This window comes from Barbus barbus (assembly GCF_936440315.1).
Source record: "Barbus barbus genome assembly, chromosome: 8".
Classification (NCBI taxonomy): Eukaryota; Metazoa; Chordata; class Actinopteri; order Cypriniformes; family Cyprinidae; genus Barbus; species Barbus barbus.
Window position 1 is genome coordinate 7424025 of NC_136736.1, and position 72089 is coordinate 7496113.

The window sequence follows — 72089 nt, forward strand, 5'->3', positions numbered from 1 at the left end:
CGGTTGAAGGAGGAGGGATCCTCCGACGTCCGCAAAACCCGGAAGTCGGTGTTTGTGAATTTGGACAGCCTACCCTTCTTTCAGTTCCCTCCCTTACCCGTTGCTCATATCCTGTCGCCTAGCAACCGTGACAGCGCCAAGCAAGAAGCGGGAAAATGGACAAACAAAGAGTTATTCTCCTCATTTTAATTCTTTTGGAAGAAATAAAGCAATTAAATAAATTAAATACTTTCTTTGCCCGTTGTCGGAGAGTTTTTTATATCAGACTACAAGACCGTCACATCCAGGTAAGCCATTATAGCCTATTTTTATTTGTTTTTAAGTATTCTACTAATTTCTCCTACAAATTCATTGAGCCAAAGCATAAACTTTAGCTTGTTTTGTCAGAGAAACTCCTCTCCCACTCCGCTACCGCTCGCTTCGTCCGCCATTACGCTCTGCCGAAAAGAATTATGGGATAGGTAGGACGGGAAAGGATCCACCACACCCATCCTTCCAATTCGGGGAAAAGGAGGACGTATTTGTGGGCCGCATTTGAAGGATCCTACGAATTTGGACAGCCTTCGTCGCGGCGCTGTGACGTAACATCCTTCAAATGAGTACTCCGAAGGATGCAGACCCTGAATTTGGACACAGCCGTAGTCTGACATTGTTGTTGTCGCTGTTATGTGACGTAGCGGTGTCTGATTAGGGGCGAGACGTGGGCTGATGACGTCATCGTTTCAGAAAATATACGGATTCGCCGTGGATACATTTGAAAACGGCGTTTTCAAATGTATCCACCCTGGGACCCGGTTTCAAACATGATCGGTTTCACTCTTCGAAAACGCCGGTTTCGTGTGGACGAAACGCCTATATGGTAAAAAAAATTATGCTTATACAGAGAAACCCGTCTTCGTGTGGACGGGGCCTAAGTAGGGACGGGGACTTAGCAGTGCTGTCATTCCTTATTGTGGTAGTCATCTGATTGCTGAACGGTCAGAGCGTGCCAGCGTATGGACTGTGCCCATTTTGAACAAGATATTATTGCTGTCCTTCTTTCCTGTGGTTGAGACTGTCATGTGCAGAAATCTTTGAGCCTTGAACCGACGACACGCAGCTTGTATTTCTTCTTGCGGCTCTGGGTGCAACACGGGTTCTACGGACTGCACCAAGCTCCTTCGAAACCCCCACCCCCTCGGGAGGGGTAAAGTCGCCGTGGGGAGAGTTAAGTGGTTTTATGGTTTTATTTTAAAATGATGCATTTATTAAAATTCTGTTTCTTGTAAAAATAGAGGGTGGGAAAGACGGAAACTGGGAAGGTTTAGGGGAGCAGGTATTAATTTGCACATGCATGAGGTTTTATATGAGTTTGAAGTGTCACTGTTTGTAGTTGATCTTGTGGAATGTCACTCACCAATGAAGTGAGTGACCTTATGTAGCACACTGCCCTAAGGCTTCTTAGGTTGTTTAGCCTGTCCTGCAGTCCCCTCTCTTAATAAAATCATTTGTTGTGATTGAAGTTGTGGTAGTGTGCTGTCTTCTGGTGCCAGACCACACTGGCTTAAAGAATTAAAGGTGGTGGCAGCAGCCTATTAAGTAAAGCAAATATTACACACTGTTAATATTTACTTTTTTTTTTTAAATACATAATTGAGTTTTAGAGATTGCAGTTGTAACAAAATATGGATGTTCACGCCATACCTTAGAGAGGTATCATGAAATGTAATTGCAACAATGTAACATTTTCAACACAAATAAAATGGTTATATTGTGAATATAGATTTTAACGTAAAATTGTATTGTTTTAAAAAATACATTGTTATATTTAAAGAAATGTTGTGTCCCCCAAATTCATGTCTGTGATGTTACAACAATGGATGTCACCCCTTTAAAAAAATGGGGAATGCTATTTGGACTACTTTCTGTGTGTAAATGTCATTTAGCTACATTTCTGACAATTTCATGTTGCACTTTATTAGTGTCTGTGGTGTTATGTTGATAACTTGCAGATCTGACATATTGTAATCAAAATTGATAAATAGATACTTATTGAAATATAATATTTCCTAAATGTCCCCTGATCTTGAAGTCTTCATGATGGCAGCCTCCATTTTAGAAAAGTCTGGATTTAGGCTGATTTGTCTGGTGATACTGTCTTTCCAGGTAACACCACAGAGCCTATACTTGAAATATAAAGTCTGTGGTGTTACTTCAAAATGACATAGACATAAGTGGCTGTCACCAGTGTTTGATTGAAATCATTTAAAAATCAAAATGTTCTTAAGCTTTTATTTTAAGGGACATAGCAAATTAAACTAATTTTAAATGCATAGCAATACATTTTATTAGAAAAAAAAAAAAAACATTTTTAAAAGTTCTGCCTCTCATTTGCCACCCTAATTTAAGAATATAGTGTCGGGAAACAATACGGCTCAGTTTTTCAACTTATCTTGCTCTGTTGAGCGACAGAAATTATTTTATGTAGACCTTTCTGGGTCAATGAGGGGGAAAGGATCGTTTTCCCCCACGCTGACTTCGCCCACACAGCTATGATGCGACACCGACCAAGTCTATATAAATCAGTATTATAAATAATATTTAATGTCCACATAATTTTGTCAGTAGAAGTGTAATAAACTGAATCCAGTCATAAATGTACAGCTAGTTTTTAATAAAAAATAAACCCAGGCAGGGCTATATGATATCTATTTGTATAGGCCAGTGGTTCCCAACCTGAGGAGCGTCTCGCTGCAGCTCATAAGATCCAGGGGGCGTGGTTGGATCCAGATCCAACTCCTCCCACCTTACATATACCTAAACCTACCCATCTCCACGCCCTGATCCCTAAACCCACCCCGTCTCCATCCCTAAACCTACCAATCTCCACCCCTTAGATGTGGATCCAACCATGCCCCATGGATCTTGTGGACTGCAGCAAGCCCTACTTGGGAGATTGAGCCGCGACAGGTCATAGCGCAAAGTCTTTAATACTGCGCTGTTTCGTCCCATTTTTTTTTCATTGGTGTGTTTGGCTTCCCGTAACGTTATGATGAGTATTGAGCACTGAAATCATTCTCTAATGGTTTTGCTTTGGGACCCAGTAGTTTACATAGAGAGTTCATATTCGTTGGTTTTACACAATAGTTCCATATTACTCACACTAAAGCAAATATTAATGAACAGTTTAGCTATGCAGCATAACTGATTCTAAATATACACCGTGGAACAATGCACTACTTTAATACTAGTTACTTTTTAAACCTAAGTAACATAATCCTGCAGCCAACGTGGAGGTCGTCTTACACACGTTGAACCTCTTCCAGGAGCAGTTGAAGGATCTGTAGAAAAAGGAGCTTGAATAGGGGAGTTCGATTGTTCATTTTTAAGCAACACTCCAGAGGTAGATGAGGGACCCGTATGAAGGGGCAGGGCCACAAGTTCATTTTTAGTGGAACATTCTATAGGTGTCAAGGTAGAAGATAGATGAGACACCATGCCACTTTTTCCCATCTGACAACTGGTAAGTACACGAACCAATCTGACGAGTGATTTGCAAAGGTTTTCAGAATTTTGGATGTCCTTTTGGAACATGAACTGGACTGTGTATACACACCCAATCTCCCTGTTTGAAGTTAGGGGTACGAGCTCTTCGTATAGAGTCTGTATATGCTTTAATTTTCTTTTGTGACAGGAATACTTTCTGACTCACAGCACTTTTGCTGGTTACAGGAGGAGGAAGAATGTTCAGACATGTACGCATTTTCCTACCTCCAATAACTCAAATGGAGATAGTCCAGTAGCAGCATGTGGAGTAGCACGGTAAACTTGAAGAAACGGTGTTACTATTGGATTCCATGGCTTTCCAGACACAATAGCAGTTTGAATACAGCTCTTGAGCACAAGATAAAATCTTTCAATTGCACCATTTGCAGCTGGATGATAGACTGATGTACATATATGCTGAATATCTCTCTTTTTCAGAAACTCTGCAAACTCCACTGACCGGAATTGACATCCATTGTCAGACACAATGTACTGAGGATTTCCAAATCGACTAAAAACAGATGTCAAGAACTTAATCACATTTTGAGTTGTGATCGAGGAAGTAAATGCCACTTCAGGCCACTTACTATGGTAGTCAGAGTTATCATATAACGACAATCCCAAGTAGCAGTTTCAAACGGGCCCACAATGTCAACAGCTACTTTTTCCCATGGGCCAGAAGGATAAGGTACAGGTTGCAGAGGTGCAGCAGAAACAATAGCTGTTTTATCAGAAGAGACACAAACTTGACAGTTCTTGACCTTTTCCTTGACCAAAGAATCAGTACCTGTCCACCAGTAGAGCTCCCGAAGGCGCGGATTTATACGTACAATTCCTTGAAGGCCATCATGGGCCAGATTCACCAAGATGTGCCGTAGTGAAACAGGAACAAGATGATGTGATCCTCTGAATACAAAGTTCTTTTGAACACTCAGTTCATCCCTTACTTGGAAATAGGGACGTAGATCTTTATTAACAGCCATTGATGAAGGCCATCCATGATCAATTTGTACACGTAACAAATTCAATTCTGGACATGATGCAGAGGCAGAAGCAAACTCAGTTGGAGTTACAGCAGACATCTCAGAAGACAAAAATGCAGCGAATTCAGGTTCTGCATCAGAAAGATCCTCTTCAGTGGCTGGCAAAGGCAATCGAGACAGATAATCAGCAGTATGATTTTGTGAACCAGAACTGTAAACGACTTCATAGTTAAAACATAAGAGTCATGCTGCCCAGCGTGCAATTCTCATTCCTGCACAATCTGTTCCTTTGGGAGATAGAAGCACTGTTAAAGCTTGATGATCAGTACGCAATAAAAATTTCGACCCCATAGATAGATTCTCCATTTTTCAACAGCCCAGACACATGCTATGGCTTCTTTTTCAACTGTTGAATACTTGCGTTCAGCAGTTGACGAAGTTCTGGAAGCAAATGCAACAATGCATTCAGTTTTATCTTCATGAACTTGAGCAGTACAGCACCTAGTCCATAATTTGATGCATCAGTTGAAACCACCATGGGCAAATTAAGATCAAATAAAGCCAAAGCAAAAATTTTAAGCAGCAACTCTTTCTTTTGAAACTTTTCTGAGCTTCTTCTGACCAACTGAAGTCAACTCCTTTCCTGATACAAGCACGCAATGGTTCTACCACAGTGGCAAAATTTGGAATAAACTTGCTGTACCATGATATTAACCCAAGAAAGGAATGAAGCTGATGTGCATCTTGTCTTACTCAACTGGCATTTTGGAGCATTCAGTTGAAGTCCTGCACTCTGTAAGAGTTGAACAACTTTGTTGAGCATGCAATCATGTTCACTCCAGCCCCAGACAATGATATCATCAAGATAATGGGCCACATTTGTCAATCCTTGCAGTATGGTTGATAACATTTTCTGAAATGCAGAAGGTGCCGAAGCTAGGCCAAATGGTACACGGCAAAACCTAAATAGGCCTTCATGTGTTATAAATGTAGTCAAATCACGGCTTTCTTCGTGTAATGGAAGTAAGCGCTCTCAAAGTCAATTATAGAGAAAACAGTTGCTCCACATAACTTAGACAACAATTCATCAATATGTGGCGGAGGATAACTGTCCGTAATCACAGCTTTATTTGATTCTCATAGATCTACGCACATGCGAATGCCTCTTGATTTTTTCTGCACTACTACAATTGGTGAAACCTAAGGTGATGCATCAATTTTCTCAATAACACCTAGGTCGAGACGACGTTGAAGTTCTTCAGAAACATCATTCCCAACAGACAATGGTAAACATCTGAGTTTTTGATGTACAGGTGCAACATTAGAAGAGGTCTTTACCTTATGCAGGAAACCCTTTGCACATCCCAGTTTAACCACATGCACTGAAGCAGAAAGCCCCATCACATGTGCAGGAGATTGAGCAGATTTCGTCGGAATAGAAGATCCTCCAAAGTAAGATGCAGGCCATTAATTAAATCCATTCCTAGAAGAGCAGTGCCAGACTCAACTATAAAAGTTGAAGTCTCACAGTTAACATCATTCTTGGTGTTAAACAGAGGACCCAGAATCCACTATCAACTCCGTAGGTACAGAATCAGAAACAGTTGTGATTGTAGCAGTACACTTATGAGACATCTTATCAGTTAGCACATTTTGCATGTATAAAATATGAAGTTCAGGCAATTCAATTTCATGTACTGAGCATGTTTGTTGTGAACAACATTCTTGTAAAATGTCCAATCTTTTGACAATTATGGCATTTTTCTGAAGCAGCAGGGGATCTAGACTCATTTGCAAGATGTTTTGTTGATCCACAACGATAACATGCACGAACTGATGAAATTATCTTCGAAGAGTTAGAAGTCTTAAAATTCTTAGAGGAACCAGAAGGCTTTGTAGATGCAGAGTATTTAGATTTATACTGACCAACAGCTCCCATAGACTTTCCATGTATTGCTTGCACAGGCACCCACTTCTGGTCTGATATGGTTTTAACTTGTTCACCAGCAGCTTCAATTTGAGTAGCAATTGTGATGGCTTTACTGAGAGTCAAGTCAGTCTCCAGCAACAGTTTTTCTCTAACATGATGACTGGCCACATGTTCTACTAATTGATCACGTAACATTTCATCAAGATTTGATCCAAACGCACACGTGGCTGCTAAATCTCGGAGTGAGGTTACATACTGTAAGACTATTTCACCAGGTACTTGAGTTCGCTTTCTAAAAGCATGCCGTTCTGCAATTACATTCCGTTGAGAAACAAAGTATGCTTTCAAAACCTCAATAGCTTCCTCCACCGTCTCTCCTTGATTCGGCAAAGTATAAAATAATCTCTGACCTTCTGTGCCCAAACAATGAAGAAATAGAGCTCTCTTTCGTACAGCAGGCCATTCTTCTCCAGATGCATTAATGACCAGTAAATAATTCTTGAACATCTTCAGCCAAACATCAAAAGGTAATGCAGGCTCACCGGGACATGGCAGGAAAGGCGTAGGAAATTAAGCAACTGCAGCCATCTTTCATTCATAAAGGATCCCATCCTCGTCGCCAATTTTGTGGCGTTTCAAGTCCAGGAAGGCATGAAGAGTCAGAATCCAGAAGTTACAATTCAAAGATTTATTGGAATCAGCGGTCAACAGCCAGCATGCCACATGGTTGCACATATTCAACTGTTCTTCTACACCTTTTATAAGTACCAATTTAGTAACCCATAGTGCCCTCTTCTGGTGAATCAATAATACAAGAACACAACATATAGATTGTTTTATCATTTATTTTCGAGGTAGGCTATGTAAATATATTAACATTACTGACACGATCGAAATGAAATGAATGGATGAATCATGTAAATCACGAGAGGTGCTTTATATCACGGAGCTTATAAGCAACTTGTGTTCTGTTACTTGTCAGATATGATGCACGAAAATTTTCAATCATGTTAGTTTTTTTTAATAAGTTTTAATAGACTTAAACTATGTGCTTGCACTTAACATACTTTCTATGTAGTAGTAATCACACCCATATGATTTACATTTGACTAATCAAATGTTGATATTCAAATTAAGTACTGTTATTTAAAACAATTCAAGACCACCCAGTCTTAGCATTTTTTTTTTTAAGGAGCACAATGTCAAAAGCTTATTTGTCCCACTTTAGCTGATGTCCCTCTTTTGCTGATTTCGCTCATTTTTATTTATCTTTTTTTTTCTTTTGCTACAATTGCTAATATAACTGTAACAGTTTGCTTTCCCAGGCAGACAGGCGGACACGGGATACAAAACGAAATCCAATTTTATTAAAGAAACAGGAGAAACTCTGAGATGCAGCATAAACGTAACTTTAAGACAAGACAGGGACACAGACTAAACTGTATGCTTATAAAGGAAACGGAAACAATAGAGCAAACTAGATAATTAGTTAAACACCGGTGACAGGACTAAATGATGATTATGAATTAACTAAATCAGAACAGGAACTACCAAATAAGGTCAAAACAGAACTGAACAGAAACAGACATGTAACAATAATTTGTAATATTTAATTTCACCAACAACACTGTTTGGTAAACTAAATTGTTCCATTTGCTCAATATATTGTTTCTGATTGAACCTATGTTAGCAGACTGCTGCCCCTAAAGTTCAATTCACAGAAATTCATTTAGACCAACTAGACAATTTTGAAAACTGAAATTTTGAAGCGAGTGCCCAAGATAATTATTAAATCAGGGCCTTGGCACTCAATGTGAACAGCCTCCATGTATGTCCAGTTCGCACAGTGATCATCTAGTGACTTAAGCTCTCACATCCAATCTCAAACAGATTGCAACTTTACATGATAATGAATATATGTGGAAACATCACAAAACCAAAACAAGCTATATTATGACATTGGTGATGACATATATCCTATATCCTAGTTTAAAAATAATATTCTTGAAGTAGCTGCTGACCTGTGTCCAAGAAGAGTGTGCCATCAGAACAGTGCTTTAAAGGTTTATGCTTTGTATGATCAATTATTATTAATGACCATTAATGACTACAAGATTAAGAACACATTTTCCTCCATAAGTTTGTAGCTACAGAAAAACTGGCTATACAAGAAAGTAAGAATGACACAGAATATTTACACCAGGCTAGCTTATGCACATTTTATTAAACCGTAGATTTACAGAGGTTTATTTCAGGCATTGTTCTCAACACACTGCGATTCTGTTGTCCAAATTACACCAAATGACACTAAACTAATCAGACTATTCAAATAAAATATAAGGCCTCACAAATGAAATAAAAATGCTAAGTAAAAACTTTATTAACCTAGGCTGGCATTGGTTATTCACTCATTGTTTGCACTGCTGTAATCACTGTAATAAAGGCCTGTAATAAATCAGGCAAAACAGTTTATCATTATTTTTGTTTATCATATTACACAAACTATGCACTGATTTGAAACTGCTGCAGTTATGGTTTAACATTGAAACGTGATTAACTTTTCAAACTAATCCATTAAACAAGTTGATTTTGCACTTATCCCTCAGTTCCATTCGTTTGTCTCGCTTGAACCATGTTTCACAGGAAATGAGTATTACATAACACTACACGAGAACGCAAGTCCGTTCTTTGCGTTCTTGGAATTATGAAACAGCTCAAGCATGTTATTATCTGCTCATCAATGTGAAGTTGAAATGTTTCTGTTTTCTTTCAGTGTGAAACAACTCCCAAATTCAGATCTGTTTTTAGCTTATATGTGTTTTGTCTAAAGATATTGCTTATAATTTGCTTTCCTTTAATAAAAATAATGTTTTTGTTGTTTGTTTCTAACAAATTATACTATCATTTGAAAGTAATTTCCTATGGAAGTTTCTGGTAAAAGTAAACATTTGTTTCTGTTGTAATGTTGGTATAGGCCTAATGATGTTTATATACTGTAGGTATATAATATTGCTATCCTGAAATGTCTGTAAATGTACCATACAATAAAATGTTTTTTATTACGAAATAAAAAATTACGTAATAAAAATTTTTATTACAATTTTTTTTTTTAAACGAAACGGGTTTATCACAAAAGTATATATAGAATATTTGGTATTGCCAAGGCTGAGCGGCAAATCGTGGTGGTTTAACTAATTTCCAGTCGAGTGAGGGAGAAGTTCAAACTCTGGAGTGTATACAGTCTTTTCTGTTATTTATATTTCTATGGTAATTAATGATCCATTATTGATACATTAATTGGTCCATTAATTTACCAGACATACAACCTGTGATGATTAAAATGAAGTTAAAACAGTGGAGCCACCTGGGAATTCTTATTAGGCTTCAAGAAAGTTTTTAAATATTTTTACTTATTATGGTAGAACAGTAAACGCTATTAGAGGAAGTGACAGGAGAGGTAAGAAGGGAAGCAGGGACTTGAACTCACATCAACCAAAACACTCTAGGGCCTATATCATACAGTGCTGGACACAAGGCAATAGCTCTGGACTTCCCATCCTTTTTTTATATGGTCTCTTAAAAGTGGACACTGTTTACTCAGTTTCTTATATATATATATATATATATATATATACACACACACACACATATATACATATATATGTATGTATATATATATATATACAGTGGGGCAAATAAGTATTTGATACACTGCCGATTTTTCAAGTTTTCCCACTTACAAAGAATGGAGAGATCTGTAATTTTCATCGTAGGTACACCTCAACTGTGAGAGATAGAATATTAAAAAAATCCAGAAAATCGCATTGTATGATTTTTAAATAATTAACTTCCATTTTATTGCATGAAATAAGTATTTGATCACCTACCCACCAGCAAGAATTCTGGCTCGAATACCCCTTTTCCACCAAAGCAGTTCCAGGTGCTAGTTCAGAGCCAGTGCTATAGCCGGTTCTTAGTTGGTTCGACTGGTGAGCGCTTTAAGAACCGGTTGCTTTTCCACAGATTAGAGAGCCAATACAGAGACAGGTCTTACGTCACTGAATACGTTTCATGTTTCGGTTCACTAGCGTGGCACAACAGGCTTGTTCGAGGTGCATCAGCGCCACGCAGATCGATCGATTGGCACACAACACACTAAAGCACAGCGAGAGCGATCCAAAAGCATAAAGAGCCGTCTGCTTCTGCTTTCCAGTCGCTCCCGCAGCACCCCGATATGTCTCGCACTGACCGGTCCGCGCAGCGCCGATCTATCCCGGACAAGCCTAAACAAACTATCAGCAATGGCAGACTTTGCGTTGCTATTGATGTTCATGGCTTTGCGAACCTACATCGGCATCCAAACAAGGCGAATCAAACGTTTTAGAGTTTAGCTGCTATTTCAAATATGGCGGTCCAAGTTTCTGTTCGTCTTGTTGGTCACGGTAACCCCGCCCCCAGCCCCTGATGCAAGCGGTTCTTCCTTCTAGCCCAGCAATGTTTTGGTGCTACTTACGAACCGCTTTTAGTGGTTCGGAGCTAGTGCTTTGGGTGTCGAAAAACAAAGAACCGGTTTGAAACTAGGCTCTGGCTCCGAACCAGCACTGGAACTGCCTTGGTGGAAAAGGGGTATCACAGACCTGTTAGTTTGTCTTTAAGAAGCCCTCCTATCCTCCACTCATTACCTGTATTAATTGCACCTGTTTGAACTCGTTACCTGTATAAAAGACACCTGTTCACACACTCAATCAGTCAGACTCCAACCTCTCCACTATGGGACCAAAGAGCTGTCTAAGGACACTAGGGACAAAATTGTAGACCTGCACAAGGCTGGGGTGGGCTACAGAACAATAGGCAAACAGCTTGGTGAGAAGGCAACAACTGTTGGCGCAATTATTAGAAAATGGAAGAAGTTCAAGATGACTGTCAATCTCCGTCGGACTGGGGCTCCATACAAGATCTCGCCTCGTGGAGTATCAATGATCCTGAGAAAGGTGAGGGATCAGCCTAGAACTACACGGGAGGACCTGGTCAATGACCTGAAGAGAGCTGGGACCACAGTCTCAACGGTTACCATTAGTAACACACTACACCGCCATGGATTAAAATCCTGCAGCCCGCGCAACGTTCCCCTGCTCAAGCCAGCACATGTCCAGGCCCGTCTGAAGTTTGCCAAAGACCATCTGGATGATCCAGAGGAGGCATGGGAGAAGGTCATGTGGTCAGATGAGACCAAAATAGAACTTTTTGGTATAAACTCCACTCGCCGTGTTTGGAGGAAGAAGGATGAGTGCAATGCCAAGAACACCATCCCAACCGTGAAGCATGGGGTGGAGACATCATGCTTTGGGGGTGCTTTTCTGCAAAGGGGACAGGACGACTGCACCGTATTGAGGGGAGGATGGATGGGGCCATGTATCACGAGATTTTGGGCAACAACCTCCTTCCCTCAGTAAGAGCATTGAAGATGGGTCGTGGCTGGGTCTTCCAGCATGACAATGACCCCAAACACAGCAAGGGCAACTAAGGAGTGGCTCCGTAAGAAGCATTTCAAGGTCCTGGAGTGGCCTAGCCAGTCTCCAGACCTGAACCCAATAGAAAATCTATGGAGGGAGCTGAAACTCCGCATTGCCCAGCGACAGCCCCAAAACCTGAAAGATGTATGGAGGAGTGGGCCAAAATCCCTGCGGCAGTGTGTGCAAAACTGGTCAAGAACTACAGGAAACGTCTGACCTCTGTAATTGTAAACAAAGGTTTCTCTACCGAATATTAAGTTCTATTTTTCTATTGTATCAAATACTTATTTCATGCAATAAAATGGAAATTATATATTCAAAAATCATACAGTGATTTTCTGGATTTTTTTTAATATTCTGTCTCTCACAGTTGAGGTGTACGTCAGTCTCATTGTCAGTTGTAACTAATGTTGATCTATGGCAATTCACTGATTCATAGACTGTTCTCTGCCAGCTCTCCAGTATTCAATACCAAAACCACAAAAGCTTGTCAGACTTGTTTCATTTATTCAGAATTTACAAAGAAGAAAAACAACAGAAAAAAAACCAACAAAAAAAATCACTCAGTCAATCTTCACTCAATAGTTGCTGCATCATCATTTAGTTTTTGAGTCAATCACTTTATTGTACTTTTATGATTTAAATAATATATTGAAACAATTAATAAACAGTTATAAAATTTAGTAAAAAAATCTGATTTACAGCTGTGTGATCTAAAACGTAGGACTGAACCAGCAACTATTTCTTCACTCTAGGCCCAACCCAAGTGAGATATTTCTACCCAGTGCAGTCTACACCCTCTTATGTGGGAGCTAAACAAAGTTTTGGAATTTGATATCATACGTAAATTATCTTATTTTATGTAAATATTATTTTTTCAGTTGTTATTAGACCATAATGGTTAAATGGAATAGTGTGAATATTAAATAGTAAAAACATGTGAACTGCATAATTAGTCTGCATATGCACAAACAGTGAATGAGCAGTGAAAAAAGTGAATGAACACCTTATATAGAAGTAAAAAGTATATGAATTGACACTAAATGATTTACACTTGTAGCTTATGTTTAGGACAAAATGATTGTTGTATTGAGATGCTGCACAAGAATTACTGTTCATTTTCTTGCTGCATTATCCTGTAGTCTACAGTTAACAAATTAAATCTAGGCTACACATTCACTTATGGTTTTCCCCATGTTCTTAAGTAATATTGTATATGGCTAGTTGTTTGTGTTTTATATTATAGCCTATATATCTGAGCCACTTTGAAAATGTGAAGATACAGCACACCAAGCCTATAAAAACCTTTCCTATTCGAAAGCAGTTCATTTTCTGGGCTTATGTCCTGTGACAAAATAAGTGTTATTGTGGACGTCAGTAATGTAATGTCAATTCAAACTCGATTCAAAATTTGCATGAGATGAGGCACCACAGGGATGGGTGTGTCTGCCTTTAGCCTATGCATTGGTGTCACGGCAAACAGCCTACCAATAAAAAAAAACAACAACAACATATATTTATGTAATAATTAGTTATGCGGGATGTATTAAGATTCAAGATTTTTTTATTCGTCACATACACAATCATACAGAGTATAACCAGCAGTGAAATGTAAGTATTACACTAAATGTAAGTATTATTAAACATGAGCATGCATCAAAATACAACTGCGAATCTGCAATTCTATATTTGACACGGGCTTTTACTGACGTTTCAATTCACACTACTGGGTTTATTTTACATTTTATACGTTTTATACAGTAGATGGTTTGTTACAAGATGCTATACGAACAATTAGCTTACTGGGATGGTCAATTTGAATGTGATTAAAATTACAGGTATGTAATTAATTGGAATTCAAGTAGCAATTACAAGTAGGTTGAGATATGCTGTTGTATTGTTGAAAAAGCTGCATAGCCTAAATTAAGATTGTAGTGATTGTTCATTCTGAATCACCTCAAAAGGTTTGTCTACGCAAGTTGCTGTGTATTGTTGTAAGTTTGTGCGTTGCTGAACATTCCAAGACACACCCTATACCAGTATAGCAACAAAACATGAGAGCAATCACATTTTCATGTGAAAGACGTTGTTCTTGCACATGCATCAAAGAGATTTTGTGACACTGAAGCTCACACCCTAAATCTATTATAATAAGAAAGAATACTGAGATTAGTTTGTGGCTATGTATTTTGCGGTGCAGCTGTTTCAGTATCAGCGTATAGAAATGTGCACACAATTATTAAACCAATACATTTAATTTATTACTCATTAGCCTATAAAGGAATTTGACCGGAGAGCATATTATCATAGTCAAAATAATTATTTCATTACACATTTGATGATTATCATATCACCAAATATCACTTCCTCTCTACTTCCAGTTCTGAGATTTCAAGATGATAAGCTTGGGCAGAGAATGTTGGCAGTTGGCAGTTGGCAGAAAGATGGGGTGGGATACCAGGTCCTGTGATAGCATACAACGACAAAGCATTTGCTGTAGAAATAATTTTCACTCAGAAAATGCTAGTAAATGTCACCAACAATTAGAAAGAAACAGCAAGTAATGCTGAATTAAACATGAAATTTGTAAGTAGAAATAGTATTTTCTTGTTAAAGGTTCTCTAATAATCGCTAACAAACTTCACATCTTAAGAGCCAAAAACCAAATTGTTATAATATTGCCATGAATTTACTTATCAAATAAAATATTAATAATAAATATATGTTATTAAATAATTTTAGCTGTAAGTTGTATAATGTTACTGCCAATATAACTTTGTTAAAATAACAATTTATCAACCTTTGAAAGAAACTTTTTTAATGAAATGTTTATGGGCTCATTTAAATTAGATAGGACCTTTGAATATGTAATGTATGTAGAAAATAAAATCAGATTTATTCTATGTCTTATCTATTTCATTAAGCCTTTTATATGGCTAGTTTTAGTTTACCTTCTTTATGCTTTATTTTATTTTACATCAAAATAGGAACATTGTTGTTACCAAAACACGTTTTATTATACTGACAAAAATTCTTGACATTCATGCTAGCAGTAATCAGCATTGTATTTACACCCTTCATTGTGGATAGGGAATAATACCATCATGCTTCTGTATTGCGTACAACAGGGTTTGGTCACAGAACTACACTTTTTACCACACCCTACATGTCAACATAGCTTTGATATAGTATTGCCCCAAATCGCTCCTTTCAGTGTGTTACTTTTGGATTAAGAAGACAAATCGCACAGAGCTTTGCAATACCGTTTGGTGTACATGGTTATGACTTTAAACAGCAGAAGGAGGTAGGTGAACGATTACATATTTAATGATTGAAATCATACAGCATATAATACTGTATAGCACTCAATAATATATAATGTTCAATACAACAACATTAATACTATGTAAAAATGTTATATGTTTAAAATAGCCCCTATGTCTGCTCTTGTGATTTGTTGTCAACTTGTATTAACTTTAAATTAAAGCAATTAATAATTTAATTAGCAATGCCTTTTAAATTACAATTAATTTTCTTAAAGTTGAATTTCAAATGAGGTACCTAGCAAGGAAGTAGGATTAAACCGAATTAAAAATAAAAAAAAATTCTGTCATTTTCATCTAGAAAAGCAAGAATGTTGGCTTGACAAAGCCTTGTTTGTTGAAAAGTAGAATGACAGGCAGACAGACAGAAAGACCGAATTATGTTGAACCCATTTTGAGCTTTAATAGATAATAATTAAATCTGTAATTATTCATAATTACTGGTGACATCACATTCATACATTGGTGACCTAATTTTGTATGGACTATTTGGTTGTACACTGGATAGATGGCAAAAGAACAGTATGCATTGAGGCTACGTATTGAATCACCAGAGCGTGCTCATGTGCAGACTATTGAAATCTAAAAAGATAATTAGAATACCCTATGGCAGTGGTTCCCAATCGTGGTCCTGGAGAATCTCCAACACTGCATATTTAAAATGTCTCCCTAATCAAACACACCCGATTGAACTCATCAGTTCATTAGTAAAAAAAATTCCAAGACCTCAAATGTGTAAGAGAGACATCAAAAAAGTGCAGTGTTGGGGGTTCTCCAGGACAAGGATTGGGAACCACTACGCTATGTTGTGGACTTCACAGGCATTAGCATGTGGCAGTCATAGCAAAACCATTAATACACGTCAGATGTTTCATGAGCATTGATTAGAGCTGATAAAACCGCAAATTCATGCCAAAAGAAAGTTACGAAACAATTCACAGTCGTCTGAATCAAGGTTATTTTCATAAATGAAAACTAAAACTAAGACGAAAACGATTGATGAAAAAACAATTTCGTAAACTAAAATAAAATAAAAATGTCAAAATATTTGAAAAACGAAACGAAACGAAACTAACAACAGTTATTGAAAAACTAACTGAAATAAAATAATAATTAACAAAAATAAATAATAATTTTCGTAATCATTACGTTCTCACTCCTTGCCTGAAAAGTATATGAACCGTGTGGCGGTTTAGGGAAATACCTGTAAATGGCGCATCTCTGACGCAAAGCGGTTTAAAGCAGAGTCCTGCACGGGTCCTGTTTGATAAACTTGCACCAGCAGTACTTAACAGAACACCCTATATATTTATTTCTGTAGCCTACCAGACCAGAACCGTTTGACATAAAGACCGAGAGTCGCGACCCGAACCGGGTCCGCATTAATCTACAACATCAGGAAGGAAAACTTATTTATTTTCTCATCTAACACAAGCAATCAAACCAACATTAGGCAAGTTGGTGCTTTGAAGAAAAACAGACACACAACATAATTAACAGAAAAAAAAGATTAGAACGCACCTTTCTGTAAACAATACAAAACTTGCCCTAGCATCTTGTGATCACTGCCAAACTTTCAAACAAATAAATATGCATAGGCTAAATCACATCATACACACGCTTATAATTCTTCATAAATAAAGAAAATAACATATTCAAATGTGAGCCTTTAAATAGGCCTACGATTGCCGTTATTAGTGAATTTCATTAGTCCCATTATAATTTATGAGCGGATGTTCACGGAAAAGTGCGCAAGACAAGACAGTTACAATATCATGATTATGGTTAAATAAGAAAAAAAAGACATATAACCAAATTAGGCTACGTTTATTTTCATATTAAATATCTCAACACACCATTAGATATGACATTAAGCGCAACTTGTGTAGATTTATGGAGTAAACTTCCTTTGGTGTATATTTGTATACTTTTACCGTCTATCAATCTCAGCATGGGTTCATTTTGTGGCTAAATGTTTTCCTCACTAAGGTTAAATTATGCTAAGTCTTTCTTTGGCCTTCGCTCTGGAAGTGATCTGTTGATTCTGCTAAACTTTCATTAAAACTGAAACTAAAACGGAAACTAAACTATATAAAAACTAAATAAAAATGTGTTCACAAAATAAAAACTAAACTAAAACTAACAAATATATTAATGAAACTAATAAAAACTAAACTGAATTTCTTAGCAAATTTGAAAACGATATTAAAACCCCTTAACTGTCACTCACAGTTTTGAACATAGAGATTATAGAGCACTATTCAAACTTAAATGTTTATAATTCATGAACGAAAACATTTTGTAACATGATTTTTATGTACCATTTCCATTGTAATGCAATGTCTGATTTTAAAATGGGTTTCAAAGGATGAATTTTGAGATTTTAAGTTTTCAACTATATCATTTCTTATGATTTCTAAAGCGTGATAGGGAAAAAGGCAACTAGGAAAAATGTCAGAACTCCTGTTATGATGTAGATTTTTCAGGTGCACTCTTGTCATAAATTAATCCATTAGTTTCCTACATAATTTTTTAACAAAAAAGGTGGAACAATATCTATTTAGGAGTCTTAGACCTTTCCAATGATATATCGTTTGTATAGTTTGATTAGATTAGGATTTAATTGTAAAATAGTGAAGTAAATTTAGGTGTCCCGGTGAGGGGACGGGTGACAGTTAACAGGTTGGTCTGCATCAGCATTAATCAGGAACAGCTTTCAGCTAACCTTAAAGAACACTGTAAAAAATGACCATGAATTTAACGTAAAAGACGTAAATATGCTACAGTAAAAAACCTGCGGTTAAATTGTTAATGGTAAGTTCCCCTACTTTATACGGTGAAAAACTGAATTGTATATTACATCCAATTCATGGTAGTATACTGTTTTTTGAAGTGGGAAAAAGAACATATAATTTACAGTGAATAACTATAAATTGACATTCCCAGAATTAACTGTTACATTTCAAATTTGATTGTTTTTGTTGAAAAATTGGTTTTCTTATCGGTTTTATACATTACAATTGTATGTTACATCTAATGTTGTTAAATTAATGTTTATTGCATTATTTCAGTTTCATGTGTGTTACCATGATGGTGTTTAGTGTTTGTGTGAATGGTTTGATTCCCAGGGAATGCAAGCTGATATAAATGTATATACAGTGGTGTAGTGGAGGGTATACGCAGGTATAAGGCGTATACCCACTTCTTTATCAGTCGGCTTTCCATATACCCACTTCTAAATACCTTCTGATGCGCAACATTCAGTAGTGTCCTGCATTAGCCAAAATCATGACAGTCCACCACATGAATAGCTAATCCAATCGCATGTGAATAAATGCTAATATTTCCTAAAAACACCCAGTAAAGACGGTCAGGACCGTGGCACCGGTTTCCTTTGAAATACGCTTGCGCCCGCGCCCGAGAGAATGCCGACAGAGACAGAAATGCTGCCTGTTCATGCGCGAGAGCATGTCGGGGGATGTACGCAGAGTGGTAAAATAATAATTAATGATTTATTTTATTTCTTAAACTGTGATAAACTGAAACTTCTTAAACTGTGATCTCCTGTAAACGTTTAATTCAAGGATCCAGTAAACGAATGCGTTCAAACAGTAAGTTCAAAACAGCTCTAATACAGAGAAAATCTATTGAAAGTAGCCTAACACAACGCGTCAGGTGAGGCTTGTGCAGTCGGTATGAGAGAATATCGCTGAGAAATCAAAACAAATTAACATAACTGCACAAAGATGAAACATACTGCGGTAAAAGGCAGTTTTTTTAATATGTATAACATATGATGCCTAGTTAATGCCCCCCCCCCCACTGAAAACCAGTACAATTGCAAATTTGGCATTGATTTTATGCAATAGTTCAAACGAGTAGTTAATGTTAAATGCTCTATAATTTAGACACAATAGGCCATTGTCAATGTTGACCATTTCTGCTCGATTCGGTTAGCCTAACAAAAAAATTGTTCCAAACAAAGATCACAGCAGAACAGTCGCACATCTCAGAGCAACACACCTTACTGAATTAGTCATTTGAGTCATTGATTCAATAACCCATTCATAAAGGTGCTTGCTTCATTCTTGAATGAATTAGTCGTCTGATCAAATTGTATGAATAAATAACGCAATGACTCACTCATTAAGACAGGCACTTGCTGCCACCTACTGGCGGTTTACTTTCATATTTAAAAGTAGCTTACTGTATTTTCCCCAACATTTCATATTTGTATATTAAAAAGCTAATTTTAAAACACATAGCATTATTTATGCAGTTGTAATTTTGGAAAAAGCATTCATGTTACATTTCAGTGTCATTAAACTGTCTGTGTAAATGCAAATAAATGCCACTGACTTCTGCTGCTTCCATTTTTTCTGCAGTGGAAAGATACATTTTTGTTGAGGCTGATTTCATTTGATTAATGTCTTATATTAACTGGAAATTATTAATAAAATTTAAAAAATTGTTATGAAACAAAGGTTGATGACACATTTAATAAGGTTAAGAAAAAAACTGCCCTTTATATATGTTGTTGTTGTTTTTTGGCTAGTAGACGTTGTGAATGGCCGGTAACTTAAAAATTGATTAGCCAAATTGTCTGGTGAGTGAAAAGGTTCATTTCAAACCCTGTTGCAGACCCTGGTATAGTAGCATGTACGGGCAGGTCAAGGCAACAGGTTTAGTTGGCATTTCCCTGGGGGATGGGGGAGTATACCCACTTCTCCAGGCACCACTACACCACTGTGTATATACCTTTAAGGCAGAGACAAACTGGTCCCTAACATATAATGTAAACTGGGCTAACTGAGAGTTTTGCATTGACTAACAGTGCTTCTTCATTTAATTATACTGCTTAAATACAATTACGATTTTTCTTTAATAAACACAATGATTTAGAAGTTGATTTCAGTAGCATGAATACATTAATATTTTGTAATTTATTTCATTTTTTTAATCTTCTATTTTAGGTGGTGTTTCATTTCAAAATATGAGGCCAAATGGATCGTATTCCTCACCATATGTATGTATACTTTTAATCTCAATATTATGTGTTGAGAAATTCTTAAATAAAAATTTGACATGTAATCAAATGCTATTAAAATATTAATTAAATTTAATAATAGTCTAATTAGAATTTTAAACCGTCAAAAGTTAAAACAGTAATGAAATATGTTTTATTTTTCTTGACAGTATATGTATGGTGCACACCAACAACAGCAATTTCAACAGCCGATGAAGTTTGTATAATAAAAACTAAAGGATCTATTACCACAGCTATGACTCCAGAACAAAATAAATGCATAGCTGTGACTTTCACAACTACATCTCCTACAACTACTGATTCAACATCAATTGCATCAACAACTGCTACAGGTCAAACAGCAATGTCATCTTCAATGACAACAAAAACTGGAACTTCCACAACCATAGATGTGATCCCCACAACCACACTCACATCCTCACCAAGTACAACAACAACAACAGCACCATCAACAGAAACTGAAGCTTCCACAACCATAGAGGTGACCCCCACAACCACACGCATATCCTCACCAAGTACAACTGCACCTTCAACAGCAACAAATGCTGCTTCAACAACTACAGCTCCATCAACAGAAACTGAAGCTACCACAACCATAGAGGTGACCCCCACAACCACACGCATATCCTCACTAAGTACAACTGCACCTTCAACAGCAGCAAATGCTGCTTCAACAACAACAGCTCCGTCAACAGAAACTGAAGCTTCCACAACCATAGAGGTGACCCCCACAACCACACGCATATCCTCACCAAGTACAACTGCACCTTCAACAGCAACAAATGCTGCTTCAACAACAACAGCTCCATCAACAGAAACTGAAGCTTCCACAACCATAGAGGTGACCCCCACAACCACACGCATATCCTCACTAAGTACAACTGCACCTTCAACAGCAGCAAATCCTGCTTCAACAACAACAGCTCCGTCAACAGAAACTGAAGCTTCCACAACCATAGAGGTGACCCCCACAACCACACGCATATCCTCACCAAGTACAACTGCACCTTCAACAGCAACAAATGCTACTTCAACAACTACAGCTCCATCAACAGAAACTGAAGCTTCCACAACCATAGAGGTGACCCCCACAACCACACGCATATCCTCACCAAGTACAACTGCACTTTCAACAGCAACAAATGCTGCTTCAACAACAACAACAGCAGTGAACCCCACAACTATGTCTGTATTATCAGTACCTATAACAACAGAAAAGGCTGCTCCAACAGAGATGCCATCTTCAACAATAACAACTGAAACTTACACAACCACAGCTGTGACCCCCACAACCACACTCATATCCTCAACAACTACAACTGTACCTTCAACAGCAACAAATGCTGCTTCAACAACAAAAGCACCGTCAACAGAAACTGAAGCTTCCACAACCATAGAGGTGACCCCCACAACCACACGCATATCCTCACCAAGTACAACTGCACCTTCAACAGCAACAAATGCTGCTTCAACAACTACAGCTCCATCAACAGAAACTGAAGCTACCACAACCATAGAGGTGACCCCCACAACCACACGCATATCCTCACTAAGTACAACTGCACCTTCAACAGCAGCAAATCCTGCTTCAACAACAACAGCTCCGTCAACAGAAACTGAAGCTTCCACAACCATAGAGGTGACCCCCACAACCACACGCATATCCTCACCAAGTACAACTGCACCTTCAACAGCAACAAATGCTGCTTCAACAACAACAGCTCCATCAACAGAAACTGAAGCTTCCACAACCATAGAGGTGACCCCCACAACCACACGCATATCCTCACTAAGTACAACTGCACCTTCAACAGCAACAAATGCTGCTTCAACAACAACAGCTCCATCAACAGAAACTGAAGCTTCCACAACCATAGAGGTGACCCCCACAACCACACGCATATCCTCACCAAGTACAACTGCACCTTCAACAGCAACAAATGCTACTTCAACAACTACAGCTCCATCAACAGAAACTGAAGCTTCCACAACCATAGAGGTGACCCCCACAACCACACGCATATCCTCACCAAGTACAACTGCACCTTCAACAGCAACAAATGCTGCTTCAACAACTACAGCTCCATCAACAGAAACTGAAGCTTCCACAACCATAGAGGTGACCCCCACAACCACACGCATATCCTCACCAAGTACAACTGCACTTTCAACAGCAACAAATGCTGCTTCAACAACAACAACAGCAGTGAACCCCACAACTATGTCTGTATTATCAGTACCTATAACAACAGAAAAGGCTGCTCCAACAGAGATGCCATCTTCAACAATAACAACTGAAACTTACACAACCACAGCTGTGACCCCCACAACCACACTCATATCCTCAACAACTACAACTGTACCTTCAACAGCAACAAATGCTGCTTCAACAACAAAAGCACCGTCAACAGAAACTGAAGCTTCCACAACCATAGAGGTGACCCCCACAACCACACGCATATCCTCACCAAGTACAACTGCACCTTCAACAGCAACAAATGCTGCTTCAACAACTACAGCTCCATCAACAGAAACTGAAGCTACAACAACCATAGAGGTGACCCCCACAACCACACGCATATCCTCACTAAGTACAACTGCACCTTCAACAGCAGCAAATGCTGCTTCAACAACAACAGCTCCGTCAACAGAAACTGAAGCTTCCACAACCATAGAGGTGACCCCCACAACCACACGCATATCCTCACCAAGTACAACTGCACCTTCAACAGCAACAAATGCTGCTTCAACAACTACAGCTCCATCAACAGAAACTGAAGCTTCCACAACCATAGAGGTGACCCCCACAACCACACGCATATCCTCACCAAGTACAACTGCACCTTCAACAGCAACAAATGCTGCTTCAACAACTACAGCACCGTCAACAGAAACTGAAGCTTCCACAACCATAAAGGTGACCCCCACAACCACACGCATATCCTCACCAAGTACAACTGCACTTTCAACAGCAACAAATGCTGCTTCAACAACAACAGCAGTGAACCCCACAACTATGTCTGTATTATCAGTACCTATAACAACAGAAAAGGCTGCTCCAACAGAGATGCCATCTTCAACAATAACAACTGAAACTTACACAACCACAGCTGTGACCCCCACAACCACACTCATATCCTCAACAACTACAACTGTACCTTCAACAGCAACAAATGCTGCTTCAACAACAAAAGCACCGTCAACAGAAACTGAAGCTTCTACAACCATAGAGGTGACCCCCACAACCACACGCATATTCTCACCAAGTACAACTGCACCTTCAACAGCAACAAATGCTGCTTCAACAACAACAGCTCCATCAACAGAAACTAAAGCTTCCACAACCATAGAGGTGACCCCCACAACCACACGCATATCCTCACCAAGTACAACTGCACCTTCAACAGCAACAAATGCTGCTTCAACAACAACAGCTCCGTCAACAGAAACGGAAGCTTCCACAACCATAGAGGTGACCCCCACAACCACACGCATATCCTCACCAAGTACAACTGCACCTTCAACAGCAACAAATGCTATTTCAACAACAACAACAACAGCAGTGAACACCACAACTACGTCTGTATTCTCAGTACCTATAGCAACAGAAAAGGCTGCTCCAACAGAGATGCCATCTTCAACAATAACAACTGAAACTTACACAACCACAGCTGTGACCCCCACAATCACACTCATATCCTCAGCAACTACAACTGTACCTTTAACAGCAACAAATGCTGCTCCAACAACAACCACACTGTCTTTTACAACTGAAGCTTCTACTATCACAGCTGTGAGCACGCTTATATCCTCAGTAACTGCACCTACAACAACAACAACAACTGTTGCTCCAATATCATCTTTGACTACTGATAGACATACATCCACAGCTTTGAGCCCCACAGCCACTTTTATATTTTCAGAAGCTACAACAACAGCAAAAGCTGCCCCAACAACACCATTGTCAACAACAAATAAAACTACAACCATCACAGCAGTGAACACCACAACCACACCTGTATTCTCAGTACCTACAGCAACAGAAAATGTTGCTCCAACAGACACACCATCTTCAACAATAGCAGCTGAAGTTTATACAAGCACAGCTGGGAACCCCACAACCATGCCTGTATTCTCTGCACCTCCAGCAACAGAAAATGCTGCTCCAACAGCAACCCCATTGTCTTTGACAACGAAAGCTTCTGCTACCCTAGCTGTGAACCCCACAACCACTCAGATATCATCAGAAACTACAGTAACAGCAGAAACTGCCCCAACAACACCATTGTCAATAACAAATGAAACTTTAACAACCAAAGCGAAAAACCCCACAACCATGCCTGTGTTCCCAGCTCCTACAAATGCACCTCCAGCAACAGAAAATGTGGCTCTAGCAACAACAGCACAGTCTTCAACAAATGAAGCTTCTACAACCACAGCTGTGAATCCTATAACCATGCCTGTATTTCCAGAACCTCCAACAAATGCTGCACCACCAACAACAGCAGTAACTTCAACAACTGATGCTTCTACAATAACAGCTGTGAACCCCACTTCCACACCTTTCTCTTCAGCAAATACAAGTCCACCTAAAACAACTATAAGTGCTGCTCCAACACCATCTTCAAACACTAAAGGTTATACAACCACAGCTGTGAACCCCACATCCGTGCATGTTTTCTCAGGACCTACAATTGCACTTCCAGCAACAGAAAATGCTGTTCTTACCACAACACTTCCTTCAATATCTTCAACTTCTTCTCTTGTATCACCAAGCACAACAACCATATCTTCAAACACAATACCACTTTTCACAAAAACCACAACTGCTGCAGCAACAACAATTGTCACACCCACAACCATGTCAATGTTATCAGAATTTACAAAATCATTTATAACAAACTCATCTTTGATAAATGCAACAACAAATGCAGTGACTCCAACTAGTCTTTCAGAAACACAAAATCCCGCTCCAACTGCATTTGTATCTCAAAGCACAAAAACTGTATCTTTAGCAACAACTGAAACCACTGCACCAACCTTTATAATTGTAACTCAAGAAACGACTATGCCATTGTCAATGTCAGCTACCGGTGCTTCCCCAGTTACAAGTGTGACTCGACTGAATACATCTGGAGCTACAACAAGTATTAGTATAAACTCCGCTGCTACAATTGCATCAACTCAAACAACAGCAGTGGTGGCAAGCAAACTGCTATTCAACTCCTCGTCTCCAGTCTCCAGTGAATCTCAGGTCCTCAATGTTATCAGTACTCTCCTGAAATCGAGAGAGTCACATCTCAGAGAATCAGTGAAGGTGGTGAATGTCACCTATGAGAGTAAGTGTCATGATTTTCACATAAAAAAAAAAAAGAAAATGAAATGAAATGAGAATAAATCAAAGAGTTATATACTGCAAGGTATTGGCGAATCTAAAAAGTAGCATTTCCCTTTAAACAGAAATCTCAGAAACCTCCTATGCTGTGTTCTTCACATTTCACGTGGTTAATATCAGCATGCCAGAAGACCCTGATCTCAGAGGCGACACCTACCAGCAAGTGAAGAATATCATCAATAATGCGGTAAACATAAAAAATGAACAGTATAAAGAGCTTTAGGTCCAATGCCATTCTTCCCCAGAGGTTGATGAATGGTTTGATTTTTCTCCTGCAGCTGAACATTCTTCTGAATGAACCTGGCAAGGATGTTTTTGAACCCAAGTCTTCCAATTTTACGTAAGATGCAATCTGATTTCTTACTATAAATCATATTTTTCATCCATAATGTTTATCTGGTGCGTCGTGACATTCCAGGATATTAAAACAAGACAATATATGAAAAAAAATAAATAAATCTAAAAGTCTCATTGAATTGAATCCAATTGAAATGTTTATATCGAACATGTAAATAAATATAGTAAAAACTAAATAAAAAGAATGCAACACAACACAAAACTATTTTAATTTATACATGTAGAAAATGGAGTAGGAAGAAACATGCTTATTTAATCCTACCCCTTCTGCACTCTGCATTGATAATAATAGTCAATAACAATAATCATCAAATTAACTTCATGATTCTGTCATCTCATCCTTGTATTAAAACACTCTTTTGACTTTCCAACATATATTACAGTATATATACAAACAGGTCCTAAATAAAAACGGACTAAACAATCTGTATAAACACCGAATCAGATCCGTTCTTCCTCCATATACATTCTGAGAACCATACCTTTATACTGCTTTTTGAACTGGGTCACACTTGGGCATTGCTTGAGCACTAGACTTAGTCTGTTCCACAATTTCACTCCATATACAAAAATACAAGCATATATAAATGAAATACAATAAATACAAGCTGTCACAAGCAAGCTCATAAAAGCTGTGTTATGCATAGGAATTTAAGCACTTTGCAAATACAGTATAATTTATTTTCCTGTAGGAGCTCTTCAAACCAGATTGATGGCAGGATGGAATATACCTTCCAGGATGGAGATGCCATACAACCAGTCAGTTTCCTAAATGAGCTTGGTTTACCGACCACTACAACAGTGCTTCCAAAAACAACAACCAGTTTTTCTGTTACTACTCCCAACCTCATGTAAGTTTTGGTTTACTATTTTGAAAACAATCAAAAACGCAGAAGTTATTTTATTGCAAAAAATTGATGTGTACTAAACAAAAGTGGTTTTATTTACAGATCTGGTTCAGCAGTGGTCACAAGCAAACTGGTGTTCAACTCCTCATCTCCAGTCCCCAGTGAATCTCTGGTCCTCAGCGCTATCATTACTCTCCGTAATTCCAGAGAGCCACAGCTGAATGAATTAGTGAAGGTGGTGAATGTCACCTATGAGAGTAAGTGTCATCATTTTCATTTCAAAAGCTTTGAAATGAGATTGGGTCCAAAAATGTATTACAGGTTTTTGGCAAATCTTAAAATGACTTTTTTTTTTTTCCTAACAGAAATCTCAGAAACCTCCTATGCTGTGGTCTTTACATTTAACGTGATTAACATCAGCATGCCAGAGAACCCTGTGCTCAGAAGCGACACCAACCAGCAAGTGCAGCACACCATCAATAATGCGGTAAACTTCAAAAATGAACAGTGAAAAAAGGATTAATTGCAATGCCAGTCTTCACCAGAAACTGATGAATGGTTTGATTTTTCTCCTGCAGCTGAACACTCTTCTGAATGAACCTAGCAGTCCAACTTTACAGCCCAAGTCATCAAACTTCACGTAAGATACAAATTGACATTGCAACTCTTCATTTTGTCTCCATACATTTTAGCTCATCAAAGTAATCGAAAACATTTATAATTATTATTAGCTATGTAATTTTCATAAATTATGATTCAATATAGATTGAAATCCTTAAACAGTATTTTTGTTTGTTCTGCAGGAGCACTTCAAACCAGATTGATGGCAGAATGGAATACACCTTCCAGGATGGAGATGCCATACAACCAATCAGTTTCCTAAATGAGCTTCGTTTACCGACCACTACAACAGTGCTTCCAAAAACAACAACCAGTTTTTCTGTTACTACTCCCAACCTCATGTAAGTTTTGGTTTACTATTTTGAAAACAATCAAAAACGCAGAAGTTATTTTATTGTAAAAAATTGATGTGTACTAAACAAAAGTGGTTTTATTTACAGATCTGGTTCAGCAGTGGTCACAAGCAAACTGGTGTTCAACTCCTCATCTCCAGTCCCCAGTGAATCTCTGGTCCTCAGCGCTATCATTACTCTCCGTAATTCCAGAGAGCCACAGCTGAATGAATTAGTGAAGGTGGTGAATGTCACCTATGAGAGTAAGTGTCATCATTTTCATTTCAAAAGCTTTGAAATGAGATTGGGTCCAACAATATATTACAGGTTTTTGGCAAATCTTAAAATTTCAATTTTTTTTCCTAAAAGAAATCTCAGAAACCTCCTATTGTGTTGTCTTTAATGTATTACATGTTTTTGGCAAATCTTAAAATTACTATTTTTTTTCCTAACAGAAATCTCAGAAACCTCCTATGCTGTGGTCTTTACATTTAACGTGATTAACATCAGCATGCCAGAGAACCCTGTGCTCAGAAGCGACACCAACCAGCAAGTGCAGCACACCATCAATAATGCGGTAAACTTCAAAAATGAACAGTGAAAAAAGGATTAATTGCAATGTCAGTCTTCCCCAGAAACTGATGAATGGTTTGATTTTTCTCCTGCAGCTGAACACTCTTCTGAATGACCCTAGCAGTCCAACTTTACAGCCCAAGTCATCAAACTTCACGTAAGATACAAATTGACATTGCAACTCTTCATTTTGTCTCCATACATTTTAGCTCATCAAAGTAATCGAAAACATTTATAATTATTATTAGCTATGTAATTTTCATAAATTATGATTCAATATAGATTGAAATCCTTAAACAGTATTTTTGTTTGTTCTGCAGGAGCACTTCAAACCAGATTGATGGCAGAATGGAATACACCTTCCAGGATGGAGATGCCATACAACCAATCAGTTTCCTAAATGAGCTTGGTTTACCGACCACTACAACAGTGCTTCCAAAAACAACAACCAGTTTTTCTGTTACTACTCCCAACCTCATGTAAGTTTTGGTTTACTATTTTGAAAACAATCAAAAACGCAGAAGTTATTTTATTGCAAAAAATTGATGTGTACTAAACAAAAGTGGTTTTATTTACAGATCTGGTTCAGCAGTGGTCACAAGCAAACTGGTGTTCAACTCCTCATCTCCAGTCCCCAGTGAATCTCTGGTCCTCAGCGCTATCATTACTCTCCGTAATTCCAGAGAGCCACAGCTGAATGAATTAGTGAAGGTGGTGAATGTCACCTATGAGAGTAAGTGTCATCATTTTCATTTCAAAAGCTTTGAAATGAGATTGGGTCCAACAATGTATTACAGGTTTTTGGCAAATCTTAAAATTTCTATTTTTTTTCCTAAAAGAAATCTCAGAAATCTCCTATTGTGTTGTCTTTAATGTATTACAGGTTTTTGGCAAATCTTAAAATGACTATTTTTGTTCCTAACAGAAATCTCAGAAACCTCCTATGCTGTGGTCTTTACATTTAACGTGATTAACATCAGCATGCCAGAGAACCCTGTGCTCAGAAGCGACACCAACCAGCAAGTGCAGCACACCATCAATAATGCGGTAAACTTCAAAAATGAACAGTGAAAAAAGGATTAATTGCAATGCCAGTCTTCACCAGAAACTGATGAATGGTTTGATTTTTCTCCTGCAGCTGAACACTCTTCTGAATGAACCTAGCAGTCCAACTTTACAGCCCAAGTCATCAAACTTCACGTAAGATACAAATTGACATTGCAACTCTTCATTTTGTCTCCATACATTTTAGCTCATCAAAGTAATCGAAAACATTTATAATTATTATTAGCTATGTAATTTTCATAAATTATGATTCAATATAGATTGAAATCCTTAAACAGTATTTTTGTTTGTTCTGCAGGAGCACTTCAAACCAGATTGATGGCAGAATGGAATACACCTTCCAGGATGGAGATGCCATACAACCAATCAGTTTCCTAAATGAGCTTGGTTTACCGACCACTACAACAGTGCTTCCAAAAACAACAACCAGTTTTTCTGTTACTACTCCCAACCTCATGTAAGTTTTGGTTTACTATTTTGAAAACAATCAAAAACGCAGAAGTTATTTTATTGTAAAAAATTGATGTGTACTAAACAAAAGTGGTTTTATTTACAGATCTGGTTCAGCAGTGGTCACAAGCAAACTGGTGTTCAACTCCTCATCTCCAGTCCCCAGTGAATCTCTGGTCCTCAGCGCTATCATTACTCTCCGTAATTCCAGAGAGCCACAGCTGAATGAATTAGTGAAGGTGGTGAATGTCACCTATGAGAGTAAGTGTCATCATTTTCATTTCAAAAGCTTTGAAATGAGATTGGGTCCAACAATGTATTACAGGTTTTTGGCAAATCTTAAAATTTCTATTTTTTTTCCTAAAAGAAATCTCAGAAATCTCCTATTGTGTTGTCTTTAATGTATTACAGGTTTTTGGCAAATCTTAAAATGACTATTTTTGTTCCTAACAGAAATCTCAGAAACCTCCTATGCTGTGGTCTTTACATTTAACGTGATTAACATCAGCATGCCAGAGAACCCTGTGCTCAGAAGCGACACCAACCAGCAAGTGCAGCACACCATCAATAATGCGGTAAACTTCAAAAATGAACAGTGAAAAAAGGATTAATTGCAATGCCAGTCTTCACCAGAAACTGATGAATGGTTTGATTTTTCTCCTGCAGCTGAACACTCTTCTGAATGAACCTAGCAGTCCAACTTTACAGCCCAAGTCATCAAACTTCACGTAAGATACAAATTGACATTGCAACTCTTCATTTTGTCTCCATACATTTTAGCTCATCAAAGTAATCAAAAACATTTATAATTATTATTAGCTATGTAATTTTCATAAATTATGATTCAATATAGATTGAAATCCTTAAACAGTATTTTTGTTTGTTCTGCAGGAGCACTTCAAACCAGATTGATGGCAGAATGGAATACACCTTCCAGGATGGAGATGCCATACAACCAATCAGTTTCCTAAATGAGCTTGGTTTACCGACCACTACAACAGTGCTTCCAAAAACAACAACCAGTTTTTCTGTTACTACTCCCAACCTCATGTAAGTTTTGGTTTACTATTTTGAAAACAATCAAAAACGCAGAAGTTATTTTATTGTAAAAAATGTATGTGTACTAAACAAAAGTGGTTTTATTTACAGATCTGGTTCAGCAGTGGTCACAAGCAAACTGGTGTTCAACTCCTCATCTCCAGTCCCCAGTGAATCTCTGGTCCTCAGCGCTATCATTACTCTCCGTAATTCCAGAGAGCCACAGCTGAATGAATTAGTGAAGGTGGTGAATGTCACCTATGAGAGTAAGTGTCATCATTTTCATTTCAAAAGCTTTGAAATGAGATTGGGTCCAACAATGTATTACAGGTTTTTGGCAAATCTTAAAATTTCAATTTTTTTTCCTAAAAGAAATCTCAGAAACCTCCTATTGTGTTGTCTTTAATGTATTACAGGTTTTTGACAAATCTTAAAATTACTATTTTTGTTCCTAACAGAAATCTCAGAAACCTCCTATGCTGTGGTCTTTACATTTAACGTGATTAACATCAGCATGCCAGAGAACCCTGTGCTCAGAAGCGACACCAACCAGCAAGTGCAGCACACCATCAATAATGCGGTAAACTTCAAAAATGAACAGTGAAAAAAGGATTAATTGCAATGTCAGTCTTCCCCAGAAACTGATGAATGGTTTGATTTTTCTCCTGCAGCTGAACACTCTTCTGAATGACCCTAGCAGTCCAACTTTACAGCCCAAGTCATCAAACTTCACGTAAGATACAAATTGACATTGCAACTCTTAATTTTGTCTCCATACATTTTAGCTCATCAAAGTAATCGAAAACATTTATAATTATTATTAGCTATGTAATTTTCATAAATTATGATTCAATATAGATTGAAATCCTTAAACAGTATTTTTGTTTGTTCTGCAGGAGCACTTCAAACCAGATTGATGGCAGAATGGAATACACCTTCCAGGATGGAGATGCCATACAACCAATCAGTTTCCTAAATGAGCTTGGTTTACCGACCACTACAACAGTGCTTCCAAAAACAACAACCAGTTTTTCTGTTACTACTCCCAACCTCATGTAAGTTTTGGTTTACTATTTTGAAAACAATCAAAAACGCAGAAGTTATTTTATTGTAAAAAATTTATGTGTACTAAACAAAAGTGGTTTTATTTACAGATCTGGTTCAGCAGTGGTCACAAGCAAACTGGTGTTCAACTCCTCATCTCCAGTCCCCAGTGAATCTCTGGTCCTCAGCGCTATCATCACTCTCCGTAATTCCAGAGAGCCACAGCTGAATGAATTAGTGAAGGTGGTGAATGTCACCTATGAGAGTAAGTGTCATCATTTTCATTTCAAAAGCTTTGAAATGAGATTGGGTCCAACAATGTATTACAGGTTTTTGGCAAATCTTAAAATTACTATTTTTGTTCCTAACAGAAATCTCAGAAACCTCCTATGCTGTGGTCTTTACATTTAACGTGATTAACATCAGCATGCCAGAGAACCCTGTGCTCAGAAGCGACACCAACCAGCAAGTGCAGCACACCATCAATAATGCGGTAAACTTCAAAAATGAACAGTGAAAAAAGGATTAATTGCAATGTCAGTCTTCCCCAGAAACTGATGAATGGTTTGATTTTTCTCCTGCAGCTGAACACTCTTCTGAATGACCCTAGCAGTCCAACTTTACAGTCCAAGTCATCAAACTTCACGTAAGATACAAATTGACATTGCAACTCTTAATTTTGTCTCCATACATTTTAGCTCATCAAAGTAATCGAAAACATTTATAATTATTATTAGCTATGTAATTTTCATAAATTATGATTCAATATAGATTGAAATCCTTAAACAGTATTTTTGTTTGTTCTGCAGGAGCACTTCAAACCAGATTGATGGCAGAATGGAATACACCTTCCAGGATGGAGATGCCATACAACCAGTCAGTTTCCTAAATGAGCTTCGTTTACCGACCACTACAACAGTGCTTCCAAAAACAACAACCAGTTTTTCTGTTACTACTCCCAACCTCATGTAAGTTTTGGTTTACTATTTTGAAAACAATCAAAAACGCAGAAGTTATTTTATTGTAAAAAATTGATGTGTACTAAACAAAAGTGGTTTTATTTACAGATCTGGTTCAGCAGTGGTCACAAGCAAACTGGTGTTCAACTCCTCATCTCCAGTCCCCAGTGAATCTCTGGTCCTCAGCGCTATCATTACTCTCCGTAATTCCAGAGAGCCACAGCTGAATGAATTAGTGAAGGTGGTGAATGTCACCTATGAGAGTAAGTGTCATCATTTTCATTTCAAAAGCTTTGAAATGAGATTGGGTCCAACAATGTATTACAGGTTTTTGGCAAATCTTAAAATTTCAATTTTTTTTCCTAAAAGAAATCTCAGAAACCTCCTATTGTGTTGTCTTTAATGTATTACAGGTTTTTGGCAAATCTTAAAATTACTATTTTTGTTCCTAACAGAAATCTCAGAAACCTCCTATGCTGTGGTCTTTACATTTAACGTGATTAACATCAGCATGCCAGAGAACCCTGTGCTCAGAAGCGACACCAACCAGCAAGTGCAGCACACCATCAATAATGCGGTAAACTTCAAAAATGAACAGTGAAAAAAGGATTAATTGCAATGCCAGTCTTCACCAGAAACTGATGAATGGTTTGATTTTTCTCCTGCAGCTGAACACTCTTCTGAATGAACCTAGCAGTCCAACTTTACAGCCCAAGTCATCAAACTTCACGTAAGATACAAATTGACATTGCAACTCTTCATTTTGTCTCCATACATTTTAGCTCATCAAAGTAATCGAAAACATTTATAATTATTATTAGCTATGTAATTTTCATAAATTATGATTCAATATAGATTGAAATCCTTAAACAGTATTTTTGTTTGTTCTGCAGGAGCACTTCAAACCAGATTGATGGCAGAATGGAATACACCTTCCAGGATGGAGATGCCATACAACCAATTAGTTTCCTAAATGAGCTTGATTTACCGACCACTACAACAGTGCTTCCAAAAACAACCAACAGTTTTTCTGTTACTACTCCCAACCTCATGTAAGTTTTGGTTTACTATTTTGAAAACAATCAAAAATGCAGAAGTTATTTTATTGCAAAAAATTGATGTGTACTAAAAAAAAGTGGTTTTATTTACAGATCTGGTTCAGCAGTGGTCACAAGCAAACTGGTGTTCAACTCCTCATCTCCAGTCCCCAGTGAATCTCTGGTCCTCAGCGCTATCATTACTCTCCGTAATTCCAGAGAGCCACAGCTGAATGAATTAGTGAAGGTGGTGAATGTCACCTATGAGAGTAAGTGTCATCATTTTCATTTCAAAAGCTTTGAAATGAGATTGGGTCCAACAATGTATTACAGGTTTTTGGCAAATCTTAAAATTTCAATTTTTTTTCCTAAACGAAATCTCAGAAACCTCCTATTGTGTTGTCTTTAATGTATTACAGGTTTTTGGCAAATCTTAAAATTACTATTTTTGTTCCTAACAGAAATCTCAGAAACCTCCTATGCTGTGGTCTTTACATTTAACGTGATTAACATCAGCATGCCAGAGAACCCTGTGCTCAGAAGCGACACCAACCAGCAAGTGCAGCACACCATCAATAATGCGGTAAACTTCAAAAATGAACAGTGAAAAAAGGATTAATTGCAATGCCAGTCTTCCCCAGAAACTGATGAATGGTTTGATTTTTCTCCTGCAGCTGAACACTCTTCTGAATGACCCTAGCAGTCCAACTTTACAGCCCAAGTCATCAAACTTCACGTAAGATACAAATTGACATTGCAACTCTTCATTTTGTCTCCATACATTTTAGCTCATCAAAGTAATCGAAAACATTTATAATTATTATTAGCTATGTAATTTTCATAAATTATGATTCAATATAGATTGAAATCCTTAAACAGTATTTTTGTTTGTTCTGCAGGAGCACTTCAAACCAGATTGATGGCAGAATGGAATACACCTTCCAGGATGGAGATGCCATACAACCAATCAGTTTCCTAAATGAGCTTCGTTTACCGACCACTACAACAGTGCTTCCAAAAACAACAACCAGTTTTTCTGTTACTACTCCCAACCTCATGTAAGTTTTGGTTTACTATTTTGAAAACAATCAAAAACGCAGAAGTTATTTTATTGTAAAAAATTTATGTGTACTAAACAAAAGTGGTTTTATTTACAGATCTGGTTCAGCAGTGGTCACAAGCAAACTGGTGTTCAACTCCTCATCTCCAGTCCCCAGTGAATCTCTGGTCCTCAGCGCTATCATTACTCTCCGTAATTCCAGAGAGCCACAGCTGAATGAATTAGTGAAGGTGGTGAATGTCACCTATGAGAGTAAGTGTCATCATTTTCATTTCAAAAGCTTTGAAATGAGATTGGGTCCAACAATGTATTACAGGTTTTTGGCAAATCTTAAAATTTCTATTTTTTTTCCTAAAAGAAATCTCAGAAACCTCCTATTGTGTTGTCTTTAATGTATTACATGTTTTTGGCAAATCTTAAAATTACTATTTTTTTTCCTAACAGAAATCTCAGAAACCTCCTATGCTGTGGTCTTTACATTTAACGTGATTAACATCAGCATGCCAGAGAACCCTGTGCTCAGAAGCGACACCAACCAGCAAGTGCAGCACACCATCAATAATGCGGTAAACTTCAAAAATGAACAGTGAAAAAAGGATTAATTGCAATGCCAGTCTTCACCAGAAACTGATGAATGGTTTGATTTTTCTCCTGCAGCTGAACACTCTTCTGAATGACCCTAGCAGTCCAACTTTACAGCCCAAGTCATCAAACTTCACGTAAGATACAAATTGACATTGCAACTCTTCATTTTGTCTCCATACATTTTAGCTCATCAAAGTAATCGAAAACATTTATAATTATTATTAGCTATGTAATTTTCATAAATTATGATTCAATATAGATTGAAATCCTTAAACAGTATTTTTGTTTGTTCTGCAGGAGCACTTCAAACCAGATTGATGGCAGAATGGAATACACCTTCCAGGATGGAGATGCCATACAACCAATCAGTTTCCTAAATGAGCTTGGTTTACCGACCACTACAACAGTGCTTCCAAAAACAACCAACAGTTTTTCTGTTACTACTCCCAACCTCATGTAAGTTTTGGTTTACTATTTTGAAAACAATCAAAAACGCAGAAGTTATTTTATTGTAAAAAATTGATGTGTACTAAACAAAAGTGGTTTTATTTACAGATCTGGTTCAGCAGTGGTCACAAGCAAACTGGTGTTCAACTCCTCATCTCCAGTCCCGAGTGAATCTCTGGTCCTCAGCGCTATCATTACTCTCCGTAATTCCAGAGAGCCACAGCTGAATGAATTAGTGAAGGTGGTGAATGTCACCTATGAGAGTAAGTGTCATCATTTTCATTTCAAAAGCTTTGAAATGAGATTGGGTCCAACAATGTATTACAGGTTTTTGGCAAATCTTAAAATTTCAATTTTTTTTCCTAAAAGAAATCTCAGAAACCTCCTATTGTGTTGTCTTTAATGTATTACAGGTTTTTGGCAAATCTTAAAATTACTATTTTTGTTCCTAACAGAAATCTCAGAAACCTCCTATGCTGTGGTCTTTACATTTAACGTGATTAACATCAGCATGCCAGAGAACCCTGTGCTCAGAAGCGACACCAACCAGCAAGTGCAGCACACCATCAATAATGCGGTAAACTTCAAAAATGAACAGTGAAAAAAGGATTAATTGCAATGCCAGTCTTCCCCAGAAACTGATGAATGGTTTGATTTTTCTCCTGCAGCTGAACACTCTTCTGAATGACCCTAGCAGTCCAACTTTACAGCCCAAGTCATCAAACTTCACGTAAGATACAAATTGACATTGCAACTCTTCATTTTGTCTCCATACATTTTAGCTCATCAAAGTAATCGAAAACATTTATAATTATTATTAGCTATGTAATTTTCATAAATTATGATTCAATATAGATTGAAATCCTTAAACAGTATTTTTGTTTATTCTGCAGGAGCACTTCAAACCAGATTGATGGCAGAATGGAATACACCTTCCAGGATGGAGATGCCATACAACCAATCAGTTTCCTAAATGAGCTTGGTTTACCGACCACTACAACAGTGCTTCCAAAAACAACAACCAGTTTTTCTGTTACTACTCCCAACCTCATGTAAGTTTTGGTTTACTATTTTGAAAACAATCAAAAACGCAGAAGTTATTTTATTGCAAAAAATTGATGTGTACTAAACAAAAGTGGTTTTATTTACAGATCTGGTTCAGCAGTGGTCACAAGCAAACTGGTGTTCAACTCCTCATCTCCAGTCCCCAGTGAATCTCTGGTCCTCAGCGCTATCATTACTCTCCGTAATTCCAGAGAGCCACAGCTGAATGAATTAGTGAAGGTGGTGAATGTCACCTATGAGAGTAAGTGTCATCATTTTCATTTCAAAAGCTTTGAAATGAGATTGGGTCCAAAAATGTATTACAGGTTTTTGGCAAATCTTAAAATGACTATTTTTTTTTTCCTAACAGAAATCTCAGAAACCTCCTATGCTGTGGTCTTTACATTTAACGTGATTAACATCAGCATGCCAGAGAACCCTGTGCTCAGAAGCGACACCAACCAGCAAGTGCAGCACACCATCAATAATGCGGTAAACTTCAAAAATGAACAGTGAAAAAAGGATTAATTGCAATGTCAGTCTTCCCCAGAAACTGATGAATGGTTTGATTTTTCTCCTGCAGCTGAACACTCTTCTGAATGACCCTAGCAGTCCAACTTTACAGCCCAAGTCATCAAACTTCACGTAAGATACAAATTGACATTGCAACTCTTCATTTTGTCTCCATACATTTTAGCTCATCAAAGTAATCGAAAACATTTATAATTATTATTAGCTATGTAATTTTCATAAATTATGATTCAATATAGATTGAAATCCTTAAACAGTATTTTTGTTTGTTCTGCAGGAGCACTTCAAACCAGATTGATGGCAGAATGGAATACACCTTCCAGGATGGAGATGCCATACAACCAGTCAGTTTCCTAAATGAGCTTCGTTTACCGACCACTACAACAGTGCTTCCAAAAACAACAACCAGTTTTTCTGTTACTACTCCCAACCTCATGTAAGTTTTGGTTTACTATTTTGAAAACAATCAAAAACGCAGAAGTTATTTTATTGTAAAAAATTGATGTGTACTAAACAAAAGTGGTTTTATTTACAGATCTGGTTCAGCAGTGGTCACAAGCAAACTGGTGTTCAACTCCTCATCTCCAGTCCCCAGTGAATCTCTGGTCCTCAGCGCTATCATTACTCTCCGTAATTCCAGAGAGCCACAGCTGAATGAATTAGTGAAGGTGGTGAATGTCACCTATGAGAGTAAGTGTCATCATTTTCATTTCAAAAGCTTTGAAATGAGATTGGGTCCAACAATGTATTACAGGTTTTTGGCAAATCTTAAAATTTCTATTTTTTTCCTAAAAGAAATCTCAGAAACCTCCTATTGTGTTGTCTTTAATGTATTACAGGTTTTTGGCAAATCTTAAAATTACTATTTTTGTTCCTAACAGAAATCTCAGAAACCTCCTATGCTGTGGTCTTTACATTTAACGTGATTAACATCAGCATGCCAGAGAACCCTGTGCTCAGAAGCGACACCAACCAGCAAGTGCAGCACACCATCAATAATGCGGTAAACTTCAAAAATGAACAGTGAAAAAAGGATTAATTGCAATGCCAGTCTTCACCAGAAACTGATGAATGGTTTGATTTTTCTCCTGCAGCTGAACACTCTTCTGAATGACCCTAGCAGTCCAACTTTACAGCCCAAGTCATCAAACTTCACGTAAGATACAAATTGACATTGCAACTCTTAATTTTGTCTCCATACATTTTAGCTCATCAAAGTAATCGAAAACATTTATAATTATTATTAGCTATGTAATTTTCATAAATTATGATTCAATATAGATTGAAATCCTTAAACAGTATTTTTGTTTATTCTGCAGGAGCACTTCAAACCAGATTGATGGCAGAATGGAATACACCTTCCAGGATGGAGATGCCATACAACCAATCAGTTTCCTAAATGAGCTTGGTTTACCGACCACTACAACAGTGCTTCCAAAAACAACAACCAGTTTTTCTGTTACTACTCCCAACCTCATGTAAGTTTTGGTTTACTATTTTGAAAACAATCAAAAACGCAGAAGTTATTTTATTGTAAAAAATTGATGTGTACTAAACAAAAGTGGTTTTATTTACAGATCTGGTTCAGCAGTGGTCACAAGCAAACTGGTGTTCAACTCCTCATCTCCAGTCCCCAGTGAATCTCTGGTCCTCAGCGCTATCATTACTCTCCGTAATTCCAGAGAGCCACAGCTGAATGAATTAGTGAAGGTGGTGAATGTCACCTATGAGAGTAAGTGTCATCATTTTCATTTCAAAAGCTTTGAAATGAGATTGGGTCCAAAAATGTATTACAGGTTTTTGGCAAATCTTAAAATGACTATTTTTTTTTTCCTAACAGAAATCTCAGAAACCTCCTATGCTGTGGTCTTTACATTTAACGTGATTAACATCAGCATGCCAGAGAACCCTGTGCTCAGAAGCGACACCAACCAGCAAGTGCAGCACACCATCAATAATGCGGTAAACTTCAAAAATGAACAGTGAAAAAAGGATTAATTGCAATGTCAGTCTTCCCCAGAAACTGATGAATGGTTTGATTTTTCTCCTGCAGCTGAACACTCTTCTGAATGACCCTAGCAGTCCAACTTTACAGCCCAAGTCATCAAACTTCACGTAAGATACAAATTGACATTGCAACTCTTCATTTTGTCTCCATACATTTTAGCTCATCAAAGTAATCGAAAACATTTATAATTATTATTAGCTATGTAATTTTCATAAATTATGATTCAATATAGATTGAAATCCTTAAACAGTATTTTTGTTTGTTCTGCAGGAGCACTTCAAACCAGATTGATGGCAGAATGGAATACACCTTCCAGGATGGAGATGCCATACAACCAGTCAGTTTCCTAAATGAGCTTCGTTTACCGACCACTACAACAGTGCTTCCAAAAACAACAACCAGTTTTTCTGTTACTACTCCCAACCTCATGTAAGTTTTGGTTTACTATTTTGAAAACAATCAAAAACGCAGAAGTTATTTTATTGTAAAAAATTGATGTGTACTAAACAAAAGTGGTTTTATTTACAGATCTGGTTCAGCAGTGGTCACAAGCAAACTGGTGTTCAACTCCTCATCTCCAGTCCCCAGTGAATCTCTGGTCCTCAGCGCTATCATTACTCTCCGTAATTCCAGAGAGCCACAGCTGAATGAATTAGTGAAGGTGGTGAATGTCACCTATGAGAGTAAGTGTCATCATTTTCATTTCAAAAGCTTTGAAATGAGATTGGGTCCAACAATGTATTACAGGTTTTTGGCAAATCTTAAAATTTCTATTTTTTTCCTAAAAGAAATCTCAGAAACCTCCTATTGTGTTGTCTTTAATGTATTACAGGTTTTTGGCAAATCTTAAAATTACTATTTTTGTTCCTAACAGAAATCTCAGAAACCTCCTATGCTGTGGTCTTTACATTTAACGTGATTAACATCAGCATGCCAGAGAACCCTGTGCTCAGAAGCGACACCAACCAGCAAGTGCAGCACACCATCAATAATGCGGTAAACTTCAAAAATGAACAGTGAAAAAAGGATTAATTGCAATGCCAGTCTTCACCAGAAACTGATGAATGGTTTGATTTTTCTCCTGCAGCTGAACACTCTTCTGAATGACCCTAGCAGTCCAACTTTACAGCCCAAGTCATCAAACTTCACGTAAGATACAAATTGACATTGCAACTCTTCATTTTGTCTCCATACATTTTAGCTCATCAAAGTAATCGAAAACATTTATAATTATTATTAGCTATGTAATTTTCATAAATTATGATTCAATATAGATTGAAATCCTTAAACAGTATTTTTGTTTATTCTGCAGGAGCACTTCAAACCAGATTGATGGCAGAATGGAATACACCTTCCAGGATGGAGATGCCATACAACCAATCAGTTTCCTAAATGAGCTTGGTTTACCGACCACTACAACAGTGCTTCCAAAAACAACAACCAGTTTTTCTGTTACTACTCCCAACCTCATGTAAGTTTTGGTTTACTATTTTGAAAACAATCAAAAACGCAGAAGTTATTTTATTGCAAAAAATTGATGTGTACTAAACAAAAGTGGTTTTATTTACAGATCTGGTTCAGCAGTGGTCACAAGCAAACTGGTGTTCAACTCCTCATCTCCAGTCCCCAGTGAATCTCTGGTCCTCAGCGCTATCATTACTCTCCGTAATTCCAGAGAGCCACAGCTGAATGAATTAGTGAAGGTGGTGAATGTCACCTATGAGAGTAAGTGTCATCATTTTCATTTCAAAAGCTTTGAAATGAGATTGGGTCCAAAAATGTATTACAGGTTTTTGGCAAATCTTAAAATGACTATTTTTTTTTTCCTAACAGAAATCTCAGAAACCTCCTATGCTGTGGTCTTTACATTTAACGTGATTAACATCAGCATGCCAGAGAACCCTGTGCTCAGAAGCGACACCAACCAGCAAGTGCAGCACACCATCAATAATGCGGTAAACTTCAAAAATGAACAGTGAAAAAAGGATTAATTGCAATGTCAGTCTTCCCCAGAAACTGATGAATGGTTTGATTTTTCTCCTGCAGCTGAACACTCTTCTGAATGACCCTAGCAGTCCAACTTTACAGCCCAAGTCATCAAACTTCACGTAAGATACAAATTGACATTGCAACTCTTCATTTTGTCTCCATACATTTTAGCTCATCAAAGTAATCGAAAACATTTATAATTATTATTAGCTATGTAATTTTCATAAATTATGATTCAATATAGATTGAAATCCTTAAACAGTATTTTTGTTTTTTCTGCAGGAGCACTTCAAACCAGATTGATGGCAGAATGGAATACACCTTCCAGGATGGAGATGCCATACAACCAGTCAGTTTCCTAAATGAGCTTGGTTTACCGACCACTACAACAGTGCTTCCAAAAACAACAACCAGTTTTTCTGTTACTACTCCCAACCTCATGTAAGTTTTGGTTTACTATTTTGAAAACAATCAAAAACGCAGAAGTTATTTTATTGTAAAAAATTGATGTGTACTAAACAAAAGTGGTTTTATTTACAGATCTGGTTCAGCAGTGGTCACAAGCAAACTGGTGTTCAACTCCTCATCTCCAGTCCCCAGTGAATCTCTGGTCCTCAGCGCTATCATTACTCTCCGTAATTCCAGAGAGCCACAGCTGAATGAATTAGTGAAGGTGGTGAATGTCACCTATGAGAGTAAGTGTCATCATTTTCATTTCAAAAGCTTTGAAATGAGATTGGGTCCAAAAATGTATTACAGGTTTTTGGCAAATCTTAAAATGACTATTTTTTTTTTCCTAACAGAAATCTCAGAAACCTCCTATGCTGTGGTCTTTACATTTAACGTGATTAACATCAGCATGCCAGAGAACCCTGTGCTCAGAAGCGACACCAACCAGCAAGTGCAGCACACCATCAATAATGCGGTAAACTTCAAAAATGAACAGTGAAAAAAGGATTAATTGCAATGTCAGTCTTCCCCAGAAACTGATGAATGGTTTGATTTTTCTCCTGCAGCTGAACACTCTTCTGAATGACCCTAGCAGTCCAACTTTACAGCCCAAGTCATCAAACTTCACGTAAGATACAAATTGACATTGCAACTCTTCATTTTGTCTCCATACATTTTAGCTCATCAAAGTAATCGAAAACATTTATAATTATTATTAGCTATGTAATTTTCATAAATTATGATTCAATATAGATTGAAATCCTTAAACAGTATTTTTGTTTGTTCTGCAGGAGCACTTCAAACCAGATTGATGGCAGAATGGAATACACCTTCCAGGATGGAGATGCCATACAACCAGTCAGTTTCCTAAATGAGCTTCGTTTACCGACCACTACAACAGTGCTTCCAAAAACAACAACCAGTTTTTCTGTTACTACTCCCAACCTCATGTAAGTTTTGGTTTACTATTTTGAAAACAATCAAAAACGCAGAAGTTATTTTATTGTAAAAAATTGATGTGTACTAAACAAAAGTGGTTTTATTTACAGATCTGGTTCAGCAGTGGTCACAAGCAAACTGGTGTTCAACTCCTCATCTCCAGTCCCCAGTGAATCTCTGGTCCTCAGCGCTATCATTACTCTCCGTAATTCCAGAGAGCCACAGCTGAATGAATTAGTGAAGGTGGTGAATGTCACCTATGAGAGTAAGTGTCATCATTTTCATTTCAAAAGCTTTGAAATGAGATTGGGTCCAACAATGTATTACAGGTTTTTGGCAAATCTTAAAATTTCTATTTTTTTCCTAAAAGAAATCTCAGAAACCTCCTATTGTGTTGTCTTTAATGTATTACAGGTTTTTGGCAAATCTTAAAATTACTATTTTTGTTCCTAACAGAAATCTCAGAAACCTCCTATGCTGTGGTCTTTACATTTAACGTGATTAACATCAGCATGCCAGAGAACCCTGTGCTCAGAAGCGACACCAACCAGCAAGTGCAGCACACCATCAATAATGCGGTAAACTTCAAAAATGAACAGTGAAAAAAGGATTAATTGCAATGCCAGTCTTCACCAGAAACTGATGAATGGTTTGATTTTTCTCCTGCAGCTGAACACTCTTCTGAATGACCCTAGCAGTCCAACTTTACAGCCCAAGTCATCAAACTTCACGTAAGATACAAATTGACATTGCAACTCTTCATTTTGTCTCCATACATTTTAGCTCATCAAAGTAATCGAAAACATTTATAATTATTATTAGCTATGTAATTTTCATAAATTATGATTCAATATAGATTGAAATCCTTAAACAGTATTTTTGTTTATTCTGCAGGAGCACTTCAAACCAGATTGATGGCAGAATGGAATACACCTTCCAGGATGGAGATGCCATACAACCAATCAGTTTCCTAAATGAGCTTGGTTTACCGACCACTACAACAGTGCTTCCAAAAACAACAACCAGTTTTTCTGTTACTACTCCCAACCTCATGTAAGTTTTGGTTTACTATTTTGAAAACAATCAAAAACGCAGAAGTTATTTTATTGCAAAAAATTGATGTGTACTAAACAAAAGTGGTTTTATTTACAGATCTGGTTCAGCAGTGGTCACAAGCAAACTGGTGTTCAACTCCTCATCTCCAGTCCCCAGTGAATCTCTGGTCCTCAGCGCTATCATTACTCTCCGTAATTCCAGAGAGCCACAGCTGAATGAATTAGTGAAGGTGGTGAATGTCACCTATGAGAGTAAGTGTCATCATTTTCATTTCAAAAGCTTTGAAATGAGATTGGGTCCAAAAATGTATTACAGGTTTTTGGCAAATCTTAAAATGACTATTTTTTTTTTCCTAACAGAAATCTCAGAAACCTCCTATGCTGTGGTCTTTACATTTAACGTGATTAACATCAGCATGCCAGAGAACCCTGTGCTCAGAAGCGACACCAACCAGCAAGTGCAGCACACCATCAATAATGCGGTAAACTTCAAAAATGAACAGTGAAAAAAGGATTAATTGCAATGTCAGTCTTCCCCAGAAACTGATGAATGGTTTGATTTTTCTCCTGCAGCTGAACACTCTTCTGAATGACCCTAGCAGTCCAACTTTACAGCCCAAGTCATCAAACTTCACGTAAGATACAAATTGACATTGCAACTCTTCATTTTGTCTCCATACATTTTAGCTCATCAAAGTAATCGAAAACATTTATAATTATTATTAGCTATGTAATTTTCATAAATTATGATTCAATATAGATTGAAATCCTTAAACAGTATTTTTGTTTTTTCTGCAGGAGCACTTCAAACCAGATTGATGGCAGAATGGAATACACCTTCCAGGATGGAGATGCCATACAACCAGTCAGTTTCCTAAATGAGCTTCGTTTACCGACCACTACAACAGTGCTTCCAAAAACAACAACCAGTTTTTCTGTTACTACTCCCAACCTCATGTAAGTTTTGGTTTACTATTTTGAAAACAATCAAAAACGCAGAAGTTATTTTATTGTAAAAAATTGATGTGTACTAAACAAAAGTGGTTTTATTTACAGATCTGGTTCAGCAGTGGTCACAAGCAAACTGGTGTTCAACTCCTCATCTCCAGTCCCCAGTGAATCTCTGGTCCTCAGCGCTATCATTACTCTCCGTAATTCCAGAGAGCCACAGCTGAATGAATTAGTGAAGGTGGTGAATGTCACCTATGAGAGTAAGTGTCATCATTTTCATTTCAAAAGCTTTGAAATGAGATTGGGTCCAAAAATGTATTACAGGTTTTTGGCAAATCTTAAAATTTCTATTTTTTTCCTAAAAGAAATCTCAGAAACCTCCTATTGTGTTGTCTTTAATGTATTACAGGTTTTTGGCAAATCTTAAAATTACTATTTTTGTTCCTAACAGAAATCTCAGAAACCTCCTATGCTGTGGTCTTTACATTTAACGTGATTAACATCAGCATGCCAGAGAACCCTGTGCTCAGAAGCGACACCAACCAGCAAGTGCAGCACACCATCAATAATGCGGTAAACTTCAAAAATGAACAGTGAAAAAAGGATTAATTGCAATGTCAGTCTTCCCCAGAAACTGATGAATGGTTTGATTTTTCTCCTGCAGCTGAACACTCTTCTGAATGACCCTAGCAGTCCAACTTTACAGCCCAAGTCATCAAACTTCACGTAAGATACAAATTGACATTGCAACTCTTCATTTTGTCTCCATACATTTTAGCTCATCAAAGTAATCGAAAACATTTATAATTATTATTAGCTATGTAATTTTCATAAATTATGATTCAATATAGATTGAAATCCTTAAACAGTATTTTTGTTTTTTCTGCAGGAGCACTTCAAACCAGATTGATGGCAGAATGGAATACACCTTCCAGGATGGAGATGCCATACAACCAGTCAGTTTCCTAAATGAGCTTGGTTTACCGACCACTACAACAGTGCTTCCAAAAACAACAACCAGTTTTTCTGTTACTACTCCCAACCTCATGTAAGTTTTGGTTTACTATTTTGAAAACAATCAAAAACGCAGAAGTTATTTTATTGTAAAAAATTGATGTGTACTAAACAAAAGTGGTTTTATTTACAGATCTGGTTCAGCAGTGGTCACAAGCAAACTGGTGTTCAACTCCTCATCTCCAGTCCCCAGTGAATCTCTGGTCCTCAGCGCTATCATTACTCTCCGTAATTCCAGAGAGCCACAGCTGAATGAATTAGTGAAGGTGGTGAATGTCACCTATGAGAGTAAGTGTCATCATTTTCATTTCAAAAGCTTTGAAATGAGATTGGGTCCAAAAATGTATTACAGGTTTTTGGCAAATCTTAAAATGACTATTTTTTTTTTCCTAACAGAAATCTTAGAAACCTCCTATGCTGTGGTCTTTACATTTAACGTGATTAACATCAGCATGCCAGAGAACCCTGTGCTCAGAAGCGACACCAACCAGCAAGTGCAGCACACCATCAATAATGCGGTAAACTTCAAAAATGAACAGTGAAAAAAGGATTAATTGCAATGTCAGTCTTCCCCAGAAACTGATGAATGGTTTGATTTTTCTCCTGCAGCTGAACACTCTTCTGAATGACCCTAGCAGTCCAACTTTACAGCCCAAGTCATCAAACTTCACGTAAGATACAAATTGACATTGCAACTCTTCATTTTGTCTCCATACATTTTAGCTCATCAAAGTAATCGAAAACATTTATAATTATTATTAGCTATGTAATTTTCATAAATTATGATTCAATATAGATTGAAATCCTTAAACAGTATTTTTGTTTGTTCTGCAGGAGCACTTCAAACCAGATTGATGGCAGAATGGAATACACCTTCCAGGATGGAGATGCCATACAACCAGTCAGTTTCCTAAATGAGCTTCGTTTACCGACCACTACAACAGTGCTTCCAAAAACAACAACCAGTTTTTCTGTTACTACTCCCAACCTCATGTAAGTTTTGGTTTACTATTTTGAAAACAATCAAAAACGCAGAAGTTATTTTATTGTAAAAAATTGATGTGTACTAAACAAAAGTGGTTTTATTTACAGATCTGGTTCAGCAGTGGTCACAAGCAAACTGGTGTTCAACTCCTCATCTCCAGTCCCCAGTGAATCTCTGGTCCTCAGCGCTATCATTACTCTCCGTAATTCCAGAGAGCCACAGCTGAATGAATTAGTGAAGGTGGTGAATGTCACCTATGAGAGTAAGTGTCATCATTTTCATTTCAAAAGCTTTGAAATGAGATTGGGTCCAACAATGTATTACAGCTTTTTGGCAAATCTTAAAATTTAAATTTTTTTTCCTAAAAGAATTCTCAGAAACCTCCTATTCTGTTGTCTTTAATGTATTACAGGTTTTTGGCAAATCCTAAAATGACTATTTTTTTTCCTAACAGAAATCTCAGAAACCTCCTATGCTGTGGTCTTTACATTTAACGTGATTAACATCAGCATGCCAGAGAACCCTGTGCTCAGAAGCGACACCAACCAGCAAGTGCAGCACACCATCAATAATGCGGTAAACTTCAAAAATGAACAGTGAAAAAAGGATTAATTGCAATGCCAGTCTTCACCAGAAACTGATGAATGGTTTGATTTTTCTCCTGCAGCTGAACACTCTTCTGAATGACCCTAGCAGTCCAACTTTACAGCCCAAGTCATCAAACTTCACGTAAGATACAAATTGACATTGCAACTCTTCATTTTGTCTCCATACATTTTAGCTCATCAAAGTAATCGAAAACATTTATAATTATTATTAGCTATGTAATTTTCATAAATTATGATTCAATATAGATTGAAATCCTTAAACAGTATTTTTGTTTGTTCTGCAGGAGCACTTCAAACCAGATTGATGGCAGAATGGAATACACCTTCCAGGATGGAGATGCCATACAACCAATCAGTTTCCTAAATGAGCTTGGTTTACCGACCACTACAACAGTGCTTCCAAAAACAACCAACAGTTTTTCTGTTACTACTCCCAACCTCATGTAAGTTTTGGTTTACTATTTTGAAAACAATCAAAAATGCAGAAGTTATTTTATTGCAAAAAATTGATGTGTACTAAAAAAAAGTGGTTTTATTTACAGATCTGGTTCAGCAGTGGTCACAAGCAAACTGGTGTTCAACTCCTCATCTCCAGTCCCCAGTGAATCTCTGGTCCTCAGCGCTATCATTACTCTCCGTAATTCCAGAGAGCCACAGCTGAATGAATTAGTGAAGGTGGTGAATGTCACCTATGAGAGTAAGTGTCATCATTTTCATTTCAAAAGCTTTGAAATGAGATTGGGTCCAAAAATGTATTACAGGTTTTTGGCAAATCTTAAAATGACTTTTTTTTTTTTCCTAACAGAAATCTCAGAAACCTCCTATGCTGTGGTCTTTACATTTAACGTGATTAACATCAGCATGCCAGAGAACCCTGTGCTCAGAAGCGACACCAACCAGCAAGTGCAGCACACCATCAATAATGCGGTAAACTTCAAAAATGAACAGTGAAAAAAGGATTAATTGCAATGCCAGTCTTCACCAGAAACTGATGAATGGTTTGATTTTTCTCCTGCAGCTGAACACTCTTCTGAATGACCCTAGCAGTCCAACTTTACAGCCCAAGTCATCAAACTTCACGTAAGATACAAATTGACATTGCAACTCTTCATTTTGTCTCCATACATTTTAGCTCATCAAAGTAATCGAAAACATTTATAATTATTATTAGCTATGTAATTTTCATAAATTATGATTCAATATAGATTGAAATCCTTAAACAGTATTTTTGTTTGTTCTGCAGGAGCACTTCAAACCAGATTGATGGCAGAATGGAATACACCTTCCAGGATGGAGATGCCATACAACCAATCAGTTTCCTAAATGAGCTTCGTTTACCGACCACTACAACAGTGCTTCCAAAAACAACAACCAGTTTTTCTGTTACTACTCCAAACTTTATGTAAGTCTTTTTTTTTTGAGAACAATCAAAAGTGGAGAAGTCATTTTATTGCAAAAATTTGATGTGCATTAAACAAAAGTGGTTTTATTTACAGATCTGGTTCAGCAGTGGTCACAAGCAAACTGGTGTTCAGCTCCTCATCTCCAGTCCCCAGTGAATCTCTGGTCCTCAGCGCTATCATTACTCTCCGTAATTCCAGAGAGCCACAGCTGAATGAATCAGTGAAGGTGGTGGATGTCACCTATGAGAGTAAGTTGCCATCATCTTCACCTGAAACGTTTTTTAAAATATTGAAGTGTCCAATTTTGACCCAATTAAAAAATAAATAAATAAAAATTTACTTTTATATCCAAACAGAAATCACAGCAACCTCCTATGCTGCCATCTTTAAGTTTAATCTGAGTAATATCATTATATCAAAGGATCCTGAGCTAAGAAACGACACATACCTACAAGCTCAGGGTGTCATCAATAATGCGGTAAGCATACAACATTAGCTAAGTAAAGGTTTTAGCTCCAATATAATTGTTATACTCCAGAGTTTCGTGAATGTTTAATTTTTCTTCTGCAGCTGAACACTCTTCTGAATGAACCTGGCAGAGCAACTTTAAATCCCAAGTCATCCAACTTCATGTAAGATGCAAACAGACTTATTGTATATCATGTGTGCTCACATTTTACATTATTAAGTGCATTTACTAAAAAAAAACCCCAAAAAAACATCTTTGCACATATGGATCCTTAAAAAATATCTTCTGTTTTTCCTTCAGATGCACATCAAATCAAATTGATGGCAGGATGGATTACACTTTCCAAGATAAAGATGCCATTCAACCAGTCAGCTTCCTAAATGAGCTTGGTTCACAGACAGGTTTGTCAAAACTGGCAATGGTTTGCATATGTTGTAATTGTAGAAAAAATGCAAGCTTCCTCCATTAATCATTACTTGCTTTTACAGTCTTAACAACAGCCAGTACTCTGACAACTACTCCACTGATAGTGTAAGAGCTGTGACTTCACTCTGTTTACTTTTTTCTTTAATTTTTATTTTTATTTCCTGCCATAATGTATATTATTTATCATCTTTGTAGGCGTGGCAGAGCACTTATATTCATTCGCCTCGTGTTTGTCACACTGGGCCCCCTGCCAGAAAAAGATAAGATTCTTGAGGTGGTCGACGCTCTGCTGAAACCACGTCTCTCAACTAAACAAGACACCACAACACAAGACCTGAGTGATACTGTGAGCTTTGCCGGTGTCAATTATACGAGTGAGTTTTTCTCTCCTGGCTTCTTTTTGTTCTGAATATGTTTTTAAAATTCTAATGTTGTAGCTCTGTAGCTTTTATAGCTTTTTTTGAAGAAAAATTAAGCAAAATTAACAAATAAATAATGTTAAGGATAAGGAATGCATTAGTGAAATTTCACCACCCACATATAACCACACAACTAATTCATTTTATTATATATTTTTAAGAAATAAATGAGACAGCCTATGCTCTCAACTTTGGATTTGAAATCAGCAATATAACCATGACTGAGAAACTTGAACTCCGGAATGGCACCCACCTGGTGATCCAAGACTCTATAAACTCATTGGTGAGTTGGAGACATTTCAATAGAGTAGTCTTTTACAAACACTTTTTTTCCCTTCTTCTCTCTCTCTCTTTCTTTCTTTCTTTCTTTCTTTCTCTCTCTCTCTCTCTCTCTCTCTCTCTCTCTCTCTCTCTCTCCCTTTCTTTCATTTATCTATCTCATTAACCTCTACATATTTATAAACAAATTCATCTAATTTTTTCAGCTGGGCAAGATCCTCCTCGGTAACTCCTCAGCTCCTCTCATTAAGTTCCAAGCAGCTGATTTCACGTAAGTTCTGACTCACTTTTTACTTTGATTTGAGCAAATATGTCCTGATGACTCTTCGTTGTTGTTAGTTGGGAAGTTTTTGTGATTAAAAAATAATTTTTAGTCATTGACTTTAGTTTCTCATTGTACATTTTAATCTCCCCACAGCGGTAATTCTACTCTAATTCAGGCCAAAGTAGAGTATGTTTTCTCACCAAGTGACTTCCCGGAACCCAGCATCTTTGTTAAACTTCTCCAACTTAACGAAGGTATTACCATATCCACACCTGCTGCACTGTCAACCATCTGTGACCCCACAGTTTATATGGCCAAACTGACAATCAGATGTTAAACCATTTTTTTAAGTTGTCATGCTTTATATGTCTTCAAAAACACCAAATGTTGTAATTGAAAGTCTGATTCTCCTTCATTAATTATTATTTTATTTTACAGCGAGCACAACTTCAGCACCCATCTTGTAAGACCAATGAATGATTTGTTTTAAAAAGCTAGTTGTTTTAATTTTCTGTTTATATTCCAATTATTTATCTTTTTTTTTTAATGCAGGATTAAGAAGGGAATTATTAGGATTCGTCTCGAGTTTATCACACTGGGCCCAAGACCAAGTGAGAATAGTGTTCTAGGGGTGGTTAAAGAGATACTGGCCACAAATCTCACAACTAGACTAACCACCAGAACAGTAAGCGTGAGTGAACCTGTGGCCTTGGCGAATGTCCAATATTTGGGTGAGTTTTGCTCTATTTTCATGCTCCGTTTTTGTTGTGAATATAACATTTGTATGCAAATGGTGTATCTGTTGTAATCATGTAGTCATTGTTTATGACTTCCTTTGAAGGGAAATAATAATAATTATAAAAAGTCAATAATTATCCATAAAGACAATTGATAATGAAATACCATGACCCATATATATTCATACAACTTATATTTGTCATATATTTTAAAGGAATGAATGACACTGCCTACGCACTCATCTTTGAATTTGAAATCAGCAAAGTATCACTGACAGAGGTAAAAAGGAATGAAACCTATCAAACAATCCAAACGAAGATAAATGACTTGGTGAGTTGGAGACGCTTGGATATTGTTGTCCTGGAATTGTCCTATTTTAATCATTAACCTATTGTTTTTTAATTGATGCACTCTACAGCTGATCCAGATCCTAAAAGACCCATCAGTTAATCTGCTCATTCCAGCCAAATTCAGGTGAGTTCTGATCCCCTGTTTTTTACTTTGTCTTGAGAAGAAATGTCTAAATGAATTGAAGAAAACTGCTTTTATGATACATAGGTGAATGAGTGGTAAAATCATTTTTAGATATTTCCTTTTGTTTCTCATTGTACGTTTTAATCTCTTCACAGTGAGAATAGCACCATGATCGATGCCAGTGTTACGTACGTTTTCTCACAACATGACAAAAACACGGCTGCCGGTTTCCTGGTCGGTCAACTTTTCACCGTTTTTACCACACCAGCTCCAAACACCATGAACCCTACAATCTCAAACAACGGTACAAACGTAGCATGGATTGTAGCTATCAAACTGACAATCAGATGTTAAACTTCCATTTTTTTAAGTTGTCATGCTTTATATGTCTTGCTTCAAAAACACCAAATGTTGTAATTGAAAGTCTGATTCTCCTTCATTAATTATTATTTTATTTTACAGAGATCACAACTTCAGCACCCATCTTGTAAGACCAATGAGTGATTTGTTTTAAAAAGCTAGTTGTTTTAATTTTCTGTGTTTATATTCCAATTATTTATCTTTTTCTTTATGCAGGATTATGAGGGCAATTATTAAGATTCGTCTCGAGTTTATCACACTGGGCCCAAGACCAAGTGAGAATAGTGTTCTAGGGGTGGTTAAAGATATACTGGCCAAAAATCTCACAACTAGACTAACCACCAGAACAGTAAGCGTGAGTGAACCTGTGGCCTTGGCGAATGTCAAATATTTGGGTGAGTTTTGCTCTATTTTCATGCTCCGTTTCTGTTGTGAATATAACATTTGTATGCAAATGGTGTATCTGTTGTAATCATGTAGTCATTGTTTATGACTTCCTTTGAAGGGAAATAATAATAATTATAAAAAGTCAATAATTATCTATAAAAGACAATTGATAATGAAAAGCCATGACCCATATATAGTCATACAACTTATTTTTGTCATATATTTTAAAGGAATGAATGACACTGCCTACGCACTCATCTTTGAATTTGAAATCAGCAAAGTATCACTGACAGCGTTACAATGGAATGAAACCTATCAAACAATCCAAACGAAGATAAATGACTTGGTGAGTTGGAGACGCTTGGATATTGTTGTCCTGAAATTGCCCTATTTTAATCATTAACCTATTGTTTTTTAATTGATGCACTCTACAGCTGATCCAGATCCTAAAAGACCCATCAGTTAATCTGCTCATTCCAGCCAAATTCAGGTGAGTTCTGATCCCCTGCTTTTTACTTTGTCTTGAGAAGAAATGTCTAAATGAATTGAAGAAAACTGCTTTTATGATACATAGGTGAATGAATGGTAATATAATTTTGGGATATTTCCTTTTGTTTCTCATTGTACGTTTTAATCTCTCCACAGCAATTATAGCACCGTGATTGAGGCCAGTGTTACGTACGTTTTCTCACAACATGGCAACAACACGGCTGCCGGTTTCCTGGTCGGTCAACTTTTCACAGTTTTTACCACACCAGCTCCAACCACCATTAACACTACAATCTCAAACAACAGTACAAACGTAGCATGGATTGTAGCTATCATTGTCCCCTGTGCTATTGTCATCGGGCTCGTACCTTGCTGGATTCTCCTTTGCGTAAGTATTATGATGACTGAATGTCAAATATGTGCGTTGGCAGTGAAGCGATTAATGACAAGAGACATGTATTATTCTTACGGTAAAAACAGACATAGATCTGCCTTTTAAATGTGGTATGTAATTGTGTATGTACAGCTCTATAAAATTCCCTTCCATGATGCTAACTCTCACATTGTCTGTTTATGTGCTTAGTGTTTGCTGTGTGGTTGCTGTGCAGCAATCAGGAGACGTCGGCACAGAAGACGGTCGTACAATGTGCAGTACACAACTCGAAACAGCATCTTCTAGAGATATTCAAGAACAAACTTTGATACTTACAATATTACTAATTTCCCTGTATTGCTTGGCATACAGAACCTCTTTACATGGGATGCAACTGTGATTTAAAAAACAACAACAACAACTTCTATTTAAGGAATGATTTTATTTATTTAAAAACTGTTATGTAAAGTAATTATAATCTTGTTTTATAAATGAAAGATTTATTTGGTAGTATGTATTTAATGTGAAGGGAAAAATGTAGAATGTGTTGATCACTTCTTTATTCACACTTTATTTACTTTATCTAAAATAATATATTGTACCCTAATGATATTTAGGTACAAATTCACAATTAATGTTTTAAGACTGTGTAGTTAAAAACTATAATTTAATAAAGACAAGTCAATATCAATTTGAGAACTTTATTGTATCCATAATTGTTGGTATATACAATAGAGAGCTTTACAGTTTTAATATGTTGGAAAATTAATTTGAGCCCATCCTACCAGTCTTTACTGTCAGAATTATGATGATTGATAAAACATCTTCAACACAAATTAACATCCCATTTCCAATACACTAAATGGAGTGTCAGCCATTTTATAGTGCTGTCTGGCTTCTTTGAATGAACGAATGAATGAATGATGCATTTTATATAGCACTTTGTGTATTGCTGTACACCCAAAGCGCTTTGCAATCATGTGGGGGGGTCTCTCTTCAACCACCATCAGTGTGCAGCATCCACTTGGATGATGCGATGGCAGCCACAGTACAACGGTGCTACAATTGAACAATTTGTGAACAATTTAACAGACATAACTGAAAACATCACAGCACTGAAAACAATCGGCATTTAGTTCTATTTTTCATATACAGGTAGTACATTTCTGACTTAAGATCTGGTAGACATTCTTGAATGGCTAACATCACAGCACATATGTGGATCTAACATATTTGAGTTGAAAAATAATACATTTAAATATAAAATAATTATTTTATATACACAGGGAATTGGCTTGGTAACGAGCTTCCAGTAGGTAAATACATACATATACAGCAGAGGTCCTCAGCGTGCACTGTATCACTTCATATACCAGCCATCCCATCCCCACTTCTTCGGTAAAGGTAGGCATGTAGCCTACATAAAATATATATTTTTGTCCTATTATTGATTTATGGCAGAACCAATGCGAGTAAGAAACAGAAGAGAATGGGAATGATAACATGTGTTGAAGGTTGTGCTGCACCCACAATTAGTTACACCACGCTGTGAAGTTTATTCTTCCTCTTTAGGTTTTACTTCATGATTTGGGCTGTTTTGGAATGTACAGTAAAAAAAAAAATATATATATTATAATAATCGGAGTACATTTCTGAGGACAGACCATCAAAACCAGATAATGTCTCTTGAAAACGGGGGTGTGCCTTCACCTTATTTATTTTTACTGTGTATGTGTGTAGCAAAGTGATTTAGTACAGCCTTTGGCACCTCTGAAAGACATTTTGTTCTTTTTCTGAGAACTCTTTTGACATCTCACTATGGGAACCCGCCCCTAACCTGTTGTACAGGATCAGGTCCACATTCACTACAGCTTCTCCAAATAGATGGTGAGATGTCACGCTTTGAAGGAATTAGGTGTAAAGATAAACCAGGATGGCTTCCTCTCTTTGTGGACCCTGTGGAACTAAACACCTCTAAATGCTCAACAGAAATACATTTAAGGTAAAGGTAAAGTATTGACTGTTTTGCCAAGCTATGTGAGGATATGGATGTTATATTTAGGCTGACTTCAGTGATGTGTTCAGAGGGGGGCTGCAAGGGCCCCGTTTGCTGTTGAACTAAAGGCCTTTTGAAGCAAAGCCTTTATTATGAAGAAAAGTAGGCGTAACAACAGTAAACAACAGCTGAGTTTCAATATGTGAGGCAAAGCAATAAATATATGAATGTCACAAAATCACTTTGTTCCTCTGAAACAGAGCAGAATGCTGCAGTCTGACCAATCCGAAGTTTCGCCAGGTATTATATTTACTGTCTGATAGTGGGATATTACCAACATGATTTATTATATACCTTTTTGGAACAGAATTCCTGGGGAAATCAATCCCATAAAACTGAATTAACTTATGAACTACAATTACAGCTGATTTAAAATGAAAGACTTTTCTTTATTTAAAACAGCACAAATGATTTTCTTTTTCATTTCTTTTATTATTTTTAAAAAACTCAAATCATGGCTAGTCTAATAATAAATAAAGAGGCTACGTAATGCAATTTTATTGGTAGCTTTTTGCACAATGACTCAATGATTTGATGCATTTGATGTGGGTTGGGCTTTGGCTTTGGCCTAACTGGCTTTACAAAACAAAACAGAACAAAACTAAATAAAATAAAACACATTTCTGATTACGTGTTAATCTGTTAACCTAGAAAACAGATTACAAATAAAATACAAAAGCTTCAATCCCTGTTAAAATAAACAGGAAAAAACGAACAAAACAAACCTCCCTACCATGCTCCAACTTAACTATGGTCAGGAAGAAAGGAGCCAAACGTAACAATCATAAATCACAACTTAATAGTTCATTTAATTCAACAGAAAACAACAAATGTCTCATTTAGCGATTCTTTTTTTTAGTTTTTGAAAACTCAAATCTTGGCTATGATAAAAATAAATAAATAGGCTGTGTAATACAATTTTATTGATAGTTGCATTTTGCAAATGACTCAATGATTTGATGCGGGTTGGGTTGTGGCCCAACTGGCTTTACCAGTTCCATGCTGTGACAGTTTAGCAACAGATCTCTGCCACTTCAAAACAAACAACAGACAGATCAAAAAATTTGACTGTTCAGTGAGTCAAAATTTCATATGGTCTTATGTTGCTTCTTGTTCAGCTGGTAGACCACCTATAAACAGTTTATGGAATACATATATTTTTCTATCTCTGATGCATTCATAGCACTAAAAACATTGAAAGGGTCTGCCACTAAAGGAGCTATTTCTATCCCCTTTTATCTCTTGTCTTTATGATTCACGCAGGGGTTCTCACAGACCATTATGTGTGTTTATTTTATGATAATCCCCTTTGTTCTAATTGTCTGCTACAAGCATGCCTGTCTCTGCAGCTGGGTATTGTCTGTAGCATGGTGAAAGAGATGAAGGGAACGAAATAGGATAGTGGTTGCCATTGAATAGGTCATATAGGATCCATGCATTAAATGTATAAAAGATACAGTAACAAATGACAGCAACAATAAAAGAACAATAAAATGTATACGGTAATATTATAAACACATACACACGGGCTCTCATTTCATTAGATTTTTTTCATTCAGTTCTAAATGCACTAATCTCTGGACTTTTGGTGGTACCTAGGATAGCAAAGTCCACTAAAGGAGGTAGAGCTTTTTCACATTTGGCTCCCAAACTCTGGAATAGCCTTCCTGATAACATTCGGGGTTCAGACACACTCTCTCTGTTTAAATCTAGATTAAAGACACATCTCTTTAGCCAAGCATACACACAATGCATTTTATAATCTTGCACTGCAGTTATATCTGATCAAATGTACATTATTATTATTCTTTAGCTTGGGTTGAGCAATTTATTTTTGCTTAGATGGAACAGCAGCTACACTAATCATGTCTCTGCTTGTCTCTACGTTTCTGCCACGGGATTAACATCCGTGGTAGCCAGGAATTACAGAACTTCAGTCTGGATCTAACCATTACATGATCTGAGATGACCGAACACCTGAGATGGAGGATCAGCGTCGGGAGATGACGTATGTGTCCCTGATCGTAGGCAGAGGCCAAACACCTGGATGAACGCCAGAGACAGATCCCCATTGAGGACCCCGCCACTTAGACAGCCATCGGAAAAGACCACTGGAACCAGCTGAGCCCATTCAATCTGACTTGCTGCAGTTTGGAACTGAACTGCTGGTTCGTTTGGCCAGAGGAGAATTGGCCCCCCGACTGAGCCTGGTTTCTCCCAAGGTTTTTTCTCCATTCTGTCACCGATGGAGTTTTGGTTCCTTGCCGCTGTCGCCTCTGGCTTGCTTAGTTGGGGACGCTTCATTTCCAGCGATATCGCCGACCTTATTGCAAAGACACTATTTAAACTTATTGACACATTATTTTCCTTTTTTGATATTGTGCAGTGCTTTGACACAATTTGCATTGTAAAAAGCGCTATATAAATAAAGGTGACTTGACTTGACTTGCTGACTGGGACAAAATTTCAGGCCGGGAAATCTCACGCTCATCCAGGCCATCCCATAAACCCACAACAAAATTTGAAACCACGGACAACAATATTTTTTGTATGACCATCATCATCATCATCACATAAAAAAGTTTAAATCCCTAGGCTGAAGCTGTGCAAAATAATTTAAAGGTTATCACTTGAACTTCCATTTTCCTTTTTAGTCTTTTCATTTTCCCTTACATCTCTCTGTCCCTTGTGTGTTTACTTTTTTCACTATTTTTTTCATCAACACATCTCCACCTTGTTGCAAAACAACATCATCATTATAATTTGTTTTTTGTCCTAAGGAAAATTAACCAAGGTATTATTAGGCCTATGGTAAAAGTAAAAGTATGGTAAAAGTTTTTTTTTAGCAGACTGATTACCAGTTGTAAAACGTACTAGGTTACCTATGTAACCCAGGTTCCCTGAAGGGAACGAGAGCTGCATCCGAAAACGCTATGGGGAACGCCTTCAGCGTGACCACGCTCTGAATATTACCTGCAATCAGTCAAAAATAGAAGGGCGAGGCGTCACGGGCGGGGTGACGTCACGACCAGGAAGTATATAAGCACGTGCGGCGGAGCCGGCGTCAGCTTCAAGTCATGAAGCAAGTGCTGACAGGGATGCCGGAAGTGTGGCTACGAGACGCAGCTCTCGTTCCCTTCAGGGAACCTGGGTTACATACGTAACCTAGTACGTTCCCTTCCAGGAACTTCGAGCTGCGTCCGAAAACGCTATGGGGAACGATATACCAGCGCTGCCACACTGACAAGTCCCTGCCTGATGTCAGGACGAAAGGACGGAAGAGCCTGGAGTGGCTCGAATGTCGAGGTCATAGAACCTGGCAAATGTCAGGGGCGTGGACCATCCAGCAGCGTTGCAGATGTATGCAGGGAGACACCTGCAAAGAAGGCCTTGGAGGCCGCCACACCTCGTGTTGAGTGTGCTCTGACTCCCAACGGCGGGGGACGTTCAGAGGCCTCATACGCCAGATTAATGGCATCCACTATCCACCTACTAAGAGTGGACTTCGAAGCAGGAAGCCCCCTCTTAGGCGGACCAAAGCACACAAGCAATTGGTCCGACTTCCTCCACAGGGCAGCTCTGTGGATGTACGTGCCCAGTGCTCGCATACAGTTGTGCCTTTCCTGGTCTGGCTCCCCGAAGGGAGGAGGACAGAAGGCCTGGAGTACGACCGGCTGTGGTAGGACTGTTGGAACCTTCGGTACGCACCCCACATGGGGGTAGAGAAAGACTTTCGCCGAACCGGGCGCAAAGTCAATACACAAAGGGGCCGCAGACAGGGCCTGAAGGTCACCCACCCTCCTCAGAGAAGTGATGGCCAACAAGAAAACAGTCTTAATGGTGAGGAGTCTGTCCGAGATCTCCTCAATAGGCTCAAATGGTGCCACGCACAGAGCCTCCAGTACCACAGCCAGGTCCCACGTGGGGACACGTGATCGTACAGGCGGCTTCAGCCTCAGTGCACCGCGGAGGAAACGTGTAACTAGGGGGTGTCTACCCACTGTCTGGCCACTACTAGGGGCGTGGTATGACGAAATAGCTGCCACGTAGACCTTAATAGTGGAGTGGGTTAACCCTGCGGAGAAACAGGCCTGCAGGAACTTCAGAACTGCGCGAATCGGGCAGTTGACTGGGTCGAGCTGGCGGTCCCCGCACCAAGAAGTGAAGAGTTTCCACTTCAAGGCGTACAGTTTCCTCGTGGAGGGAGCTCTGGATTGGAGGATGGTCTCGACAACCTCGGTTGACAGACCGGAAGCTATGAGTTGTGCCCCCTCAGGGGCCATACCCACAGCTTCCACAACTCCGGGCGAGGGTGCACTATGGTGCCCCTGGCCTGTGAGAGGAGATCTCTCCTGATCGGCACCGGCCACGGGGTGCCGTCGAGGAGAGAAATCAGGTCCGAGAACCATACTCGGCCCGGCCAGAACGGTGCTACTAACAGTAGACTGACCTCGTCCCGGCGGACTTTCGCCAGAACTCCCGGGAGCAGAGCGATCGGGGGGAGAGACGTACAGATGAGGCCTCAGCCAGGTCTGTACCATAGCATCCAGTACCGGAGGAGCTGGAGGGGCTACAAGGACCAGAGGGGACATTGTGCTGACTCTCGAGTCGCAAAGAGGTCCACCTGTGCCTGGCCGAAAACTCTCCAAATCTGCTTCACCACCTCGGGGGTGAAGCATGCATTCCCCGGGCCGCGGCCCCTGTCTCGACAGGACGTCTGCTCCCATATTGAGATACCCAGGAATATGCACAGCTCTCAGTGATAGGAACTTGCCCTGGGACCACACGAGGATCTGGTGTGCCAGCATATACAAGGGGCGCGACCGCAGACCTCCTTGGTGGTTGATGTAAGAGACCACTGCCGTGCTGTCGGTGTGGACCAGCACGTGGTGATTTCTCAGGTCCGGGAGGAAGTGCTTGAGCGCACGGAACACAGCTAGGATCTCTAGCTGGTTGATATGCCACGTCAGGTGGCGACCACTCCACAGACCGCGGGCAGGGTGGCCACTCATGACCGCACCCCAACTGGTGAGGGAGGCGTCCATCGCAAGCGAGATGCGGCGACAAGGAGCTCCCAGCACCGGGCCCTGGGACAAGAACCAAGGATCCCTCCACATGTCTAAGGCACGGACAGCGGCGTGACACTTTGACAGCGTGGAGCGAGTCTCCCCTCAGGGAGACCCCCTTGGTCTTGAGCCACCACTGTAGGGGCCTCATGTACAGCGGGCCGAACGGAACACGTTGGACGCAGCTGCCATGAGCCCAAACAGCCTCTGATACTGCTTGACAGTGAATGGCTGGCCTTCTCGCACTCTCTTGACTGCCGTGAGGATCGACTCGATCCGAGCAGGGGATAACCGCGCCTGCATCGTGGTCGAATCCCACACCACGCCTAGATAAGTGGTTATCTGAGCTGGAGAAAGCACACTTTTCCTGCGTTTAGTCTTAACCCCAAGTCTTTCATGTGGGCGAGAACGACATCTCGATGCCGAACTGCTAACCGCTCTGATTGAGCGAGGATCAACCAATCGTCGATATAATTGAGTATGCGGATGCCCTGCAGTTGCAACGGGACCAGAGCTGCATCCACATACTTGGTGAAAGTGCGGGGTGAGAGTGCTAGGCCGAAGGGAAGAACCCGATACTGGTACGCTTTGCCCCCGAAAGCGAACCTGAGGAACTTTCTGTGAGAGGGAAGGATGGAAACACGGAAATAGGCATCTTTGAGGTCTATTGTGACAAACCAGTCCTCGGACCTGATCTGAGACACGACCTGCCTGCCAGTGAGCATTTTGAACTTCAGCTTTCTGGCTGAGCGGTCCAGTATGGGCCTCAGCCCCCCATCCTTCTTTGGAACAATGACGTACCGGCTGTAGAAGCCGGTGTGAACTTCGTGAGGAGGAACCAACTCGATGGCTTCCTTCCTCAGCAAAGTATCGACTTCCTGTTCCAAAACCAGAGCCTGCTCGGGGCGGACTGCAGTCACAACAACCCCGTTGAACGGCAGAGGTGGCCCATCGAACTGGATGCAATAGCCATTCTCTACCGTGTGGAGGACCTAAGGAGATACGTTCGGCAGTCGCTGCCAGGCTGCCAAATGATCTACTAAGGGAATCAGTCTCTCAAGACTGACCTCTGGTGTCAGAGAAGCGGCCAGACCGCTGCCTCGATGCGGCGCACCGAAAGGAGACGCGCGATCTGGCGGCTGAGGCGAGTACCTCAGGCCCGCTGTAATCACAGGCGGAGAAACCTGAGAACGATACTCGCTGGGACCCGCTGCGCCCTGGAACAACGGCAGGGTTGGTAGACAGGTCCCCGGAGGGCACCGAGACGAGACGGTCACCGTGTACCGCGGTGTAAGCCGCTCCACCCCAGTAGGGGTCGCCCTCCACGGTCCTGGGGCTCGCCCGCCAGGACCTTTTGCGCGAGGAGCTGGTATGCGGAGGAGGCTGCGCCCGCCCAGCAACCACCTCAGTTTAGAGAGTGCATACCCTCTGCCCATCAAAGATGTTATAAGCAGAGCAGGAGCCTTCAAAGACGATGCCACCGAGGGAGACAGATAGCTCGCAAGCGTCTGCACAACCCGCGGCACCGCACTGTACCCGCGCTCATTCAGTTCCCGCGGGAACGAATGGCCGGGACGAAAGGTTTCACCCGCGATCTCGACACCTCGGTGTGGAGATCGGGGAAAAAACGGAAGGCTCCCGTGTAGAAGTGGCTCCTCAAACTGGGGCGACAGAGGCGGCGAAACCTCGTGAACGCTCGTCACATCAACCTCCTCGGAGAAAGAAAGACGCAGCGTCAAGCCCTCGTCTCGGGAGGAAGAGACCGCTTCCAAACGAGAGACGGGGCGCCAGATCTGGCAGATACGGGAGGAGATAGGGACATGCCCGTCTGACTCTCGCCAGCCAGATCAGCCTTTTTTCTGCGAGCCCCGCGAGCGCAGCCGCCGCTCTGACCGGCTTTATTTTTCTCTTATGCTTGTGCAAACACTGCAGCTTACAAAGCTAGGAAGACAAGCGGGGCGTCGAGCCCTCTCTCTGGGGGAAGAAACGCGGCTTCCGAACACAGAGAGCGGGCGCTGGATCGGATGATCCATGTGCGAGCCCCACGAGTGCAGCCGCCGCTCCGCCTCGGCAGGCGGGGCCAGCACCGTGAGGAACACTCGCAAAGGCTCCCTCCTCGAAGAGAGCCCTCTGGGTGCGGAGTGTGCGCAGCGAGAGCCGCTCACAGTGCGGGCAATCGGCTCCCTCCCCAGGCAGACCACGCACAGATTGTGTGTGTCCTCACTCGTGATGTAGCGAGGGCAGGGACTAACACACAACCTGAAACGCGATCTGGGATCGCCCATTGTCTTTGCCTTGGAGTTAGGCATCTTTTAGGACAGACAACACTAAACAAGACACAAAACGGACTGACAACATACAGAGCGATTGCTGAATGACAGAAAGCTGACGCCGGCTCCGCCGCACGTGCTTATATACTTCCTGGTCGTGACGTCACCCCGCCCGTGATGCCTCGCCCTTCTATTTTTGACTGATTGCAGGTAATAATAATAATAATAATTCATTACATTTATATAGCGCTTTTTCTGCTTTTTCTAAGCACTCAAAGCGCTCTACATTGTGAGTGGTGGTGTCTCCTCGTCCACCACCAGTGTGCAGCATCCACCTGGATGATGCGACGGCAGCCATAGTGTGCCAGAACGCCCACCACACACCAGCTTACTGGTGGAGAGGAGACAGAGTGATGAAGCCAATCAGTGTAAGGGGATGATTAGGAGGCCATGATGGTCAGAGACCAATGGGGAAATTTGGCCAGGATGCCGAGGTCACACCTCTATTCTTTTCGAAAGACATCCTGGGATTTTTAATGACCACAGAGAGTCAGGACCTCGGTTTAACGTCTCATCCGAAAGACGGTGCTTTTTGACAGTATAGTGTCCCCGTCACTATACTGGGGCGTTAGGACCCACACAGACCGCAGGGTGAGCACCCCCTGCTGGCCTCACTAACACCTCTTCCAGCAGCAACCTAGTTTTCCCAGGAGGTCTCCCATCCAGGTACTGACCAGGCTCAGCCCTGCTTAGCTTCAGTGGGCAACCAGTCTTGGGCTACAGGGTGATATGGCTGTGACATGAATATTCAGAGCGTGGTCACGCTGAGGGCGTTCCCCATAGCGTTTTCGGACGCAGCTCGAAGTTCCTGGAAGGGAACCAGAGTTTTACTGCAAATACCATGGTGAACTATATAGTGTAAAACCGATTCATGATTTATTATTGTAATTTGTTTTTTTATTAATATTATTGAATGGCGAATTCGTAAATAATCACTTAAGTACATTCAGCAGGCAACAAAAACAACAACAACAACAAAAATATGTAGGGCAGCGGGCCCAATTGGCTGCCAGGCCACCGGGAATTCTCCCGGTGCTCCCGATGGCCAGTCCGCCCCTGGTTGACACATCCTTTTATACACGCCAGGTGTTTAAATTAAATTAAACATCTACTCAAAGAGAAATAAGTTGTCCATAACAAGTATAGGGATCCTCTTAAAAAAGATCCCTGGAGTACCGGCTCTCCCTTTCAAGGCTTCCCAACCACAAAACACTATTAAAGTGCAAGAAAAAAAAAAAGAAAGAAAAAAGGTTTATTAAATACAGATAAATAAAGAGCAACATAAACTTCGGGAGGGGTAAACGCCAAAGCAAACTATAATAAACAAAAACAACTACCAATTACAAACTAACCAAGAAAACAGATTGCAAATGAAATACAAAAGCTTCCCTCCCTGCTAACATAAACTGAACAAATGAACAAAAATTGAACGAAAATGAACAAAACAAACAGGCACCCACCTCCCTATCATGCTCCAACTTACCTACACTGTTAAACATTTCTGTAATTTCTACAGTTATTTACTATATATCACTCAGTATAATACTGCAGATTCCCTTTACAGTAAATAACTGTAATACCCTTTGCATCATGGGAATTTTCTGTGATGTCAGACCCCACATACAGAGACTTACTGTATTTTTTTAAATTGCTGTACACTACTGTATTTGCTGTAACGGCCTCTTTGGCGCCATTCTTGAGGTTGTTTTATTTTCCTAATTTCTTATATTTGGATTGACAAGATTTGCCCTACACCGTGTCTACAACGCAACAGCTTGGGACTGACTATGTCTGCTCTCGATTGCTCCTGTCTGCCATTCTGCTGAGAGGTTTGCTGAGAGGTTTGATTATAGCTCCGTGTAGCTTCGCTTTCTGCTGAATTTTATGTGATAAAATATAACTTAATTCCCTCCATATTTCTGATATTATCTATCAAACTAATCTGACTAATTTGATCGTTCGCTTTTAATCTAAAACCGCGAGTGCAACGTTAGCATTCGTTAGCCAGTTAGCTTGTCATTCGCGTTTCCACTCACGTTTCTATTCGTGCCTATTATTGTTTTCTTTTTTCTCGCTCCTTTTCATCTCTCTCTCGTTCCGTTTGAACTCACGAGTTCATCAAACAACAGTGGTAAGTAAATCATTCCTCTATCACGGTGAGTAATGGCTTCTCCTTCTCTTGTTATTTGCAATTCATGTCACATGTATAGTTTATCTCTCTCTGTCGGCGACGAGGGATTCACATGTGATAAATGCAGGGATATACTTAGGCTGACAGAGAAGATTTTAAAACTAGAGACACGCATCCAAACTTTAACTGAGTAAGAATGTGAGGGCTGTAGATACTGCTTTGGATGCGACTAGCTCAGGGAGTCCTGTACATTGTTCGGCTCTGGTAGAGCCCGTGCAGCAGGGCAACTGGGTAACAGTGAGGCGGCCTAGTCGCAGGTCAAAACACCACTATTCCGTTCCGATCCGTTCCGATCAAAACATCAAACAGGTTCTCCCCACTCAGTGACGCACCCACTGAGAAATCTGATGAAAGTGCTCTAGTTATTGGTGATTCTATTGTACGGAACGTGAAAATAGAGACACCAGCCACCATAGTCCATTGTTTACCGGGAGCCAGAACGCCTGACATCTTGGCAAATTTAAAAGTGCTGACTAATGCTAAACGTAAATTCAGTAAGATTGTTATACATGTTCGGCGCTTATGATGTTTGACTTCGCCAGTCGGAGATCACTAAAAATAATGTTAAAGAGGTGTGTGAACTTGCAAGTACGATGTCAGACACTGTAATATGCTCTGGCCCTCTCCCTGCTTACCGGGGTAATGAGATTCATAGCAGACTGTCGTCACTCAATGGCTGGATGTCTAAGTGGTGCCCGCAGAATAACATAGGTTCCCTTTCAAGGGAACTTCGAAATGCGTCCTCTAGAGGTCGCTATGGGGAACTCCATCTACGTGACCCGTGTCTGAAGCATATATACAAAAACACCAAATTTTGGCCGGCGACAGCCTATGACGTCACTCCCGGTGCGACCACAGTATAAAAGGGCGCCAGGAGAAAGCATCATCCTCTTCTTCGTCTTCAATGACTGGTTTGTTTGAAGCGTGCATTCACGAGGTAAGAACGGTTTTTCTAAACTTATTATGGCGAGCACTAGCAAGGCGTTCAAGAGATGTGTGCATCCGTGTCCGCGTTATCTGACACCTGATGACTCGCATAATCTTTGCGTCTTTTGTTTGGGCGAAGAGCACGCACGCGATGTTCTCGAGGGAGCAGTTTGCGTGCACTGTGAGCGTTTTTCTATGAAAAAGCTCCACTCTCGTTTGTCTCTCTTTTTGAGGAAAGAGGGACAGCCATCTGCTTCCCACGGCTCAGGACCCTCTGCTGCTGAGGCACGGAGGAAAATGAGCTTGTGGGGCTCGCAGGTGAGTCTCGCCTGTGAGTTAGAGAAAGGGCTTTCTTTTTCGCGCTCATCAGTCGCGAGCGAGGGCGAGCTGTTGGATGACGATGACGCGATTTCGCTGACGTCATCTGATCCAGCGGCTAGTGCTCTGCTGGGCTCTGCCCAGGAAGAGCAGGAGATGTCTGAGGGTGAAGAAGTTGAGACTGAGCTCTCTCAATCCTCCTGCCCTGCGTATGATGAATTGTTGGAGGTTATGGAACGCGCCTCGGCGAGGCTTGACTTTCTGGCCATAACCCCCCAGCTCGAGTGAGCCTTCCTTTCCTTCCTGATCTTCATGCAGAGGTTGAGAAGGAATGGAAAAAGCCGTTTTCCTCTCGTATTTATAGATTTCAGCATACTAGTTATGCTAATATTGAGGGGATGCGTGAGAACGGCTATGAGCGGATGCCCCCCATAGAAGAGACGCTAGCTAGCTATCTCTCTGAGGGCAAGACATCGTCTCTTCAGGTTCCTTCCTTGCCATCTAAGCCCCTTCAGACTACATCTCGCTTAAATGGTAAGGCGTACGCAGCAGCAGGTCAGGCTGTCGCCTCGTTGCACACTATGGCAGTGCTTCAGGCGTATCAGGCTGATCTGCTGAAAGACCTGGATAAAGGTCAGGGTCTTTCATCTGACGAGGTGGCTGAGTTGTGTCGCACCACTGATCTGGCTCTCCGAGCCACTAAGCAGGCCGCCTCTGTTATGGGCAGGTCCATGGCGGCCATGGGGGTAACGGAGAGACAGCTGTGGATGAACCTGGCAGACGTTGGGAAGAAAGAGAGGGGCTTTCTTCTCAATGCTCCGGTTTCGCCTTCCGAACTTTTTGGTACCTCCGTCGAGGCGGTGGTTGAAAAGTTTAGGGAGGCGAAGGCGCGCTCAGCGGCTTTTAAAACCTTCATCCCGTGAAGGTCCAGGTCTGAGCCCAAACAACGCGGGGGTCCTGGCCCATCTAGATCTAAGGATCAAAGATGGGTGCAGAAGGCTAGTGTCGCGACTCGCGCCCCTCCCCCGCCTCCGGGTAGGGCCTCAGGGAAGTGCAGGTCGAAGAGAGGTAGGCAGAACCTGAGGGACGTGGTCCGGATGAGGCGTTCTCAACGCTCTCGCCCGGGCCAGGGTGAGAGTTGAGACATCTCTCTTTCCTTCAGGGGGCCTCTACATCTGCCCTCATTTCCCTCTCTAATTCCCCTGCAACCTCCGTTCAATCCACCTAACTGAGGTTAGGTGAGCACCTCCTGCGCTCACAGTTTTCCATAACACACCAGACCTATGATGTTTTGGTTAGGTTCTATGTTTTTAGAACCTACCTTACTGATGGTCTGGACCTAAGGCTACTTCTTTCTTCGCCTCTGGTCTGTTCTTATGCGCGGGATCTTTGAAGTACGATCCAATTTTATTCCAGTACTGCAGGTGGTATCAGGTGTGGTACTGAGCTACATTATTACAATGCTTGGCTCTGAGGAGCAGCATTTTCTAGTCTGGCCCTTTTGTTCTTCAAACGAGGCCATGATAGGTGCGTAGAGGTTTAGCTTAGAACTGCCACCCTTATTAGGGTTTTAGGAGCAGTTTCCCTGAGCCCTTGTTGCCTTCTGTTCAGTTACCTATTATCCTGATACTATTTCCAGCAGCTTGTTCGGGTTGTTAGGTATCTTCTGTTTGTAGGTCGAGCTAGCGTTGCTCCCCTTGCCTAGAATGTGTAGGGTTATTTTGAGCATGCCGCTCCCTCATGAGTAAGTCTGAGTTCTCATGCTGAGGGTAGATTCTCCGCTCTCCAGAGCTTCACCATGGTAGAGCTAGTTCTTTGCTCCCCTCACTGTTGAGGGTCACCTTGAGTATACTGCTCCCCTTTGAGCGTGTGAGTTCCCTCTTTTGTTGTAGTAGGTTTTCTGCCCAGAGCTTGTTACTTAACAATCTGCTCCTCATTGCTGCTGTACCCCTCCGAGCTCTACCCTGTTGGTCGAGCTGGCATTGCTCCCCTCACTATAGAGGGTTGCCTATGAGCATGCCGCTCCCTGTTGAGCGTTCAAGTTTCCTCTTATATCAGAGTTGAGTCTCCGCTCCCAGAGCTCCGTTATTCAGAAACCTCAGCACTCAGGCCTTTCTTTAGGCCTCCTTGTCAGGTTGTTCTCATAGTTGGTCGAGCTAGCATTGCTCTCCTTACTTTAGAGGGTTGTTGATGAGTATGTTGCTCCCTTTTTGAGCTCTCTTTGTTGGTTGAGCTGGCATCGCTCCCCTTATTTAGAGGGTCGCTTATGAGCGTGTCGCTCCCTTCTGAGCGTCTGAGTTCCCTCTCATGTTGAGAGTTAAGCTCTCCGCTCTCCAGAGCTCCTCTTGGTAGAGCTAGCATTTCTCCCCTCTTTTTAGAGGGTCATCTATGAACGTGCTGCTCCCTCCAGAGAGCATCTGACAATACGGTTTCCAAAATCCATATTTGGTAAGTGCGCACGCTAGTCTCTGTGCACTTTCTGAAAACCACGCTGTGGTAAGATCGCACACCGAGTGTTTTGCGGTCTTTTCTAAAATCCTGTATGGTATGGGTTACGCACTGCGGCTTCGCGCCCATTCTTTGGGTTGGTTAGGCTCGTTTCACCTTGAGCCACCACTCTACTTATGTATGTGTTGAGTATCCTCTCTGTCTTGGTAGAGCTAGCGTTGCTCCCCTCTTTTTAGAGGGTCATCTATGAGCATGCTGCTCCCTCAGGAGCTCTCTCTGCTGGTAGAGATAGCATTGCTCCCCTCTCTTAGAGGGTTACTTTTGAGCATGCCGCTCCCTTATGAGCGTCTGAGTTCCCTCTCATGCTGAGAGTTAAGTTCTCCGCTCTCCAGAGCTCTTTCTTGGTAGAGCTAGCATTGCTCCCCTCGCTATGGAGGGTCACTTATGAGCATGCTGCTCCCTTACGAGCTCTCCCTGTTGGTCAAGCTGGCATTACTCCTCTCTCGATAGAGGATCACCTATGAGCATGCTGCTCCCTCCAGAGAGCATCTGATACAGAGAAACGTTATTAAAATCCATGTTATGGTAAGTGCACACGCTAGTCTCTGTGCACTTTCTGAAAGCCACGCTGTGGTAAGATCGCACACTAAGTGTTTTGCGGTCTTTTCTAAAATCCTGTATGGTATGGTTTACGCACTGAGGCTTCGTACCATTCTTTGAGTTGGTCAGGCCTCGGTTTTCACCTTAGGCTCCACTCTACTTATGTATGTACTAGTATCCTCTCATGCTGAGAGTTGAGTTCTCCGCTCTCTAGAGCTCTGTTTTTTGGTAGAGCCAGCATTGCTCCCCTCGTTATAGAGGGTCACCTATGAGCATGCTGCTGTCCTTGTGGGTCGAGCTGGCATTTCTCTCCTCTTTTAAGAGGGTCAATATAAGCATGCCGCTCCCTTATGAGCGTCTGAGTCCCCTCTCATGTTGAGAGTTGAGTTCTCCGCTCTTCAGAGCTCTGCCTTGGTAGAGCTAGCATCGCTCCCCTAAATATTGAGGGTCACCTATGAGCATGCTGCTCCCTCCAGAGCATTTGGAGAATAGAATGTGCAAATCCATGTTAAGGTAAGTGCGCACGCTAGTCTCTGTGCACTTTCTGAAAGCCACACTTTGGTAAGATCGCACACCAAGTGTTTTGCGGTCTTTTCTAAAATCCTGTATGGTATGGGTTACGCGCTGAGGCTTCGTACCCATTCTTTGAGTCAGTCAGGCCCCGGTTTTCACCTTGGGCCCCACTCTACTTATGTATGTGCTGAGTATCCTCTCATGCTGAGAGTTGAGTTCTCCGCTCTCCAGAGTTCTGCCTTGGTAGAGCTAGCATTGCTCCCCTCACTATAGAGGGTCACCTATGAGCATGCTGCTCCCTCACGAGCTCTCCTTGTTGGTCGAGCTGGCATTGCTCCCCTCTCTATAGAGGGTCACCTATGAGCATGCCGCTCCCTTTTGAGCGTCTGAGTTTCCTCTCATGCTGAGAGTTAAGTTCTTTGCTCTCCAGAGCTCTGTCTTGGTAGAGCTAGCATTGCTCCCCTCATTTTAGAGGGTCACCTATGAGCATGCTGCTCCCTCACGAGCTCTCCTGGTTGGTCGAGCTGGCATTGCTCCCCTCGTTATAGAGGGTCACCTATGAGCATGCCGCTCCCTTTTTGAGCGTCTGAGTTTCCTCTCATGCTGAGAGTTGAGTTCTCCGCTCTCCAGAGCTCTGCCTTTGTAGAGCTAGCATTGCTCCCCTCACTATAGAGGGTCACCTTTGAGCATGCTGTTCTCTCCAGAGCATTTGAAAAGAACGATGTTTACAAATCCATGTTATGGTAAGTGTGCACGCTAGTCTTTGTGCACTTTCTGAAAGCCACGCTGTGGTAAGATCGCACACCGAGTGTTTTGCGGTCTTTTCTAAAATCCTGTATGGTATGGGTTACGCGCTGCGGCTTCGTACCCATTCTTTGAGTCGGTTAGGCCCGTTTTCACCCTGGGCCCCACTCTACCTATGTATTCCCAGTGATACTACTTGAACAGGGGCTACTACCAAGGATCTGTTGATACAGTTCCTTCAGCGAGCTCTTGTAGGAGCAAACAGTAGCCCCTGGGTGACAGACCAGGCTTAGTTACTATCCTAAGCGCTTGGTCGTATCCCCTTAAAGGAATCCCTTTTCTGATTCCAAGCCTTGAGCTCTACCCTGGGTCCAGGAGGTCCGGCCTCTATCATGTGAGTTCCGGGGTATGCAACTCAGGCCTTTGGCCGAAGGGGATAATGTCACTGACAGCCGTCAATTCATCCCAGGGACAACTCCCTTATCCTTTTGGTAGAGTTGATGCTTAGTGCTCGCCTTGGTGGAATGGCATGCACTCCCCTCAGCATGGCGGCGTGGGTATATCGTTCCCCATAGCGACCTCTAGAGGACGCAGTTCGAAGTTCCCTTGAAAGGGAACGTCTCAGGTTACGTATGTAACCATGGTTCCCTGAGAGGGAACGAGACACTGCGTCCTCTAGACTTTAGGCCATGCTTCGGATGCAGCTTCAGACGAAGAAGTGGATGATGCTTTCTCCCTTTTTATACTGTGGTCGCACCGGGAGTGACATCATAGGCTGTCGCCGGCCAACATTTGGTGTTTTTGTATATATGCTTCAGACACGGGTCACGTAGATGGAGTTCCCCATAGCGACCTCTAGAGGACGCAGTGTCTCGTTCCCTCTCAGGGAACCATGGTTACATACGTAACCTGAGACGTTTTATAGACTGGCTACTGTATACAGGCCACCAGGCCACCATACAGACTTTATTAAAGAATTTGCTGATTTTCTATCTGAGTTAGTTCTGGCTGTGTCAGGAGTATTGACTGTTTTGCGTGTGTTTTGCTCCCCATGTGTTCCATGTGACCCAGTTTCTCCCTCATGTTGAGTGTTTATTTGATTCCAGGT

General features: G+C 39.9%; 1 protein-coding gene across 1 annotated transcript; it reads left to right on the forward strand.

Annotated features, from left to right (window-relative positions):
* Positions 1–25389: 25389 nt before the first annotated feature.
* Positions 25390–54640, forward strand: LOC306873771 (uncharacterized protein; the record flags this gene model as incomplete). The annotated part of the gene is made up of 112 exons (XM_079423252.1): positions 25390–25660; positions 25782–25903; positions 25995–26056; positions 26766–26924; positions 27024–27178; positions 27287–27408; positions 27500–27561; positions 27725–27883; positions 27983–28137; positions 28330–28451; positions 28543–28604; positions 28768–28926; positions 29026–29180; positions 29373–29494; positions 29586–29647; positions 29811–29969; positions 30069–30223; positions 30416–30537; positions 30629–30690; positions 30854–31012; positions 31112–31266; positions 31459–31580; positions 31672–31733; positions 31897–32055; positions 32155–32309; positions 32416–32537; positions 32629–32690; positions 32854–33012; positions 33112–33266; positions 33459–33580; positions 33672–33733; positions 33897–34055; positions 34155–34309; positions 34502–34623; positions 34715–34776; positions 34940–35098; positions 35198–35352; positions 35545–35666; positions 35758–35819; positions 35983–36141; positions 36241–36395; positions 36588–36709; positions 36801–36862; positions 37026–37184; positions 37284–37438; positions 37547–37668; positions 37760–37821; positions 37985–38143; positions 38243–38397; positions 38589–38710; positions 38802–38863; positions 39027–39185; positions 39285–39439; positions 39548–39669; positions 39761–39822; positions 39986–40144; positions 40244–40398; positions 40590–40711; positions 40803–40864; positions 41028–41186; positions 41286–41440; positions 41549–41670; positions 41762–41823; positions 41987–42145; positions 42245–42399; positions 42508–42629; positions 42721–42782; positions 42946–43104; positions 43204–43358; positions 43550–43671; positions 43763–43824; positions 43988–44146; positions 44246–44400; positions 44509–44630; positions 44722–44783; positions 44947–45105; positions 45205–45359; positions 45551–45672; positions 45764–45825; positions 45989–46147; positions 46247–46401; positions 46510–46631; positions 46723–46784; positions 46948–47106; positions 47206–47360; positions 47553–47674; positions 47766–47827; positions 47991–48149; positions 48249–48403; positions 48512–48633; positions 48725–48786; positions 48950–49108; positions 49203–49357; positions 49466–49587; positions 49680–49741; positions 49879–49979; positions 50067–50109; positions 50200–50378; positions 50585–50706; positions 50909–50973; positions 51121–51221; positions 51406–51430; positions 51520–51698; positions 51920–52035; positions 52124–52179; positions 52335–52483; positions 52642–52666; positions 52756–52934; positions 53157–53272; positions 53361–53416; positions 53572–53803; positions 53999–54640. 112 exons carry the CDS (start codon positions 25390–25392, stop codon positions 54092–54094), a joined length of 13749 nt encoding a protein of 4582 aa, XP_079279378.1. The 3' UTR covers positions 54095–54640.
* Between the last annotated feature and the right edge of the window lie 17449 nt (positions 54641–72089).